General features: G+C 42.0%; 4 protein-coding genes across 4 annotated transcripts; 2 read left to right on the forward strand and 2 right to left on the reverse strand.

Moving 5' to 3' along the window:
- The first annotated feature begins 242 nt into the window (after nucleotides 1-242).
- On the forward strand, nucleotides 243-17545 carry tbc1d8b (TBC1 domain family member 8B). Its single transcript, XM_080528463.1, has 21 exons — nucleotides 243-422; nucleotides 2630-2740; nucleotides 2999-3117; nucleotides 3880-4105; nucleotides 4380-4620; nucleotides 5115-5322; nucleotides 5759-5926; nucleotides 6199-6360; nucleotides 6694-6844; nucleotides 8303-8517; nucleotides 8779-8896; nucleotides 9224-9509; nucleotides 11170-11299; nucleotides 11401-11499; nucleotides 11596-11664; nucleotides 13366-13606; nucleotides 15206-15271; nucleotides 15552-15644; nucleotides 15832-15879; nucleotides 15998-16095; nucleotides 16906-17545. The coding sequence occupies exons 1-21, from the start codon at nucleotides 296-298 to the stop codon at nucleotides 17332-17334; spliced, it is 3405 nt and encodes a 1134-aa protein (XP_080384589.1). The 5' UTR covers nucleotides 243-295; the 3' UTR covers nucleotides 17335-17545.
- A 4749-nt stretch (nucleotides 17546-22294) lies between these two features.
- LOC308155931 (zinc finger MYM-type protein 3-like) lies at nucleotides 22295-40449 on the forward strand (the record flags this gene model as incomplete). Its single annotated transcript, XM_080529296.1, has 22 exons — nucleotides 22295-23249; nucleotides 24067-24445; nucleotides 24619-24790; nucleotides 25756-25968; nucleotides 28081-28231; nucleotides 28332-28447; nucleotides 29071-29151; nucleotides 29302-29452; nucleotides 29884-30056; nucleotides 31541-31727; nucleotides 32239-32288; nucleotides 32489-32636; nucleotides 32731-32846; nucleotides 33786-33951; nucleotides 34046-34225; nucleotides 34393-34496; nucleotides 34915-35062; nucleotides 35585-35736; nucleotides 35872-35986; nucleotides 37557-37814; nucleotides 39653-39767; nucleotides 39925-40449. The coding sequence occupies 22 exons, from the start codon at nucleotides 22295-22297 to the stop codon at nucleotides 40100-40102; spliced, it is 4308 nt and encodes a 1435-aa protein (XP_080385422.1). The 3' UTR covers nucleotides 40103-40449.
- Nucleotides 40450-51292: 10843 nt separating this feature from the next.
- On the reverse strand, nucleotides 51293-59143 carry LOC308155932 (uncharacterized protein; the record flags this gene model as incomplete). Its single annotated transcript, XM_080529297.1, has 3 exons — nucleotides 51293-52380; nucleotides 57831-58556; nucleotides 59116-59143. The coding sequence occupies 3 exons, from the start codon at nucleotides 59141-59143 to the stop codon at nucleotides 51293-51295; spliced, it is 1842 nt and encodes a 613-aa protein (XP_080385423.1).
- A 1416-nt stretch (nucleotides 59144-60559) lies between these two features.
- On the reverse strand, nucleotides 60560-71980 carry igbp1 (immunoglobulin (CD79A) binding protein 1; the record flags this gene model as incomplete). Its single annotated transcript, XM_080528717.1, has 6 exons — nucleotides 60560-61780; nucleotides 70085-70194; nucleotides 70329-70408; nucleotides 70529-70724; nucleotides 71106-71414; nucleotides 71769-71980. 6 exons carry the CDS (start codon nucleotides 71978-71980, stop codon nucleotides 61632-61634), a joined length of 1056 nt encoding a protein of 351 aa, XP_080384843.1. The 3' UTR covers nucleotides 60560-61631.
- Between the last annotated feature and the right edge of the window lie 109 nt (nucleotides 71981-72089).

Below are 72089 nucleotides of genomic sequence, written 5' to 3' on the forward strand. Positions count from 1 at the left end.
CTATGCCAAATATGATGTCATTTAATATATATTTGTTAAGATGATTAGCATGTTTGTGGTTCCTTAATCTTTACCATATTTAAATGATAAATAAAGTTGAACTTGGACGCTCTTATTTTGAAGAAATCCATATTTACATTCACAAGAAGTAGGTGGGCGGAGTTCCTCTATTAGAGCTCAGGGAACACCGATAGAAAGCGTCTACTCACAAACAAATGTCCATGGGTGTAGGTTACGTTAGAAATGAACGTCGTGACATGCAAATTGGATTCAATACATATCTTCGAATTGAAATATGTGGCTTAAACCTGAGGAGATATTGCTGAAAAATGCATTTAAGTTGTGGGTGACGGAAAACGGCAACGATTATTTCGTATTGCAAAGGAGGCGAGGATATGGCGAAGGTGGAGGCGGTTTGACAGGTAGGCTCCACGTTTGCTTGCACCTCTTACAATGTGCATTCCGACGATGAGTGTCCCCCTTTCTATATGAATGTGCATTTGGTGGCGGGCCAGAGAGTTCTGATGTCAATGGCAATGGAACGTCCCGGTCGACACGTCACAACCAGTGGATTGCAACAGGTACAATGTACACAAAGTAACCAGCTGCTAACCCGCAACCTATCATTAGTTCACACACCCTATTATGAGCTACGGTATGGAGAGGAACCCGTGGCTATGTTTTGGTTTACATCACGCACGCACACACGCACACGCACACGCACACGCACACACACACACACACACACACACACACACACACACACACACACACACACACACACACACACACACACACACACACCAGCTAGATTCCTATGTATTCTAAATGATTCACGGTTGTATCATGAAAGATACGATTTCCATGGTGACATTTTTCTAGTTCATGTGTGGCAGGACCCATCGTAGCCCCATCTGTGACTAGGATTATATGTATTTACATTTGGAACATCCTAGGATTATGCACACAACATCCAACTATAAATATGATCCAAAGATGGGGCTAGTGTAGGAAGACTTGGGTCCTAGATTTCCTTCTGCAATTATACTGTATCATTTGATCATAACTCCATAAATATAGACTAGAACACTTTTAATATATTCATAAGCAACAAACGAAAACAGCTGTTGATGACAACCTGTAAGAATAGCCTTTGGTTATCCTTAACTTAATTAAAAACACTGTTACTGACTTCCACATTTTCCGTCATCTTCTAGAACCGTTGTTGGTGGCCCTCTAGTCTGTTGAATGTGAAAAGCGCTGTGTGGTTCGCTTGATGTACCCACTAATAGCCCCATCTCTGTCCCTTAGAACATCAGAGCTACAATTAAAGTAATTAATGGGTTGATAGATGAAGAGGAGCACAATGGGCCGTCTCCTGACTGGGCTAATCATAGTGAAAGTTCACCGCTGTCGACCCTGACGCGTCCCCCTGGAGGCCTCTCAAATTCAAGGACCTTTTCATTCTGAAGTAGCCTCATTTACTTTACCACAGGGTCATGATATTGTCCAGGCTTACCTGCTTGCTTAATGAGTCCACAGTGGACTCATTGAAGCAGATTTTTTTTATTTTTTTCAAGCTTTAACATTGGAATTGGATAATTTACAGGGAGAACTAATGCCATTACAGCTAGAAGACAAAGAATAATGTTTTATTTGCCATGCAATCAACTTCAAAATCAATCAGTCCATTTTGGGGATTTGTATTTTATTAGTTTGCTCTAGGCCCAGGGTCAGTCATCATAGTCAGGTCATAGTCAGCGCCCTGTCTGTAGCTCCCGCCTGTGTCATGTTCAGACAGCAGCAAAACTGTATGCTGATGCACTCTGGGATAGAAGAACGGCTCTGACCTTGTTCAATAATTCATGATAGGCAACACAACACTGTTAGTCTGACCCGTGGGGTAGGACACTTGAACAAACACCACCAGGGGCAGGACAATAGCCTTTCACTTTTCCACTGTACTGGATGTCATGTCAACAGTGGGCACCAATCCTGCCTTGTCATCTCATGTTAACCCATGAGAGGGCTGTTTTATCTTGTGTTAACCCATGAGAGGACTGCTTTTGTGTGGTAAATGTTTGTCACAAATGTGTGGGAAATGTTCCGGAATTAAATCAGCGTTGTCCAATGATCTTTAACACTAGAACATGGGTGGGGTCATTTGACCCTGTGAGTATCTTTGCACTCGATCAAGTGTGACTTTTCCTAGATATATGCGTTCTACCAACCAGTATCCTTACATCTTCAAAATCACATCAGGATAAGCTAGTATAAAGACATTTAGGGCCGGTTTCAGAGACAAGGCTTAAGCCTAGTCCTGGACTAAATCACACTTTCAATGTAAAATCTCCATTGAAGATGTTTTTTAGTCTAGGATTAGGCTTAAGCCTTGTCTGTGAAACCGGCCCTTAAAGTTTTTCTGGTAGGCTAATTTACAAGCCGGCCAACTAGTGGTCGTTGTGTGTAAGTAGCAGCTTAGCATTTGACCCCTGAGGCGGCTCTTATAGTAGGTAAAGAAGGCACGGCTGTTCTAGTGTTAAATGTCTGACCATGTCTGTCCCATTCATCACATGTGTATGTGAAATATTAGGCCAGTCCTTCATCATTCTGGGGGTTTCTGTGGCAGGTCTCCTGGTCGGCACCCTGGATACAGTGTTGGATTCCACGTCTAAGGTTGCTCCATTTCGCATTTTACACCAGACACCAGACTCCCAGGTCTACTGGTCAATAGCATGTGGTGAGAGCTTTTGTTCCCCCATCCCTTTCAATCCTGTTTCCAATTGACAAAAATGTGAATAGGCTGCTGTATATGCATGTTGTACAGTGTATGGTGGCTGTACAGTCACCTAGGCCTATGTCTAACGTTCAACAGCCAGCCTTTACGATTGTATATTCGGGAAGTTAAGTTTCCCATTGAGTGACACATCTGCTGATTCAGCCCTTGATGGTTTTACACAGTTGTGTCTTTGTGGTGATGATGTCTTCCTCTGTCCAGCTGCCACCAAAGAGGAGATCTGCCAGCACTGGGAGTGGTTGCAGCAGAATATCATGAGAACCCTGGCTGTGTTTGACTCCAGCGATGACATCACCAGCTTTGTGCAGGGCAAGATCAGAGTAAGAAATATCACCAAAGCAAATAACCCAGGGCGTTAGAGACAGGAACATGTCTATTGTTGATCCCTCAAAGGAGGAGAGAGGGGGGGGGGGGGGATAGGGGGGACCTTCTCTGGCTTTGAATGATTTATTCATATACTTGATGACAAGTGCTTTCTGAAAACTGTTGAAGGCCATTACAGTATTTACTTGCTCCTTTTTTCTTTGTCTTTTTTTACATTATTTGCATAAAGTTTATGTACGTAGCTACCTTAACTGTACATAGCTTACTGTTATCCTCTCCTGTATGTACATCTAACTACCGTACTTGCCATACTAACCCACTTCTGGTTAGATGAAAAACTGCATTTCGTTGTCTGGTACTTGTACTATGCAATGACAATAAAGTTGAATCTAATCTATTTTACTGCTAAATGTGTATGATATGTAAACACCTGATTGTTTATTGTGAGATAAGGAAAGGACAGACGTTTGTGTGATGAGGATGATGATAATAATAATAATTATAATAATAACAACAATAAAAAAACAAGACAGTACCAGTATTCTGATATGATGGTACTAGCTGATATGCTAGATATAGCTATGTATTATGTCATAGCTATGTCATATATAATTTTCAGAGATCAAAAACAGTGTGCACACTTCACGCATGCTGTACAGCCTTGTTTTAGACCACTCCATTTTGTTCCCTCGGTGAGTGATGAGAGGTGTTGTCCTTCTCCTCCTTCTCCTTCTCCTCCTCCTCTCCTCCCTGTACAGGGCCTGATTGCAGAAGAAGGGAAAGTGTCGTTGATACAGGAGGACGACCCGGAGAAGTTCCGGGAGGCGCTCTTGAGGTTTGAGAAGTGGTTTGAGCTCCCCCAGAAAGAGAAGCTGGTCACCTACTACTCCTGCAGCTATTGGAGGGGCAGAGTGCCCTGCCAGGGCTGGCTCTACCTCAGCACCAACTTCCTCTGCTTCTACTCCTACTTGCTCGGGGCTGAGGGTGAGTTGGCCGCAGAGACAGAGATCCTCTTCGACAGGTTGGCTGTCACGCTGTCATTCGCTCATTCGAAAACAAATAATTTGTAGAAAATCAGAGAAAAATCAGAAAATGGATGGAAATGAATCAGAGATGTTGGTCATACTTTCTGCCTGGTCATGTCATCTTTGTGTTTGGATTTTTAAATAAATAAACAAATAAATAAAAATAAGTATCATGACATTTTAGGATAGAATTGACGTTATTTTAGTGAAGATTTGAAGTCTGTTTTCCTCAGTGAAGTTGGTCATCTCCTGGGATGAGATCTGGAGGCTGGAGAAAACGTCCAATGTTATTTTGACGGAGAGCATCCACGTGATGGCGAATGGAGAGGACCACTACTTCTCCATGTTCCTGCACCTCAACCAGACCTTCTTGCTCATGGAGCAGCTGGCCGACTACTCCATTAAACGCCTGTTCGACAAGGAGACCTTCCAGGAAGATCCTGCCCTGTCTGACCCTCTACAAATCACCAAGAGGTAACAGCACTACTCAGCTGTCACTCTTTCTCCTGTTGGCATTGACCACAAGGACCACAGGGCTCTGAAGTTTTTATTTTTTAAACATTTATTAGAAGGAAGTACACAGTACAGCACTTATGGGTACACAAATAAGGAATGAGGTCCTTCTATTTTTTATTTTTCCTATGTATCCACCCACCCACCCATCAACCAAACACCTATTGCCAATAGAAAATAATAATAATAACTAAAAAGAAATATATATTATATACATATAATAATAATAATATTAATACAAAATAAATAAATATATATGTATACATATACATATAAATGACAGGAGTTAAATACAATAAATAAACAAGCATCAGGCTATATCGATGCATAAAGTCATCTTATGGCTCTGATGTTTTAAAACATGATATTCATCATATTTGTTGAAGTTCCTCCATTGTCTTTCAGCTCTCCTCACACAGTGACCTTTGACCTTCTGTTCCCCTTCTTTTCCCCAGAGGGCTGGAAATGCATGCTAGGAACGAGCAGTTCAGGGCCTTTTTCAGGCTGCCCAAAGAGGAGAATCTGCTGGAGGTTTACGAGAGCTTCCTGTGGGTGCCCTTCAGCCACTTCAACACGCTGGGCAAGATCTGTCTGTCCGAGAGCTACCTGTGTTTCGCCAGCCAGGACGGCAGCCAGTGCCACGTGATCATACCCATCCGAGAGGCGAGTACACAGCGCCACCGCCGTGGCCCTAAACTCATACCAGGGTTCCCAACGGGTCCTTGAAATCCTTGAAAGTTTGTGAATTTGAGAAAAAAAATCAAGGCCTTAAAGGTTTTTGAAAATAGTCATTGAAAGTGCTTGAATTCCCCTCTCTCTCTCTCTAAAAAAATATATATATACAGTATATATATTTTTTTTTACTTCGCTCGTCAACTAGTTCTGTCTCAAACTATGCCGTGTTGGGTCCTTGAATTTGACGGAATCGAGTCTTGAAAGTCCTTGAAAGTCCTTGAAAGGTGCTTGAAAGTCCTTGAAAGGTCCTTGAATTTTTTTGATGTTTCAGAAGGTGTGGGAACCCTGTCATATCTGTTAGCATCTGTTGATGGGTTAGCGGTTAGCTCCCTCCCAGGTCTTTTACAGATGCCTATCCTTCCAGGTGATAGGGATCGAGAAACCGGACCGCTCCAGCAGGGCTCTGACGGTATGTGTGCGGGGGAAAAGGGCGCTGCGCTTCTCCGAAGTCCGCGACTACGAGCGGCTCGCCAACGCGATCCGCAGGAGGTGTGGCATGATGGCCAGCCCTCAGCACTCTGCGCCCACTGAGGTGACTTTCTGTTTCCTGAGTCAGTGACCTTTCTCCTGCTTAGATGGCTTGGCTCAAAGACAAAAACGTCAGTTTAAATTCGACAACACCGCTAGGCTCCTGGGGGCGGGGTCTTCCATCAACGTCGCTAAAGGAAAATCCAGGCTTACTGTGATAAATCTCGCGAAAGTTCTCCAAATAAGCCTGGATTTTTCCCTTTAGCAACGTTGATGGAATACCCCTCTGATCTCTGTACCGATGCCGACGGACAGAACTGAGTGTTTCCTCCGCAGGTCATCCGAGGGGAATGCCTGTCGCTCATCAATCACTTTGAGGACAATCCAGAGGACGTGGCTCTGATGGTGGGGCAGAAGGACAGCAGCAAGGCGGTTAGCACGGAGGCGCTCATGACCGTCTTCCACCCCCAGGACGCCGAAAACCTGGACCCTAAAATGGTATGCATTATAATAATAATAATAATAATACATTTTATTTGTAAAAGCACTTTACATAAGGAATCTCAAAGTGCTACAATTAAAAACAAGAAGATAAAACAATAAACATTTTCAATTAAAAGGCTAAAAAAAGGCTCTTAAGAGGTTTTATTATCGCCTAGAATGAATTGTATCTTCCGTTTTATAATGAATGAATGAATGAATGAATGAATGAATGAATGAATGATGGAAGTAATTCATGAATACGAAAATATAAGATTTAGGATAAATGAGAGAAAAACAACATAGTAGAGACGTCTCAGCCTATGGTGGGGTGTCATCTGTGCCGGACAGCTGAAAGAGAAGATGAAGGAGCAGTCGTGGAATATCCACTTCTCTGAATACGGCCGCGGCACCAGTATGTTCTGCACCAAGAAGACCCGAGACCTGATCGTGCGAGGCGTCCCGGAGGCCCTGAGAGGAGAACTCTGGATGCTCTTCTCAGGTACCACATTTGAGACGGCGCTTTTTGGTCTGTGGTGCATAGGGATGTAAATTGATCAGATGTTATTGATTGGGGCGGCTGTGGCGCAGGAGGTAGAGTCGCCGTCTAATGATCACAAGGTTGGCAGATCAGCGGTTCGAGCCCCGGCTGGCCACATGTCGAAGGGTCCTTGGGCAAGACACTGAACCCCAAAATTGCTCCCAGTGAGCGGGCCAGCTCCTTGCATGGCAGCTTGCCACCATTGGTGTGTGAATGGGTGTGTGAATGGGTGAATGAGAGGCCATTGTAAAGCGCTTTGGAGCAGCTTTGGAGCAGCAAAAAAGGCGCTATATAAGTGCAGTCCATTTACCATTTACCATTGATACCGATTCCATTATTGATTCTGCATATCGGGTCAATTCTTTATCGATTCCTGATACATTTTCTGTGTGTGGAAAAAAAGTACACAGGTTTTCAGTGTCAACACAGATGTATAATATCTGAACATGACATATAATGGAAAATAAATGTAATGTTCCTTTTCTTTAAAGCATATAACTTTGTAAACAAATATAAAACTGATAAACTCAACAATTCTTCTGCAGAAAACTGTGCATGTCTGCTTTCTCTGGGAGGATCTGTAGCAACAGTCTGTCATTGTCTAAAATGGATGAAATGGGAGTATTTGTACAGCATTCGTTTTCAATTAGCGTTTCTTAGTCAAAGAAAGAAATCTGCCGAGCTAATATTAGCATAGGATATTTACGACGGACATGTTGCTCGCTTGGGAAGCAGTGGCACTCGTGCCTGTCAAAAACATGTAATTCCTGTAATTTTAGCCCATGTTGCCTCGAAAGATGTAACATATTGCTGGTGTTTCCACTCTTACTTGAAATTATAATTTTACAGATTTTACAATTAGCAATGTTCTTTGTGAAATTAAGCCATATTTTATGAATGAATTATTGTATGTGGGTGAATTAAAATGGCTAGAATGAATTACAGTGGAAATGTGTGGGATTTTGAATATAAGTTGATATGGCTAGCCAATCAAGTCAGGTGGCTGAATGGCTGCCATGCTCACCCGGTCATGGCTGCAGGTGGTCAGTCTAGCAGAGTCGGACGGGTCGAGGAGGAATAGATAACCTCGGAGGCGTACGATTCCGATGCATCAAACAATTTGGAACCGGTTCTCCATTCCCATCCCTAGTTGTGTATGGATCTTTCACGGTTCTTTAAGTCTCTGAACGACAGTAGAACGGATTGTGTTTGTGAAAGCTGTTTATTTAAAGATGACACCATGAGGGAATTACAATCAGTTGTGGGATCTGAACAGGTTGTATTAGATGACTTTAGATTCAACTTTATTGTCATTGCAGAGTACAAGTACCAGACAACGAAATGCAGTGGCATGATTTTGGCATTATTGTGGCATAGTTTGGTATTTGAACGTGGTGTGTGCTGTTTGGCCTTCTGCAGGTGCAGTAAATGACATGGCCACTCACCCAGGCTACTACACAGAGCTGGTGGAGCAGTCCCTGGGCACCAGCACCCTGGCCACAGACGAGATAGAGAGAGACCTGCACCGTTCCCTCCCCGAGCACCCGGCCTTCCAGAGTGACACGGGCATCTCCGCCCTCCGGCGAGTCCTCACCGCTTACGCCTACAGGAACCCCAAAATCGGCTACTGCCAGGTACGAGGCTGGTCGTGACGTTAGAATTATAAGGTTCTATCTCCATTTTTGTCAAAATTGAGTTTTTTTTACATAATCTGATCCATTAGGTGTTTATTAATGCCCTACCCTAAACTGAGATAGAACCTTATAATTCTAAACTCACGTGGTGTTAAACCCCTTATATTAACCCCCCTCTGTCTATTAAAAAAAGAAAAAAAACTCCAAACATCCACAAAAAAAGCCCATCCTTACCCGTCTCCTGACCTGTCTGTTGTGAAGGCCATGAACATCCTGACGTCGGTGCTGTTACTCTATGCCAAAGAGGAAGAGGCCTTCTGGCTGCTGGTGGCCGTGTGTGAGAGGATGTTGCCTGACTACTTCAACCGCAGGATCATCGGTGAGGGGTCGTGTCACACAAGTTTGATTTTAAACCTCCTACTGTTTAGTAGCGAACACTGTGGGGACCCAGTTTGCTAGAACAAATAGTGTTGAGCAGAGCAAAAAAAGACCTTACTGTTTCTTATTGTGTACTGTTTCTTATTGTGTCTATTACAAAGTAAAGACGACCGACATTCCTCCAATTGGATTTTTTGTTACACACACACACACACACACACACACACACACGTGTCAGTGTGTTGGCTGCAGTTATGTTCCGACTGCCATTTGGGCCTTGTGTTGCTGGGAATGGCTGAGTGATAACCTGTGTCTTGTGTTTCCTCAGGTGCGCTGGTGGACCAGGCCGTGTTTGAGGAGCTGATCCGAGCGCAGCTCTCGCAGCTGACGGAACACATGACAGACCTGACCTTCTTCTCGTCTGTCTCTCTGTCCTGGTTCCTCACTCTGTTCATCAGCGTCTTGCCCATCGAGAGCGCCGTTAACGTGGTGGACTGTTTCTTCTACGACGGCATCAAGGCCATCTTGCAGCTGGGGCTGGCGGTGCTGGACTATAACATCCAGGGCCTGATTAGCAGCCACGACGATGCCGAGGCAGTCACCATCCTCAACAGGTCAGTGTCAACAAGAGACCAGGTTCTGACGCCTAAATGACACATCCGCCCTTACCTCAGCGGCGTGTAGGGGTGTAACGGATCACCTGACTCACGGATCGGATCGTGTCGCGGTTTCTGAGTCACAGATTGGATCATTTTTCGGAATCAACAAAAAACATTTTTGTTTCTAAAACCTGCTTTTTCCTTGAATTCTGTAAAAACACCACTTTTATTGTGTGAAACAAAAAACAACAACATTCAAGATGTCAAAACTGGTCAAATATATATAACATTCTACTGCATACTACATATACTACATATTCTCTGAAATACACATTCATCTTAAATTATAGTGCAGTAGGAGAGAGTGAATCACTGGGCTCTTTAAAGCAGACGAATAAACATGTTTTATGCCACTTTTAACTAAATAATAAAGTGAAATCTTCCCTTAAACATGGTATGAAAAAAAATGGCTACATTATCAGAAGTTGTCGAGCTACCTTTTTCGTGCCTCCCGTCAACACACCAGGGTGATGTTGTGTCAAATGTGTGGCCATGCTTGACGTATTGCCTCTCTCATACGACTTTCTCGTTGCACAATTCCTACACACCGTAACTTTTTTATCGACCACCCTTCTTCCATCATTGTTATAATTGACAGAGAAGCCAAAGTGCTCCCATACATGGGATTTTAAATGACGAGGGAGGCCTTTCGAGTTCTTCTCCGCCGCCAACGTTACTAGCACTCGCCATGATACACTTGTTGCTCTGGATTCCCATCTTCACGTGTAGTGAGTAAACAACAGATTTTTTTTTTTTTTTTGCATTATCAACCTATCATTGCGCTTTACAGTAAAACAAAGCATGCAACTGTCGCGTCTATCTTTTCATGGCAACTCTACATTGTGATTTACAAGAGAGATTAACTAATACTAATACTAACTAAACTAATATTATTACTTGGTTACATTTTGCAATTGAACCGCGGTACACATGCCTGCTGAACCGTGGGGGGGGGGGGGGGGGGGGGCGATCCGTACGGATCAAGGATCAGCTGTGATCCGTTACACCCCTAGCGGCGTGTGTGCGTGGCGGAACTTTTACGGGCGCCATTGAGGTAAGGTAAGGTTGACGCAGCATGTGTCATTTAGCCCTGAGGGGATCAACTAAAGTCGCCGATTACAAATCACTCTTTATGGTTTCGGAAGCGAGATTCCAATTATCTCCTTCAGTTCCTTCTTTTAGGGGGTGTTCTCACTAGAACATTTTCTTCACTTGGAATCAGAGTTTAGGATCAAATTCGCTTTGCTCTGCGTCATTTGGAGCGGTAAGAACGCGCATTCGAAGTCGCTCCCGGAGCAAACAACCAACGCTTGCTCCGCTTGAAAAGGGTGGTTTTGCTCAGATTAGAAACGACGCACCCAGGCTGTCCATAGGAAAACAACAGCGCATGCGTGTTGATCTGGATAAGAGCGGGACGAATGGGCAATTAAAAAAAATTCTGACCAATCAACTACCACGTCTGTTGCTTCGATTGCGTATGTTACTTCATTTACATAAAGGGCTGTGAGAACGCAAATCAGATAAATAATTTATGCAACAATGTTGCAAACTCATCCACTTGCTCCGGGTCCTGATTCAGACTTTCATGTGAGAACCTTATTGTTTTCCCTGACAGGTTTTTTGACAGTGTGACCAACAAAGACAGTCCCCTCCCTCCCACGGTGCAGCAAGCGTCAGTGAGCAGCAGTGACAGGACGTCCCACCCCAAGGTGGACATCAGTGATCTCATCAGAGAGGCCTATGAGGTATGTTCCACCTACGCTACCCATGAACCTCCTCTGGCGCTCATGGTGCTATGTTCAATGAGAGGCATGCAGTAGTTTTATCTTGTGTCATTTTATTCCAGAAATACGGAGATATACGGTCAGAGGAAGTCGAGAGCATGCGGAAAAGAAACAAACTTTACGTCATCCAAACCTTGGAGGACACTACCAAGCAAAATGTTGTGAGTGTCACATTCCGTGAAAGACTCTTTTTTTTTTTTTTTCATTGCTTATTAATTATTATTGTATTTAGGATTAATGGAGACACTTTTTTCCAGCTTCGGGTAGTGTCACAAGAAGTCAAGTTCAGTGCTTCCCAGCTCGATGGCCTTTACGCATTGTTCAAGGTGGGTGAAAACCGAAGACATAATAAAACACCTCAGCTTTAATGTCCCCCCTTATGTGGACACATAACACTGACTGGCATGGAGATGGAAATGTGTTGAAAATAGACGATGCTCTATTAACCAATCACTGACTGAGATTGAAACTGTAAAAGTTCCTCTTCCAGAGTGAAAGCTTCTGAGGATCTGACACTGATCGAATGAAGAACACCAAGATGTTTCCAGTTACCTAACATTTATTACCGTATAGCAGGGGTCCCCAAACTTTTTTCTGTGAGGGCCACATCATTTTTCCTTTCTGTGATGGGGGGCCTGGGTCGGTCTCTAACATAAAAGAATATGGAACGGAGTGGAACGGTGTGAAATGGAGGCGGTTGCGCAAAGCAATTGCGCGCAAGAGAGCACTGGTGGATGCAAACAAAGTCTAAACAGTTGAATTTGGATGGAATGTATACCTATAGTGATATGTCAATGAAATATAATCAGTTTTACAGTCTGGTACATGAGGGAGGACCCTCATCATACACGGGGGGACCCATGAAGCAGGGCTGTCTGGGGGTCCTTAAACGAGCATCAAACACTTAATTTCTTGCATTCTGGTGAATTTAGATGCACCAATTTGTGCCCTTTCTGCATCAATTTATGGTGGAAATGTCATTATTTATGTAAAGGAAAACACAATATTCAGGCACCAGATGACCATTCAAAATGCAATGTAATATAATGCAATATAAGGCTCTCAGGCATTCTGTACTTTCAAATATGTATTCTCCTTGAGCAGTCAACATCAACTATCAGCTATTTCGCTAGCAAACACGAAAGCTAACTTATTTGCGAAACAGCGCCCCCGCCACTACGTCGGCGCAATGCCGCAATTGCAGTTAGAAATTACAGAAATCCACCAAGTGCAGCGCTTGTAGAAAATACGACCGTCAGAGTTTTGTTGAGAGCTGGAGGCGGCTAGAAATATGACGGAGGCAGCCGCCTCATAATTCTCTATGCAGGAAAAACCCTGCTTGACACAGATCATGAACATATCGGTAACATTATTTAGTCTTCTCCTGCAGCTGGGCATCTACATTATCTAATCCCCCATTGTTTCAAATCATCTGGTGCCTACTTGCGGACAGACTCACCGCGGGACACACCTCCTCCGCGATCACATTCATACATTTATTGACAAACTTCTTTGCATTTAACAACAATAATCACTTGTGCACTGTTGGTTAAATCCCCTGCATTCTGAATCAACTTTTGTCTTTACCAACCGTTTGGCCATTTTTCATCTCTCTGAATTTTCGTTCTAGCTCGCGTGCACCTGCTACAGATCCGTGCTCGTTCACTATGGAACGTTACGTTGAATGTACCGCATTCTGTGGGCGGGTGAAACTAACTAATAATGTTATTAATGAAAATAGTTTATAACTAAGGGAAATTTTAATTTGAAAGCCAACCTTTAATATCAAATACAGATATGATATGATTAAAACATATTTAAAGTTTATTTTTCAAAATATGTTTCTGGCATTGTTGAGAGTGTGTGGGGGCGACGTTGTTCAAAGGGCCGGTCCAAGTGTGGGGGTGGGCCGTGTTCGGCCCACGGGCCGTAGTTTGGGGACCCCTGCCGTATAGCATAGGAAAATATATTCACATTGTTAACTGTCTGGGGGGATGGGAATTTCTTCAATTCTCCTCTGTTTCCAGAGGCAACATTTCCTCAGCTGCTATTGGACCATGAACAGTCCAGCCCTGCTGCACCACGACCCCAGCCTGGCCTATCTGGACCAGTACCAGCTGGGCTTCCAGCAGTTCAGCCTGCTGTTCTCCCTCCTGGAGCCCTGGTCCCTCTGCAGCAACAAGGACGCCCTCTCCCTCTGGGCCTTCCGTTTGATCGATGAGAACCAGGACGGCCTTGTCAACTTCAAGGAGTTCTGTTGTGCTCTGGGTAAGGTCACCTGAACGCCTGTTCTAACAAACCCCTCTCCCCTTGTCTGACCCTTACCCCCCCACCTCTGTGGTAAACTGGGTGTCACTAATCTAATCCTGGATCACCCTCAGGCAAACTTTTGGCGCTTTTCCATCAGCGGCCCGGTTCGGGTCGGCTCGCTTCGGGTCGGCACGCTTCGGCCAGCTTTTGAACAGTTCTGGTTTTCCACTATACACAACAGACCAGGAACTAGTAGGAGGAGTAGGCGATAGTAGGCGGAGTTACGCATCATAACAGCGCGCCATGGTGGTGACGTATATTTTCACGAGACACAACAGCGACATGGAGAAACTTGAAGCTATCGTATACTTTTTCCTCGGCATGTGGTATATTACTAACCGTGATTTTTTGGGAGAGAAAGAGAAAGAGAGAGAGAGGAAGCTATGTACACATAATAAAGTCATGTTTTTTGAACCCTTAAAACCACTGCCTTCACTTGTCTGCTTTATGAACTGTAGTATCATTGTGTGCCGTGTTATTCACGGACAAACACGGTGCCCTTTGCGGGTTAATAACTTCGGTTTACCGTGGGTTAGGATAACAATTCAAACGTGTCCGGATAGGGGAGAGGACAGGGAATCCAAAACCATTTGAATGGTATCGATCCTACACTCCTATCACCGTCGACAGCGCGGAGCGAATTCCCTGGTAAAACGTTTCTCTGCCCCCGCTGTCAACACGAGTTTCATCCAGCAGCAAGCGGTGCTTTGCGGGTTAATAACTTTGGATTACCGTGGGTTAGGATAACAATTCAAACGTGTCCGGATAGAGGAGAGGACAGGGAATCCAAAACCATTTGAATGGTGTCGATCCTACACTCCTATCACCGTCGACAGCGCGGAGCGAATTCCCTGTTAAAACGTTTCTCTGCCCCCGCTGTCAACGGGACTTTCAACCAGCAGCAAGCGGTGCTGCGAGCAGCAGCGGCCGGGTGAACTCCCGGTTCATTGAGTTTACGGTTAAAAGCATAACTTCTCGGGGTGTCAGCGCGGTGGTTAAGGGCTCAAAATGACCGTAGACCGATGGTGAAGTTAGCAAAGGAGTATTGTGTTTCTACCACATTCACAGCCGGTGTTATTCACGGGCAAAGACGGTGCATAATAGCGATTTTTGTGTTATGCTTGTTGTAAATAAAAGTTCTATGATGCATTGAAATGACATTAAACTAAGATAATACGATGGTCAGCATAATTTTTCGAATCTTTATTAATAAGCTATTACAGAAACTGTAGTGACATTTTCCAAGAGCGAATGTGGTATTTCAAGATGGCGGTTAGCGAAGAAATCTATGAACATGGGATGACGATTTCCATTGACCAATCAACGGTGTGCAGCGTCACACGTCACACGCAGCCTGGCAAAAAGGTTCCGGGTCTAAATTTAGACCCTGGTATCGAAGGGGAGCTAAAGAAGCGAGCCGAACCGACCTGACCCGACCCGGGCCGACAAATGGAAAAGCGCCAAAGAAGCAGGCCGGGCTGGCCCGGGCTGGCACGATAGTGGAAAAGGGGCTTTTCTCTCTATTTTCCCCCACTCATTGTGTTTTTCTTCCCATAGACATTGTGTACAGTGGCAGTTTCACAGATAAGCTGAAATTCCTGTTTAAGCTTCATCTTCCACCAGGTGAGTCAATTAGATGAGTTACTTCTCCGTCAACCTTGTTTACGTGTCATTCCTGGTCTATGATGCCTTGTAATCTGTGTTGACGCTTTGGTAAATATTTCCTTGGAAAAAGCTAATTTACTTCACCCTCTCAAGACTTTCCGCTAAACTAACTTCTAATCTCCACTATACAGTATATTTCATCCTGCCCTTCTATATTTTCTCTCAGAACAGTTGGCTTTGGTCTGTGTTAGCTGTCTGTCCTATAATACTGCATGCTCTCACTGAGGATTGCTTCTAGCGTTCACAGGTAGTCCTTCCCACTCAAAGGGCCAAAGACTTCCCCACTTTATTCCAATGACAGAAGACTTCTCCCACTTCAGTCGACTGACTGGTCAGCTTGCTCTGCTGTATTCCTTCTCCTCTCTTAACAATTTCACATTTTGGGCCTAACTCCTTTCATTGTGCTTGTTTTGATCTTTTTTTAACAACATCTTATCATTTGTCTGCATTTTGAACGATATGAAGTCGTATGGTTACTTTGAGGCAATTTAAAAGCAAAAAAAAATCTTCCTTTGCAGTGTCCGATCTACCAGAGGACGGTGTGATAAGAAAAAGCCCTGAAAGAGGTGACGCTTTCTCCAAAGTCTTCTCTTTGACTATGCTCTTTGAATTTTGCTTGAAACCAAATTCCCTTACACATTGTACACACACCATACTCGTGTCTGAACAGAACATTTTCCATAGGCAGAGGAAAAGTGGACCTGCAGGCCTACCTGAAGCAATGGCAAGACGAGATACTGAAGAAAGAGGAGAGCATCAAGGATTTACCCAGAATTAACCAGGTAAAAAAACCCAGTGTCCAGGGTAGTATCTATTATAAAGGTACACTCATGATATAACTTATAGTATCACTGTCACCATTACTATTCTTCTATTGCTAATCATTGGATGATCCATCTGTATGCGCCTTATGTTTTGCTTTAATTTAGATTTTTTGTTTTAGTTTTGTCTGTTCTGTTATTTTGCTTGTCATGTCTTGTGTGGTTCATAGGTCCTGTTGTTACTGTAGTTTTTGTCTATTTTATTTAATTCTTATTTTTTATTTTTTTTTAACAATATTTTATTAGAAGGAAGTACACAGTACAGCACTTATGGGTACACAAATAAGGAATGAAGGTCCTTCTATTTTTTATTTGTCCCTATGTATCCACCCACCCATCAACCAAACACATATTGCCAATAGAAAATATTAATAATAAAATAAAATATATATATATATATTATATACATATAATAATAAAATAATAATAATTAAAAAATAATAATCTTGTTTTTTTTGTTTTGTTGAATGTGTTGTCTAATTGTCTTGTTATTGTATTGTTGTATTGTTGTATTGTTGTTGGAATAGCCCCCTCGAAAACGGGGGCTATTCCTAATAAAGCGATTTCTTATACGTAATCAGTCAGATGCAGGCTTATCTCTTGAACTGATCAGCCTCTCAATACGAGATAATGAATTATACTCTATCAGATTTAATTCACTTGCCATGTATTGATTTTTAATCCAAATATGCCGTGATTTTACATTCTGACTGCACAAACACATCATCTTCCAAATCTTACCATCCACCCGTCTCCCAATTGTGTCCTCAGGCTCAGTTCATCCAGTTCTCCAAGACTCTCTACAACTTGTTCCACGGTGACCCTGAGGAGGAGTCTCAGTACCGTGCGGTGGTCCGTGTGACCAGTCTCCTCCTGAGGATGGAGGAAGTAGGGCGGAGGCTCCAGGAGGCGGAGCCCAGCAGCCCTCAGGAGCTCACCAGCCCTGCACAGTCTGCTTCAGAGGGGCTTCTGGCTGATGGGATCGCCTCTACCACCCCAGAGAATAGGTCAGGCACCACCAGCACCCTGGAGGCAAGGTCTAAGTCACAGGAGGTGGAGTGGTCCTTCTCGTTTGAGCAGATCCTGGCGTCCCTGCTCAACGAGCCGGTCCTCGTGCGCTTCTTTGAGAAGCCTGTAGACATTCAGTCACGTCTGGACCATGCCAAGGGTGCCCAAGTGAAAGCCAAGGCAAACAAGTGAAGGATACACTGTAGGTCTAACCCTCTTTATCAAAGCCATTGATGTTCACTCTCTCCATCCTCTCTTGTGTTCTTTCACCTAGCCAGGTAAACAAGAACAGACTGTCAATCCCATTCACTGTCACCAACTGCAGAAATACACTTCTGGGAAGAAAAAAAAAAATCGTTCACACAAGTAAAGCGGATAAATATGTTGTGTTCTGTAGGTTCATTCTAGCCTGGCTCCATATCTAGGGTGTCCTGCCTAAGTAACAGGACAATGAAGCATTTTGTCTTCTTTTGGCTCTCTACTCCAAAACTTTGGATTTGAAGATTAAGTTGACTTAATTAATTGGTTTAATTAATGGGAGAATTGGCTTGACTGGTATTTCTGGTAAGTCAGGTGTGTTCATCACATCATTTGTGCAAGCATAAGAGAGCTGTCAATGTCTAGTGTTGATTCTAGGCTTTTCGTGACGTTAGAATTATAAGGTTCTATCTCAATTTGTCAAAATTTAGTTTTTTACATAATCTGATCCATTAGGTATTTATTAATGTGGTGTTATTTTTTAAATGTTGACATTTTTTGGTTAGTAATTAATAAAATACAAAGGTTCCATCTCACAAAACAAAATGGAATGTAAAAACTTTGACGCTCAATATCTCTGAACTACCCTAAACGGAGATAGAACCTTATAATTCTAAGCTCACGTATTGGTGTTTGTGAACATGAGGACCAAAGCGGGGTCAATGAAAGTCTAGGAAGCCTTTAAAAAAGTACCTAAAAAGCTTGCAGAGGTCTGGGAAAAGGTCTTGTGGACAGATACTACCATGTACCAGAGTGATTGCAAGTGGAAAGATTGGGGGGGAAGGATCTGCCTGATTTACAGCATACCACCTCATCTTTGAAACATGGTAGAGGGGGTGTTAATGTTAGGGCATGCATAGCTGCCACTACAACTGGCTAACTTGTCTTCATTTATGATGTAACTGCTGATGGCAGAATATATTCTGAAGTGTACAGAAACATCTTGTCTGCTCAAGCACAAGCAAATGCCACCAAATTCATTGGATTGGGCGTCATCATACAGTAAGACAATGACCCCATACATACTGCCATAGCAACGAGAGTTTTTCAGGGCCAAAAAGTGTAAACAACTCAAGATCACCAGAGAAGATGCAGTTATTGCATGCAAAGGATTTTCAACCAAATACTAAACTTGAGTGCTTGATTTGGACATTTCATCAATACAGTATATTTATTTTTGTAAACATTCTTTTTTGGTGGGGCAGTTCCACTAAGATTTGTTTCTGTTTTTATTGGATTGAGACAGAGAAAGACAGGAAGTAAGGAGGAGAGGGTATGTCAGCAGGCCAAATTCTAACCCATGCGGACGCCGGGCATTGGCATATGTGTGCATTGTAGGCAGTGGTGCTAGACCTCTGGACCACCCCAGGCTGTGACATTTGATCATCTGTCCCATCACTTTTAGGTCCCCTGAAATAGGGGAACTATACATAAACGGTATTGTCATTCTGAATGGTGAAACAAATATGTACACAAATATGATTAAAGAAAAGCTGAGAATCTTTACTTTTACTTTAACCTCAGTCAATCCAAACGTTTGGAGTGGACAGCCAAGAGAAGAAAAATACTTCATTGTCCCATTACTTACGCCGGCCACTGTATATGAGTTATAGCCAACTCCTCTGTTGTCATACCAACGATAGTCATAGGAGTTGGCTAAAGCAGTCTACACCAGGAGCCAGGCGAGGTTCTTAGACCCAGGTCTCAGACCTGTCCTTTGCACACCAGCGAACCTGATCAAGCGTTTTGCTTTTGATGAGTGATTTTTCTCATGCAGCCTTAAATCTCTCAGCTAATCTCTCAGAAACACCAGCTTTTTTCACTTTAGGACGACTGGCAATGTGGCAAGACATATGAAGGGAGCAGCAACACATTCCAGGGGAGTCACTTGAAGCCATAACACGGAGATCATATTTTGAAACAGGAACATGTAAATTCCATGTATTGTATATGAGAGCTTTACTGTTCCTTGTCTGTAATTATGTAAGTATTCAAGAATAAAGAGATTAAAGATGTGTCCTATAGAGGCATCTTTGTTATTGTATGTTCAGGTTAACTTTATGATGAAGGGTTAAGGCCAAATCTCTGGTGATTTATTTCTGAATGGGGCTTATGAAAATACAATAGGAACTTACTTGCTAAATGCCCAAAACACAGTTGACTGTCACCATTCTACTTTTCTGTTAGTACATTTCTTGAATGTTTGCCTTCGCTTGAATTCTCAAATGCAATTGTCTTGTTTGAGAGTATTGTGTGTGAGAGAGTAAGAGCATTGTCATTGCCAAGTCATGTCACTTTCAGGGCACAAAAAAATATATGAAAACAAACGTGAGCCACTCACAGTAGCCACTGCTTTCAAAGGAAGACATAGTAATGCAATATTTCAATTATTTTATCATTCTTTTTTACAGTCTTAAAAGGAAAGTAGGTGTGTGTGATAGACTTTAAACATGCCTGATGGTCGCTCTCTTTTGTTTGATATTGCATCATTTGCTTAAGTTGAAAAGTTGAAGGGATTAAAGATGTTTAAGGGATTTTTGTAAATAAAACATGTTATATTCATCATAATCATCATATCTTATCAAATGAAAATCTTGATATATTTGATTATTGTATAGATTTATGAGACTGCAGATGAAAACTATTTGACAGAGTATAACATCTAGTGGATACCCTGTTACACATTCCTTTCTATGTTTTTATTTTTATTCTTTTTAAATCTTTTTAAAATGCTAATGCATGACAGTGCATGGGAATGAACAAATGACGACAACAAATCATTCCAAATGCAAAACATTAGCTGGTTCTGAATGTCCTACTTTGTTTCTTAGATGTAGTGGACTGTAAAACTGGGAATTTTAGTCAGCATTTTTTTTTATTGAAACCCTGCTACAACCTCCTCTGTGTAGTAAGGATATTTCTACTTTAAATACAGTGATAAATGTTTATTTTCCAAATGATTGTGTCAAGACAATGAGAGCTGGATGAGCATTTCTTTTATATGGTCTGTACTTTCTGTACTTGATTGTTCTTCCTCAGTGCCATCTGTGAGTAAAATCAACCTTGCAGTTGTAGTATAGTGAATAAACCCCACCTCTCACTCTTGATTAAATACTTGGCTAAGTAAATAAATACCTCTTAAATATCTTGTTATAATAGCTGCTAAGATTTTAGAAATATTTGCTTGACAGCACAATAACGTAAACAATTCTATATAAATACTTTGCCATTCTGTTGTCAGTAAAATCGATATCATAGGATGATGCTTAAGTGTTGGTATAGTTAATTCTGTAGATAATTGCAGCACTGGTCGTCCTTGAGTATACATTTGGAAGGAGTTGGAATTCACCTGTAAACAAGTCCGCCCTTTCCATAATTTTTAGGCATGCTCATGTTACAGCAGCAACTTAAAACAATTATAGCAGAGTGCATCGTCTTAACAAAAGTGGTAGTGTCAAAATCAGCTAAAGCAAGTGTTGGGTGATTGTTGTCTACCGAAACCCTCAGATGTTCACTCGAGGGGACCATTCATGCAAGAAACATGGCCTATAGGCCTTATTAGTAAGGCAATAGACATGTGGAGTCAGGTGGCTATGGAATAGCTGCAACACCATAGGATAATGGTATATTATCAGTGAAATATTGCTGTATTAGACATTACTTTTACCATAAAAGAGAGAAAAACATCACGCTTTTTAATTTCATAGCACAAATGTATTTATGCCAATCCAAGTAAAATTTAAATTTGTTCAATGTAATAATGTAATGGTCCCCGTTTCAATAACCACAGCAAATGTAAATGCTTTCATTTGGTATGGTATGATGACTACAATACAATGTATGTGCTGCCTGGTTTATCCTATTGTTGTTTTTCTGGAGGGGTGCGTTGGAATAGTTTCCCAAGATTTGTTTGATCTGCCTGTGCCTACCACAAGTGACACTTTATGTGAATGTCAGAGAAATAAAAATGTTACCATGAAATCAAATAATCTAAACCTGTCTATATCTTGGCGTCATTTCATATGTTATGTTACTTATTTGAATGAGGTTGAGTGAGTGGAGCAGTCTGCCAGTTGCCGCTCTGCAGTCGAGAGCGTGCTGTGATTGGCTTATTCGACTGTTTCCTCGCGATAGCCATACATGTAGGCTGCGTTCGTAAATTTGCTCTGAGAGCGCCGGGGTGCACACTCGGTTCAACGTGATAAAGGGACCATGTAATTTGATTGGACAAGAGGCATTCCATGAGTGCTGATCAGATTTCCAGAGCAACTTTACGAACGCACCAATACATGTAGAAACCAGCCAATGAAATGTTTCACGTTGCTGTTTAGGTACATGCGTGCGATATCCCTCTGCTAAACCACATCTTTTGAGGTAAACATAACGCGATTTAAAGTTACATTTAAGAAAATAATGGTTGAATCATTGTTATTTTACAATAAACGTGTACTAACTATATCAGACTTGGAGACAAATACCTATAGTTCGCAGTTGTATGCCGTCGTAGTGAGCTAACGTTAGATAGCTAGCTAGCTGAATCTAGACGAGTGGTACTTGCTAGTTGCTTTACCACTAAAAATAGCTGGTTGCTGGCTGTCGTTTTGGTTAGCTTGCTGCTAGCTTAGCTTCCTATACAATTTCACGTTTGAGTTTTGTTATGAAATTGAAACTTTATCAGTAAGTGTCGCCAATATGGACGGACTTTGAGATTCATACAGTAGCCTAGCTACAAACTACCTCACATTGCTGCAGAGACGAAGTTGTCAATAAATGAGGCCCAGGCATTATAGCTGGTTGTTACGTTATAACAAAAACCAAAAAGTTGGATAAGCTACTAATGTTGACATGTGTTGTTGTTTTGTTTGTTTTTCCTTGTGTAAAGTGGAACTGCAACATGGAAGCCCCAGACCATCCAGAACCTATGGACTCTTTTCAGATCGCCATGGAAGATGACTTATGCCTTGACTTGCTGTCTGCTCAGGCTGATATGGACTTGCTGTCAGAACAGGCTGAAATGGACTTGCTGTCTGCACAGGCGGAAATCGACCTGCTGTCTCCGCAGACTGAAATGGACCTGTTGTCTTCACAGGCTAACATGGACCTTCTACCTGTACAAACTGGTATGAACCCTCGGCCTGCACTGACTGGTATGAACCCTCTGCCTGGACAGACTGTTATGGACATACTGGCCTGTCCTGAATTACTGGCGCCAGAGGGCAACTGTGTGGAGCAGATGGACATCGGCGAGTCGACCCCACTCCTCACCCAATCGGAGAGGGAGAGACAGAAAACTCAGGATAGCCTAAGCATTCTGGGAGACCCAGACTCACTTGAACTTTCCAAAGCCCAGGTGGAGGAGTTTTACAACCGCACGTTTCCAGAACCCTCCACGGGTCCCAGCCAGGCTCTCGCGAAAGCCACAGGAGCGGCGGAGCCCACGAGAGACCAGCCTGAAGCCGCTCAGCGTGTAAGTGGGATGGGGATGCTGGACGCAGGAGAGGAGGAGCAAATGGACATAGCGCATAAGGACTCCTCCACTGCACCCACCCAATATGAAGAAATGTTAGTCAGTTGTAATGTTGACGTCAATGTGCCTTCGTTAATCAAAGTAGAGGATTCGTACTTTGACAACGGCCCAGAAAAAGAGGGGGCCTTTTCAGACCAGGTATCGGTGTTACAAGGGGAAGAGGGTCCAAACACAAGGCCAGAAGGCCCATCTGAGATCATGATCTCAGATGTTAGCCCTACTACCCCTGTCAATGAGCCAGACACACTGGAGGAGAGAGGAGAGGAGCTGCCAGTAGGGGGCAATGTGTCCCCACAATCGTCCAATGCCAAATCAGTTGAAGGTATGTTCAGCACACTGGGAAAAACGTTCATTGTCTTTCGACTGTAAAAATGATTTCTCCCTTCTTGCTTATCATTTATTGAAACGGTTGTACAGAAAGTCTTTGAAACTGACTGTGTACAAATGTCCTTTTTGATTTGTTCTTGACTTTACTATTTTGATATCAGTTGCAGTCCTTTCGTCCAGTTAGATTCTTTGTTTTGTCTCAACAGAGAGTTGTGCTGAAACTGTGGTTACCATTGATGGCGCTGGAGTAGCTACAAATGTTGAATTGACTACGGTAACAATTCTTAAACAAAGACATATATACTCTAGTATGTGGATTTTTTGTTGTTGTTGTTGTTGTTTTAGTTATTGTCCCTGTTTATTATAGAAATGTCGGAAAGGACAACGTCAAGGAGAGTCGGGAGAAGGGGGACAAACCGTGACTGACAAGGGTAGGGCGCCACTACCTCATCCAACACAGACATGAGGAGGCACCACTCCTCCATCCAACACAGACATGAGGAGGCACCACTACCTCATCCAACACAGACATGAGGAGGCACACTGAAGAAATGCCACATATGTTTTGAGACCTGTCGACCATGAAACCTTCCAATCACGAAACACTAAGGACAAATGTATATGACCAAATTAGAATCCATGCAACAATAACACACCTTGGACAAAATATCATTGATTTACTTCTTAATTCTTCCATCTATCGTCATCATGATTCTCCTCCAGACATGGGCCTTTCGTTTTGTCCGAGACTTTAGGATGTGTCCTGCGTGTGATTGTCCTATGTGTTGATACCAGTGCTTTCTCTCCCGTAGCAGACCAGCAGTCGGACAACGACTCTGAGCCGTCCCGCGGCCTGCGTCGCTCCTCCAGGTCGTCCCTGAAGAAGCCCCAGTACACCACCCCTCCCTTAGTCATTCCCCCGTCCGCCCGCCTCTTCCCCTCCTCCCACCAGTCCAGGCAGTCCAGCCCTGCCCAGAGATACCCCCAGAAGTCTTGGCCTCCTCCGCCCCAGCCCCCGGGGCTTCCACGCCAGTCCCCCCGGATCCTCTGTGCCACCTGCCAGGGGACGCTGCAGAGCGGCCAGACGGCGTACCAGCGCAAAGGCATGCCCCAGCTCTTCTGCAGCTCAGGCTGCCTCGCTGTCTTCAGTAGGAAACCCCAGAAGAAAAAGCCATGTGCCTACTGTAAACAGTGAGAACCGTCAGTCTCTACTACACAAACCTTCAGTTTTAATTCTAGCCTCATAAACAGTATCGGCTGTCCACTGTTAGGGAAAACCTGAAAACAGTCGAAACCCGTGTGATTGTTTCTACCGTAGGGTGTCATCTGTTGTTTTGATCACTGTGTTGTCTTGCCTATTTTAGGGACATGGGGGAGAGTAAGGCCCCGTTGATTGCACAGGTTGGCCAGACTTTCCAAGAGTTCTGCAGCAACACTTGCCATTCCAAGTATGAGGCCCGGCTGGAGATTGGCCTAGCAAAGGAACCAAGCCCCTCCCAGGCCAGGAGATGTAGTGTGTGCAGCAGCACACGTGAGGTACTTCTATCTTCTTATAGACACGCCCATCTGTTCAGCTAGTTACACTGCCCCCCCTCAATAACTTGCACCGTTTTGGGGGACATCACAAATGAATACATTTGCAAGAATGAAAATGAAATACATGAATTTAGCAGTGTTCACTGCCTGCTCTCAAAAAGATTGTAATGATTCTAGGCTACTGCTGCTGTCAGGTTAAACATACAGGAGCACATTTGGGAGACACCTTGACAATCACCCTTTATCTGAATCAGTGACTTATTGAGGTGAGAGTTCTGAAGGGGTCGGTGTGTATTGCATGCCAGTCACATTAGGATGATAACCACTCTCAGGTATGAGTACAGCTGGATCACTGCTTTGCACATTGGACAGTAATGGGTAGGTCATGTACTTTTGTCATGAAATGTAATGGCCATACGTTACTGGGTAGTAAAGTTGGTCTGCAGCTTCTGTTCTTGCAACAAGTCCAAAATCTATGTTTACCTCAGAAAGCTGGCACTAACCATACCTATTCTGGTTTGAGTTTCACTCACCATCTGGTAGCCATTTGTGAATTAGTACAATAAAATGTATTAAAAAATAAGTAAGTGCTTTTTAATGCCAAGCGCAGCAAAACCAAACAATGATGTGATTATGCTATAGGTTACATTCTTTAAAGCTGCCTCTGCGGAAGACGTGCTGGTTCCACTTCTGATCAGCACGCTTCAATCTGACCTCAGTCTATGTAACGTGAAATATTTGTCACATTGTGGGCTTGTCCCAGAAGTGGCTCCTAAAATGCCGTCATCCTAGTGGCAGATGTTTCCCCTGTCTTCTCATCCTGGTCGATTTGTACTGAGTAGTTTGTGTGTCAGTGTATGATGGACATGATAATGGAGTTTTATTTTATTTTATCAAACCTAGATTTCTGTGATCAGTGATCATGTTCAGCCTTGAGTTTGACATGTCTCTCTTCTCCGTCTCAGATGGTCCATGAAGTGACCAGCGGGAACACGGTGCATCTCCTCTGCAGTGACGCCTGCTTCACCCGCTTCCGGGCCACCAAGGGCCTCAAGACCAGCTGCTGTGACGCCTGCGGCACCTACATCAACATGTCTGACTGTCGGGCTGAGTACCTCCTCCATGAGGGCCAGCAGAGGAGGTTCTGCAACTCTTCCTGTCTGAGGCTCTATAAGATGGTGAGGATGTTTGTCTTTAATCCTTTAACGTCCGATTCTCGTTACATATAGCCAACACAGTCTTTGAACATCTGGTTAAGTGTCTGTATGCCGTCAGTTCACAAAAGGAACGTACTGTCTTGGACGCTAGATTCTAATAAACACTTGAAGCACCATCTGGTGCTGGGGCGTTTTACTGACACCGGCGTAAGTCTTTTCACCAGTCTGTAAACACAGAACTTCTGCTCCTCTGAAAGAGTATCGTACATGGACAAAAGAGTGAGATTATGGAAATCAATGGATGCAAAATGCTCATAAGATGTCCAGAAATACAGTACATTTTCTAAGAAACAGAACTTTTTGGCAAAGGTATAGTCAGATAAAATGTATATATGCAACACTTTCATGCATAGGCTTTCATGTAAAATAATATTTTTGAGGCTCAAAAGCTGAATGAAAACTGGGATGTTAAAGGGATGTTCCACTTCTTTGAAATGTTTTCATGGGTTGGCCCAGACCGAGGCTTAAGTTGAGTATTCCACACAGGGGACACTTCAATTCAAAACATCTTGCAGACACTTCAATTCAAGTCCTATTATGACTAAATCCCTCTGCATGGATGTGTTTGTTTGTTATGCTGTAATACAGTTTTTGTAACAAAATGCTAAAGTGTATTACAACATAGTATAGTGAATGTAATGAAAAATCATGTGTCCTGAATGAAGGGCATGAAGTAATATGATTACTCAGTAATAGGGGTGTATGTCGCGGTTTTCGGTACAATAGGGTAATTATTATTTTATTATTACATTATTATTAAACCTTGGTTTACTCTGTTTGAACAGTACTATACTTGTATAATAAAGTTACATTTGTGATGTAGTGCGCAGTTACTGTTATCAGTGGGCCTAGATGTCTACCCATCGGTCGTGAGAGTGATGGCAGGTCCCTTGGATAAGTCATGGACAACTGTAGTTTGTGCTTGTTTATAAAGGGCTGGTATGATTTTCTGGCTGAACTGCGGACGAGAGGGAACTACGTGGCTCGATTACTTTCATCATATGTTTAGAACCTGTGTTCTCAACAACAGAATATAGTCTGCTGCTGTAAAAACACCTATTGCGTTTCTTATTGCTTTGGCCCCATTGCAGTTGAACAATGCCGGCATATAGCTTTGGTCTGATCCACCTGTCTTTGTCCATCGTCATTGTAGGTAACTGTCATTCTCCCAAACAGGAGACTTCAGGTCTCCTGTGTTTCTGAATACTCCCGCAACTTCACGTGCTTGCTAACAGTTTTGTGATTGTTCAGAATTTGCAGTGTGTCATTTTCTGTTCAAACAAAACCACATAATCATGACCAGGTTATCACAGAGTTTAGGGTTGGGGTCTAATGTCCACATGCATTGTTAATGAGACGGATTATACAGCTATTGGAATGAGGGTAAACTCCGCGCAAGCCGATTTATCTTAATGTGAGGGCATGGTGAAATAGCATTTTGGGTATTCTTGATGGAATCAAGGATCCGATATGATTGTCACACAGGGATGAGCAAAGCATTGTCAATGATTAATCATGGAATATCTTTTGGAGTCAGATGTAACGTAGTGTTATGTTGTTTAAGTTGGTCATGTGACCACCGGTATGAGTTTGACATCTCTTGTGTGTGTGCATGCATACTGGCTGAGTTTACTTCAACACACAAACAAGTTCTGCATGTGCAGTGGGTAAAAGAATGCTGCATTCGTTCAGTACACACACGTACCGAACCGAAGGACCCATACTGGAAATATTCTGTACGAATATGTGTACCGTTACACCCCTAATATCTAAGGAAGCAACAACACTTCACTAAAAACTTTCTGACCTAATAAACTACATCCAAAGTCAGCCCCAAACCAGGAGAACATTTCACAACAGTGGAACTTCACTTTAATAGTCGACTCGTAATTCTACCTGAATGAGATCTCACGCATTCGGCATCTAGCCATAAAGATATATGTACAGTACGATATATGTACAGAGCAGGGGCAATGGTTATCAATCCAATATGTACAGTATATGTGCAAAAACAATTGAAATGAGTATGCGATGAAAGAAAACATTTTCGCTGTGCTTTCTCTTTGATTTCAGAAAAACACCAAGGTGCTCTCGTGCCAGTGGTGTAAGACTCTGTGCAAGAGCTTTGACATGCTGTCTAAAGTGGATGAATACGGGAAGACCAGACTGTTCTGTTCTCTGTGCTGTATCGCATCGCACAAAGTGAAGACCTCTGGTGACGCAGGTAGATGCAGCTCTCCTTTGGCTTGTTGACTAGTTGATAGACTTCCTTCTGATGTGACGTCTCTGGACGGATCCTCACTGTTAATGCCTCCCTCTGCTAGTGCCTGCCCAGCCCTGCAGTTCCTGCAAAAGACCCCTCGGGGAACCTGCATACTACTGTAAAGCAAATGAGACCATTTACATGTTCTGTAGCCCTGGATGTTGGACCAAATTTCAGGTAGGAGAACCCCCCTCCACTCTGAATAGAGTTTGGAGATAGATCTAGCTAGTGGTGACGTTACCTAAAGAGTACCTATGATTACCTAAAGAGTGTTTGAGTTTTCACACTGCGTTTTACATTCAAACATGTCTGCCAAATGCTCATGCTACAGTTATTTTTATTTTTTAATTTTTTTTAGGCATAAATGGCTAAGTTGTCCAACAAAAATGAATAATTCTTTAAGTGATAAAAAAGGGAACAGTTAATATTTACAGTATGATGTACAGGCTTTGCCGTAGGTGCCTGTAAAGCAGAAAAATGCTAGTTAAAATGCACACTAAGCATCTGCAGCTCATTAAAAGTCAAGATCGTCAAAGTGCTTTAGTTTGGATAGGGTCACCCACTTCCATGCTTTTGCTTTTATTCTACCTAAACCTAAAACCCTATGAAATACGGCTTTGTAGTTTGTACAAAAACTCTTAAAAATGTGTGTGAACCGGCAGATAGTTGGACCCCCCCCTCTTTGATATTAGCATTGTGAGATTGTCTGTTGTTTGCCTTGGCTAAAATGTTCATTGTGTTGTTGTGCCTCCATGTAACAATGTAACAAAGATGTGTATTGTGACTCTCGCGCTCCACAGAGTCCAGACGGCGACATCCACCTGAACTGCCACTCCTGCCACAACATGTTCAGTGGGAAACCTGACATCTTTGAATGGCAGGTAATGAAAAACTGTTTGTCATGTATTAGTCTTTGTAAACACACATCGAATAGGATGATTTTGTTTTGGGGGGAGGAAAACCGCTTTCACCGTTATCCTTTTTCTAAAATAAGAAGTTAAACATTCTATTTCATTTGTGTTTCATTTCAGGACTCCATATATCAGTTCTGCTCTAAAGAGTGCTGTGAGGACTATAAGCGGCTGAACGGGGTGGTGTCTATGTGTGAGCACTGCAAGGAGGAGAAGCTCCTGCATGAGAGGATCAAGTTCTCTGGGGTGGAGAAGGCCTTCTGCAGTGATGGTTAGGACCGGAGCATAACCTTTCACTGCTAACACACTTCCCATTCAGACAAGTCTGTGTCATAAATAAGAAACGACCTCAATTTGCTAATCCATGGGATAATCTGAGACACTCAACGAATGTGTACACTTCAGATACACAAGCAGGTAGTATTGGGTGATGCATACATCACCACTAGTCTAAAAAAAGATCCAGGGCATTGGCCTGGGTGGACCTACCCTGACTTGGGGCCATGGCCTTGGTGGACCTACCCTGACTTGTGACTTATTTTGAGGACTTAGGGCGGGGCTTTGGTCAGAGTTTGATGTGCCCTCCCATTAGTTGGCTAGGCTGGTCTATGGGACCACTACTTGTTATGTTATAAAAGCATGAAAACGTGATATAAACTGTTATTTACTAACAACAAACCATCTATTTGATTTTCTCCCAAGGTTGCATACTACTGTACAAGCAAGACTTCACCAAACAGCTGGGCCTTTGCTGTATCAACTGCACATACTGTTCTCAGACCTGTATGCGGGCGGTCACAGAGGAACTGGACGGCAACACCTGGGACTTCTGCAGCGAGGACTGCAAAAGCAAATATCTCCTGTGGTACCTGAAAGTATGCATAAACAATGCTGTATATACACAGTGTATAACACAGGGTTAAGATGCCTGTCAGTGGGGTAGTGGGTGTCTAGGGGGATAGTGAGTTGAACCCCTTTCACACACAAGAGCTTTCCCAGTGAATTTACCTGGTAAGGGGCATGTGTGAACGGAATTTACAGGAATATTCGCTTAGGCAATTACCCTGGTCAGGACCTTGTGTGACTCCATGTAAGTTACAGGGAAGGTTTAGGTGTGAACAGAAGCCTGAACATTGCCTGGTCCGGCAGGGAAAGGGTTACGTATGTCTGACGCAAGACGTTTTCACGTGGAACAAGTTAACCAACCACAGCGAGTAGTTTCTCACTTTGTACTTTTGGTTTGCTCCGCTAATGTTACGAAGTTGGCTAGTTAACCCACATCAGCCACAGTAGTGATGAATATAATTCCACAACTGGATGCTACATTTTGGGATATACACGCATTACGGAGCACCCACACCATATCCTCCCACAGCAGGGAGAGAGCCCGCAGCGCAGAGCGCATAAGAACTGCCCCAGACCGCGAATATCGCTACTACTAAATATAATTCTTCAACTGTGCTTACTTAGACCGACAATATGTGCGCTGCGCTGTTCTGTCTGTTTATTGTTACTAGCAATATGTCTAATTGAGTTAACTCATATTATGCTTACCATCAGCAAGTTCTCCCATACTGTGCTTTTGGACTTGTATAGTATGTTTATATCAAAGTTAATGAAGTGTTTTAGTTGGCGAGCAAACTTGGTGATTGTAAGCATAATACAAGTTAACTTAAAAATATGAAAAAAATATGGTGAGAAATACATATAAAATGGAGGTATGATATATGGCAGATTATATGGTATATGGCAGTCTCACGCGCCTGTCTCGTTCGAATTCACGTCTACTACGTTCCAGTTCTGCATCCAGCGAAAATCACTGGTGGTCCCGGGTTGGGATTCCATGTAATTTACAGGGAACTATGTGTGAAAAGGGATTTGGACTGGTGATCGGAAGGAAGGTCATGAGTTCATATCCCACCTGGTGAACACCACCACTACTAGTGTGGCCTTGAGTAAGGCACTTACTTACTTGCCCTAAATTACTCCAGGGAGAATGTCATCTCTAGTTGTAAGTCGCTTTGGATAAAAGCGTCTGCTAAATGGTAAAAATGTCAAATGTAAAGTCTGTCAGTACACGGTCATTCAGTTGACCTTTCTGTGTGTCTGTAATACTTCTGTGGTTGTCCTCTGATGACAACATATAGATAGGTTTATGATGATGATTTTTTTGTAGCATCATGTACAGATGCTGTGTTAGTACCGTGATCTGTCTGAGACTGAGTGTGCTGAGCCCTCTCTCTCTCTCTCCCTCTCTCTCTCTCCCTCTCTCTTTCCCCCTCTCTCCCTCTCCCTCTCCCTCTCCCTCTCTCTCACTCTCTCTCTCTCTCTCTCTCCCTCTCCTCCCTCTCCTCCCCAGGTGACGCGCTGCCATGCCTGCAAGCGTCAGGGGAAGCTCCTGGAGACCATCCACTGGAGAGGGGAGATCAAACACTACTGCAACCAGCAGTGCCTCCTCCGCTTCTACAGCCAACAGAACCAGCCCAACCTGGCCACGCAGCTGGGCCCGGAGAGCCTGCTCCACAGTGCGTCACCCTCACCAGACCGTACACTGATACACACGCCCATGTTAACACCAAACCCGCATTCCAACGCACCCACACAAACATAGCTAGTAAATAGATAGTGTTTTCTTTTGTGTAGTGATAGTCTTCGGAACATTTATTTCAAAGTGTGTTACTGGGGGGGCACCCACATTGTGTTGCTCTAACCTGTGTGCGTTCAGATTGTAGTCGTGATCAGATGAGTAGAGCAAGCCACCTATTAGTGTCCCCCCAGTGTCCAAGTGATGTCATACTTTGGACAAATGGGTTCCAACTGTTTCTAATTGATTCAAAGACCAATGAACGTGTCGTGTCTTAACGTTGAGTTGCTTGGATCTCGCGTCTTACAAAAGGACTATTGTACCATCGGTTGTTCAGTGTACAGCATAGTGTTACATTGTTCTCTAGATCCCTGTGAAAGGTTGTGATTTCCCTTAAACCTGTAAAGTGTAAACATATGTTAGTCTCTGGGTAATTGGCTATTAAAAATTCTATATGTTTACTGAACTTACAGGTCATTCCCCAGATTCTAAGTCGCCCCCTGCTGAGACAAAGAAGAGTGAGGTAAATCTGCTTCCTGACCAGCTTCTCCACAACACCAACCATAAAAGAACACAATGGAACACAAATGTATTCAGTCTGCTTCCCGTACTTATAGACTTTGTCTGTGTGTGAAAATTACCCGATTACGATACTCTCCCCCCTATGTTTATGCATTTAACGTCCAAAACATTTCTGGTTGTTAACGTTTTCTTTTCTTTCAGGCCACAGGAAAGATGAAGTCGGTGGCCAAGCCCGCTGCCTCTCTTCCACCTATCTCCCAGAAGAACAAGTCGTCCATGTGCAAGCCCATGATGACCACCACGGGGGTGTCGTGTAAACCGGAGATGAAGTCCCAGGGCTGCCAGACAGGTAGACTGTGGTTCCATCTCTCAATGGGACGCATCGAGCAGGATTTTGGTATCAGACCTACCGTTTTCCTAAATGTAGTGTGTGTTCATTTCAGATGATTACCTGCAGAGTCCACCTCTGGTGCTGCCAGTTCCTGTCCCTGTGTTTCTGCCTCTACCTTTGCAAATGTACTGTCAGTACACTCCCGTCACCATGGCTCTCCCCCTGCCGGTGAGTTGGTCTGGTCTAGGTCAATATCACCATTCATTTATCACTTGAGTTTTTATTGGGTTTCAGCGTAGACATGGACAGAACATCATATCTTAAACATCTTATGATAAAACAAAGAGTAAAGAAACATAGCATAACCCCTAAACAGAGGGGTAAAAAAGTGAAAAGGTAAGAAAAAAGGGAGAAAATAAGAAGTCCGGAGGTGTTTCAATCAACATGTTACTGGTAAAATATTTTGAATGAGTATTAAATTAGGAGGTGTACCATTCATTTTTCATCTCACCCATTTGTATTTGTATGGATAATGAGCTGTCTTGCGATGCGTTGTTACATCCCTACCCGTTTCCATAGAGATCAATATTACAATGTTACAGTAGCCAACTCAGACAAATGCCTTTTAAAAATATGGGTTCATCTATGGGAATCTGAAGGTGGGAACTATATTAATAATCCATTAACTAATATACTTACAAGCTTTCTTTTTTTATAGATACCCCACCAAGTACCCTTTATTTGTCCTTCAATCAGGGGAGGGGGTGGTAGGGCTTAAAAGATGAGAATAAAAAGCAGAAATCTGTATGTGTATATACTGTATGTGTGTATATACTGTATGTGTGTGTATATACTGTATGTGTATATATTGTATGTGTGTGTATATACTGTATGTGTATGTGTGTATATTATGTGTATGTGTGTATATATAATGTATGTGTATGTGTATATACTGTATGTGTGTGTATATACTGTGTGTATATACTGTATGTGTATGTGTGTATATACTGTATGTGTATGTGTGTATATACTGTATGTGTATGTGTGTATATACTGTATGTGTATGTGTATATATTGTATGTGTATGTGTGTATATACTGTATGTGGTTTTCTGTCCTAATAGTCTTTTTCTTCTTTCTTTTTTTTATTGCTGTTATTCCGTGCCAGCTCCCTGTCCCCATGTTTCTACCAATCACGCTGGAGCATGTTGATAAGATGATGGCGACTATAAAACAGCTGAAACTCAACAGCCCAGCTGATCTCGCGGAGTCTGACATTCTAGCCATGGCAGCGGTTATAGCAGAGGCTGACGCCAAGATCTCTGATCTGTGTGGTAATACACTCTCCACATCGTCAACTCACCATTAACTGTCTAGATGTGTTTGGATCATGTGTGATGGTTCTACATGCTGTGTTTCTACTTGAAGGTGAGCCCAGGAAACAGACAGCAGACCAGAACACCGGCCCGTCTCTGGCAGACGGCAGCCTGTCTGAGTCAGATGATGATGTGGCTGATGATGTGGCTGATGATGTGGCTGAGTCAGGTGACGAGGACGTGCCCAGCATGGCGGAGTCAAGTGAAGACTCACAAGACCAACCCGTCACAGGTAGACTCCAACTCATCTGATGGTGGTGTGGAATGTGTTGTTTGACTTTGACAGTTAGAGATGTGCGTTTCATACTTGTACAACTAGTACTAGAAGCACTCGTAGTCTGTTGACAGAAATGTCACTGACACATTTTGGATCATTTTGAAAACAAATCTATTTTGCAGCTCCTCTAGACCTGAACCCCAGTGTTGATTTCTTCCCTGATACTGGGGTTGTAGAGCCTCATCCCACCCTAGCAGAGCAGAGCCCCGACCTGGCTGCCCACAAGGTACAGTATACACACTAAGAAGGGGACACACCTGACTAGCAAACACATTTGGTTATGGGTCTGGTTACGGTGAGGGTTAAGGGTCAATTTTAGCTTTTGACCTAGTTCAGGCTGTCAGTGAAAGTCCCTTTAGTCTCACGCGTTCTGCTTGCTTTGACAGTTTACATTCCCCTCTCTGACAATAACTTTTTTTCTGTCTAGTGTTTGAGGAGGTTTAACTCTAGAGAAAGGCGCATGTGAGAGATTCAGGGAAATCGCATTGGCTAAGGGACGTCAGAAAACAGACGCCACAAACCATGACAGGGCCAATTCCCAGCATATATACTCTATGTAATAATGTCTCTTCAACCAGTCAAAGTCATAGAGCTAACTAACTGGTCATAGTAGTCTGATGTCTAAGGCAGGCTTTTTGTCACAGGGTCCAAAGCGTCAAGCGATGTCAGAGACGACCCTTCCTGACCCTCTGGACTGCCTGCCTGCCGGGGCTGGGTTGAACAGCTCCTATGGGGTCAAAGCCTGGAAGGCATGGGTCCAAAGCACGCACTCACAACCTGAGGATGGGCAGCGTAAGACTTTCCACAAGTATTTTGAAAGCTGAGAGCAGGGTTCCCACGGGTCCTTGAAATCCTTGAATGTTTGTGAATTTGAGAGAAAAAAAATCAAGGCCTTAAAAGTTTTTGAAAATCGACATGGGTCATTGAAAGTGCTTGAATTCCTTTCTCTCTCTCTCTCTCTCTCTCTCTCTCTCTCTCTCTCTCTCTCAAAAAAAGGTAACATGTAGAAGGGAATAAAACAAACATACTAGTTACTAAGGTTAATTAGTTAGCTAGATTTTAAACCAACATAACGCTGTTAGATTTGAAAACCGTTCCTGTTATATACATTCTCATCTAGATCTGTCTCAAACTATGCCGTGGTGGACCCTTGAATTTGAAGGAATTGAGTCTTGAAAGTCCTTGAAAGGTGTTTGAATTTGATGTTTCAAAAGGTGTGGGAACCCTGTGAGAGTGAAAAGTTAATCTCTTCCAAGTTTATCCCTCTGCTTGAACTCCTCTGATGATTAGATGTGTTGTTTTTCTCCCGTTCAGAGAAACCAATGGAAATGAAAGAAGACTTTCTGTTACACAGCGCTGTGGAGCTGAACCAAGGCCTGACACAGTTTGTGAAAGACATTTTGAGTTCTGGAGGATCCTGCTACAAGCCTGACAGCATACTTTACCTATGTCTGGGGATTCAACAGGTCAGTCCTAATGTTTCTTACGGTTCTCGTCATGAAAATGAGTCAAAGTAGTACAAATGTCTGTTCAAGTACATTTTCATATTGTGTTCAACCCATTTATTGAAGCAAAATGGTCTTGCATTTTCTATTTTCCAGTATCTCCTTGAACACAACCGGATGGTGAATATCTTTACTGACCAGTTGTACGCCACCTTCGCTCAGGAGCTGAATAACATTGTCAGCAAATGGCAGCCTACCATGTCCCCTAACGGTAGGTCCCTGGTTCATGATGACCTTTAACCCTATGCAGCTCAGTCTTCACAGAGCTACAGGCAACAGTCGTTTCAAGTATCGATACAATTCTTTGGATACAATCTTAGGATAGAGCAGGGGTGGCATGTGGCTCTTTGCCTGTCTCTGTACGGCTCTTTAATCCATTCATTAAAAGTGAGTGGTTCGCTCTCTGTGTCTCAATAGGCGTCGTTTTGGTATGGCAATTCATGGCACTCTCCATACCTGGCTTAACATTTTTTAAAATCTGAAACACGTTTAGTAATTTTGGTGATTTTATCCACTACACACAACGGTAACTCAAAACCTCCCGGCTCCATCTCACCCCACTAGCCAAGCGCTGTAGTGGAGCACAGGGTTGCCAGACGGGATTGACAATTTCAAGCCCAACCAGTCTAAAAGCTGCCGAATCCACCCGTCCAGAGTGACCAAAAGTAGGCCTATCTGGCAACACTGGAGCGGGACATCGGTTCCTCAATAAACAAGCCACGAGTAACTTTAATGTTAAAACCTTGTCCACGATTCTCGTTCATTCAGGTGTGTTAAACAAACGGTATAAATGCCATTTACATACTGTTGGTTCAAATGTAACATACTAATGAACAAGTTCATGTCATGTTCTGTCAGTACAAAAAACATGTTCTAATGTTATTTTAGTGAGTTCGCTAGTTAGCGAACATTAAAGATTACAAGAGCTAGTTTACGTATGTCAACAATGTCTCTATTCTCAATAATTTCTGTAATAATTGTACCACATTGAGGCCAGTAACACTGACTTGTGTGTGAGTAAGTTATATGTGTGTGCAAGCATGTTTTTGATATTATCAATCGTCTCACTTTTACTAGGTGAGCTGGTAAAACAAATATGCCAGGGGAAAAAAGGAAAATGTACATAAAGACCTCTTTTGGTCAAAGGGCAGCAGAGACTAGTACAGGGACACAGGTGAGGTCTAAACAGGTGACAGGGACAGGGACACAGGTGAGGACTAAATCTAGCGTTTTAACAGTGCAGTTAATGTAGAGTTGAGAATAGCTAAATCTGTTATGTTTTGTTTCTAAGGAGATTGAACCAGTCTGCCTGCTAGGAAAGATGTAGGCTACTACCTGCATACTGTAGTTGTCTCCTTTATTCATTACCTTAATGTCACATAAGTAAATTGTATAGAAACAACTCACCAAAATTGACTATTGCACAACTGTTTAAAAAAAAAAAAATCCACCGAGGGGGGGGAACCCCCCTTCAACCCCCCCACTCAGACCTTGCCATACCTTGCCATTTGCTGAAATGACACCACTGGTCTCATAGCCTATTGGAAATGTATTGCATGTGTGTGAATGAGCGCTTTTGTGAGCCCGCATGTATGATGTGGCTCTTTCTGGTACCCCAACAATTTTTTGTGGCTCTTAGTCTCCGACTGGTTGGCCACCCCTGGGATAGAGCCTCTTTAAGAGATCTATTTTAATGTGTGTGTGTGTGTGTGTGTGTGTGTGTGTGTGTGTGTGTGTGTGTGTGTGTGTGTGTGTGTGTGTGTGTGTGTGTGTGTGTATAGGTGGTTCTGCGTCCTGTGTGCTAGAGGAGCACCTCTGGGAGTGTAAACAGTTGGGTGTGTACTCCCCCTTTGTCCTGCTCAACACGCTCATGTTCTTCAACACCAAGTACTTTGGCCTGAGGACGGTGGAGCAGCACCTGCAGCTCTCCTTCACTAACGTGACAATCAAGGCCAAGAGGACCTCCACCTCACATGGCTCTGTCAAATCCACCAGTGTGTGTTACCAGTCTAAATCACATCAGAAGAGAACCAGCAAAGGTGAGATTTTAATGCCACTGCACCGAATCAAATCACAACGTTTACGTAAGCACAGTCATGTCCAGGTGGTTTGAGATTCATGACTTGGTTGAACTTTGAAAAGAAAATTCCTTCCCAATTAGAGCGAAAGAACAACAATCCAGCATTGGATTTTTTTATTTTATTATTATTATTATTATTATGATTTCTTCTCTCTGGTCTTTTCTACATTGAGAGATTGGTTGTGTTTTCTTGAATATGCAGCCCAGAGAGAATGAGCAGCCTGTGATCCAGTCTGCTGGGCTGGGTGGTGTCTGGGTGTCACAGTGGCCTGCTGGAGAGGTTTGAACTGCTTCGAGTCATAATAATAATAATAATACATTTTATTTGTAAAAGCACTTTACATGCTTTACAAAGTGCTACAATTAAAGAAGATAAAACAATAAACATTTTCAATTAAAAGGCAAAAAAAAGGCTCTATTAAAAAGGTAGGTTTTAAGGCCTCGTTTAAAAGCATCCACAGACTGTGGTGCCCTAAGAGTCATGACCCTCAGTGTGGAGGCCAAGCCGTTCATCTGTCCTGGGTCACACCACCTTTCAGCGCTGGGTAGTAGGAGGTTCAGATGACATTAAGAAATAGAACGGGGTCAAGTTGAGAATAAACGTGAAAGTACCGTTATTTCAAAGCAGGGTAGTATTCGTACTGATGTTCACAAAGTGATAGAGATATGAGGTGTAAACTGGACTCGCTGCAATGGTATTTTCCAGAATATCCAGAATTCTCTCTCTCTCAAAAGCTCTGTTTAATTTTCAACTACTGTAGTTTATATTATTTGAGCATATTTCTCTAGCCTGGTAGGGACTATTTGGTGATGGGGGGGGGGGGGGTGCAATTTATCTTCAAGTGATTAGGCTACCACCGAAGGCGTAAACAATATTGGACGGTTTTTATAAAATTCACCAATAAATTATGATTATTGGTCAGTTATATACCACTACATGGTGCTGCCTCCAAGCATCCACTGAAGATGGATGACTGAAATCAAAGTGTTTAAACTGTAAACACTCCTTTGCATTGCTTCCACCTATTGTATACCACAGTGCAACTAAGTTTGACTGCCTTGAGGCTAGTGCTGCAGCGGTTGTGAAGCTGTCCTGGTGGCAGACGTTTATTGAAAACAAACAATGGTTAACCTCAATGTTTGCCGCTACTTTTGTTGATAACGATGGAGGGACCTCTTCTGTAACCTGTTAGTTGTTCTTATGTCTGCTTGCTGTAAATGTAAGAAATAACGGTGAGCGCTGTTGATGTAGGGAGAAGGAGGTTTTGGTCCGTCCCCCCCAGTCATAATGCTATTCTGAGTGTGTCCGAAAGCTATTTATACCAGGAGAGTGGAGTTATTTGAAGAGCTGCTCTCAGCATGGAAGGTGTATGATGGTATGTGTCTTAGAAATGTCCCTACAATACAACACACCCAGACCCCCACTTCTGTTGGCTACAGCCAAGGGAAACCAGGAAGCTCCAAACAGCAGCAGCAGGCGACACACTAGTGTGATATGATACTGGACGATCCTTGATGGGCTGTTTCTGTTTTGGTTTTACATGTAGGGCACACATTCTCCATAAATCAGCATCTCATAACACCTCTCTTGGAAGGCTCAGTTCCAAAAGTGACCCTCAACACAAAACCCTGTCAGTTGCAAAATAATAGTATTTATTAAAAAGGGCCAAATCATTGTCCCCTTAAATGTGCTATCTGGGGGCCCGGCATTCACGTTCAACATGGCCCAGACTGCTGCCAAGTGTTAGGATGTTAGGATAATCACCAGCAGACAGTGAGCCTCTGCTCTGTCCACAGAGAGCATCTTGGGGAAGAGGAGGAGGGAGGAGCCACCGGAGCTGGAGCAACAAGAGAACAACCTGAACCCTCTCAGATGCCCTGTCAAATTCTTTGAGTTCTACCTCTCCAAATGGTAAGTAAAGGAGGTATGCACAGCATAGGCAAACAGGCCTGGTTGAAGCCACTAACCTCTGTCAAGGATTCTGAAGGTGTTCGTTGTATCGCAAGGAGTAAATCCAACCGCGGTTGACTGTGTTTGACGTGCACATGCTGTCTTTGTGTTCCTTCAGCTCCAACCGGGTGCGTGGCAGCAGCACCTCCTTCTACCTGCAGCCGGAGAGCATGTGTATGGCAGACAGTCGTCTCTGGTACTCTGACGTCCCCATGGACAGAGGCATGATGGGAATGATGCTGAACAGGATCCTGACCGTCAAGGACGTCTACGAGGGGCAGGGAGACATGGACTGACAGCCACACTGACGGCACTACTTTTTAAATTTCATGTACACACACACACACACACACACACACACACACAGTTTACATTGCTGAGTTGTAAGCCACTAGTAAAAGAGATTACATGCTTAACTGCAATACTTTTTCAATTCCATATTCCACAATTGACAATCTACAAAAGTCTCAAATGTTTTTTTCCCACGTGTGCTACAGTGTTAGCCAGGGTTCGAGTTATAAGCTGAGCTTTGTGGGGGTCTCCAAAATAACAGTGCGAAATGTTCTCATGCACGCGCGCGAATCATGCCCACACAGCGATGGGACTTACAAGTTTTAATTAGCCATAGGCTATTCATTTCACCACATCAACAGCACCACATGAAACAACAGCTATAAGCGATAGTTACGGGTATCTCGGCCAATAATTTTGTTGTTTTTGCTATACAGTCCATTCACTTTCCCTGTTAGCACGACAATAATCATGTATGCTCGTCCATGAATTGTGCTTTCATCTAATGTTATGCTACTACGGGAATCAAGTGATTTGACATTAGAAATTAATTTGTTTCATCTCTTGTGCAATGTGCTCTACAATCTGGGCACATGAATGATCGGATCGGTGAGCAGGGGCCAACTGTCGCGCCATTCATCTCATTAAGTTTCATAATTGGATTCAGTTTTGTATAAGGCATCCTTTCTTTAGCGACAGTATAGGCTGCCCTGAACGAACTAGCTGTCTCCTTATACATACTGGAGGTGAGTTCTGCTACTTTCTTCGGAAGCACTTGGATTTGTTTGAGCTCTGCTATTTCAACAGTTTCAACGTTGGGTGTCATAACAGGTGCAGCTGAATTCAAGTTTGGTTTCTTGGTTGAAAACCAGAAACTTTCCAGGCTTGTCGACTCGGTCGGCAGCAGTGGCCTTTTTTGGGGCGGCATGATTGCTAGCTACTGAATGTTTTCTTCTCAATAATCACGTTTGCAAGCTCTCAACGATCATATTCTGCTGTTGCACAATATTCTACTGCGCCCCATAGTGTCTTGGTGGTAAAGTGCAGGCAGTCAAAGGCATACTGTCATTCACAGGAGATTAATGCTGGTGCGCGTAGTTCTTTTGGAAAACGTGTTTATTTTAGAATATTTATCATATAAATAATACTCATTACATTGACATTTTTGATCAAATAATGGTTGTGGTAATGTATTATTAGCGACCCCCACAGATGTATGATTTTACTGCTTTCATGGGAGCTCAGACCTTCCTTATGGGAGCTCAGCTCCCATTGGCTCCCACATAACTCGAACCCTGGTGTTAGCACAAAGTTCTTCCGCTTTGAATTACCCCCAGTCTGTATGTTGAATTGTGTTCAAGACCTGGGTACTGTAGTAGTTATTGATGAATGCTACCATCTCTGGGTTATTGGAAATCTACTGTATATATATTTTGTATGGTTTGAATTGTACATTACATGAACGTTGTATAGTTCTTTAACTAATTTTAGTTAGTTTAATTGACAATGCATATTGCGCCATTTCAGCAGCACTGGATGTTTCTATTAATTACAAAGCTTAATGGTTATACAATGATATGATGGATAATATGAAAATGCCTGTAACACTAGTGGTCATCAACAATCATGTTCAATGAGTTTGGTTTTTTCGGGCTAATGATGAGGAAAATATGTTGCTGCCAATGATCATATTTACATTATCTGACCATTTCTCTTTTAAACAAAGAACAGGTGTTCATTAAACCCCACACAAATGGATAGTTGTTTTTATTCAATGCATATCATTTTGAAGCTGTTCATATTTGTGTTGACTAATTGAAGGTTTTCGACATGGAAACATTTTCGGGCCTGCCTGTTGATAGTTGACTGTCTACTCGAAAGTTTTAGTTTTTTTCTAGTCTCTTTCTGAATACAGAATGCATTTAAAAGATTAATGTCTTATACAAGTTTGATGAACAACAATTCACAATAATGGTTGGAAAACAGTAAATGACAGTGTATATTGCATGCAGTGTAAACGTTTGGTTATGTAGCCTCCCAGTGAGCAATTTTACGTCTAAACAACGTCTAAATGGCCCGTAGACGTCTAGGCCAAATCAAGGCTAAATATAGGCCAAATTGGACATTTAAAAAACTTCTATGTTTAGACGTTGAAATGCCGTTGAAACATAGAAAGGGAAACAACGTCTATATTTCAACGGTATTTCAACGTCTTAACATAGACGTTGTTTCAATTTCCAATTTAGCCTAAATTTAGCTTAATTATAACCTAGACATTGAAACACCGGTGTTTAAACGTCTAGGCTAAAACAAAGCCTAATGGAGGTGAAATTGAAACGACTGTTTCTATAGGCATTTCAACGGCAGACTATATATAGCTGTTGAAATGCAGTTTAAACAGACGTTTCAATTTCCAATTTCACATCAATTTAGCTTTGTTATAGCCTAGACGTTTAAACACTTAGTATAAGTAGACAAATACAATTTTCATGAGTAATAAGTAAATTATGACAAGGAAATATGAATAGGAACATGTATTTATTTAGGGAAATAGTAAATACGAAATATAAATAAGGAAATAAGAATATTAAATATTAAATATTAACAATGAAATAGGAACATTACATACAACATAATAGTATTTATTAACAGTTAAGGGCTCTGCACACAGCGTGCGATTTCTGTTGCGCATCAACGTTCCATTTTGAAGTTTGAATGGAAGTCTATGAGAACATCGCATTTACCCACACACGGCCCCGATTTTAATCGCACGGCGAACATTCGATTCCATTCATTTTGAATGGGACAAAGCAGTGCGACAAAACTCGCACGCCGTGTGCTTTGTCCCATTCAAAATGAATGGAATCGAATGTTCGCCGTGCGATTAAAATCGGGGCCGTGTGTGGGTAAATGCGATGTTCTCATAGACTTCCATTCAAACTTCAAAATGGAACGTTGATGCGCAACAGAAATCGCACGCTGTGTGCAGAGCCCTTTAGGGAGACAACATTTAGGTTGGGTTATTCTTTCTGTAGCCAGCACCGCCCGTTCTGCCTGGGGCCCGTTCTGCCTTGTCTAGCGTGTGCGGAGAACATAAACACAAGTCAGTTGCACAAAAACGTATCTAACAAACGAGCGCTTGCTATAAACAGTTAGTCTACCACGTAGGTAGATAGTCAGCGCTGGATAATCACATTTTCACCACCTACCTGAAATTCAACTGTCGAGTCTATATAATTATTTCTCTTTCGGTAACCAGGTAACCAACTCCTCGCGCACTTCACTTCTTCAAACTGTCTGCCCTTGTCTCTCTGCTCAACTCGACCGGTCGATTTTTGAATTTAAACGTCTCGCCGAACAACCAATGAAATAGACAGAACATCTGAAATGGGTGGGACTTCCATATGAAACAGCCAATCGTGTTGCATAACGCATGGCTCCAAGCGGCATTTGATTTGATTAGATGATGCAGGTTGTTCATTGGGTGAACCGTGAAGCTGCAAAGCACTTGTCATGTTTACTCGACGTCATATGACAGGAGGGACATTTAATTTAATTTTACGATTTCAATGTATCTACCGGTATATATATATATGACACTCTTATAAATTGAAAGTGACCAATTACAAACATTGAAATTAACAATATTGTATTCATTACATTGGCAACACTTCATGACCAATATGTGTCATGACAGGCACAGCCTTATTCAGTAAAGTCAGTAGGCTATTGTTGGACAAAATATTTGAAACAGACACTCAACTAAACATAATAAACCAACAAAGATAAGAAGGCTTTCTTAAGATATTATTTGAGGATATGATTTACTACTGGGGGGTATTCCAGTCACTTTAGGTCAAAAGTTAGTTTATGTGCAGTTGTGTAGTTCAAACTCCTCTTCAACTTGAACGGAACTCTCCACATCATAGTCAAGTCTGCAGGAAGGGCCCTCAGATTTCGAGATCAAATTACAACAATGATTTTTCTTATCTTTAGGGTCTCCCATTAATGAAATTGATTGTTGTCACATTTTATTTTGGGGGAAAATATGTTTTTTTGGTTGTTCTTTAGTTTTGTATTGGTCTAGTTGTTTTGACCTGTTATAGCCTACTGAATTTTAATGCATTTAAGATAAGTAGAAAATATGTTTAGACACAGACCGCATTTAGCTGGGTTAAAGGACAGCGATGTATAGACGCAATTTAAACCACCTCTTCTGCATGAATAACTATGCTAGACTACATGGAATCTCAGACTAAATGACGGTCTGGTACATATTTTGACAATCTACAGGCGTTTAGGGTATTCATTTAAACTCAACGTGCTGCTAGACTAAAACAGGTTTAGACACAGACCGCATTTATCTGGGTTAAAGGACAGCGATGTATAGACGCAATTTAAACCACCTCTTCTGCATGAATAACTATGCTAGACTACATGGAATCTCAGACTAAATGACGGTCTGGTACATATTTTGACAATCTACAGGCGTTTAGGGTATTAATTTAAACTCAACGTGCTGCTAGACTAAAACAGGTTTAGACACAGACCGCATTTATCTGGGTTAAAGGACAGCGACGTATAGACGCAATTTAAACCACCACTTCTGCTAGGATAACTATGCTAGACTATATGAATCTCATACTACATGACGTCTGGGACGTATTCTGACAGTTTAGAGGGGTTTAATAACGGTTTTCATGCATTTAAGATAAGTAGAAAATATAGCCGTAATATAGCTGGTTTATATGATGGCCAAGCGTAGACGTGAGGTTGAAAAGACGTCTATTGCTCAGAGGGTATCTGGCCCAGAATATCACCCTATTTCAACTAACATACATTTGACAGAAAAACACTTGAAAAACACTTGTGTTCTACACGATTTTCGATTGATGTGTCTCATCAGAATTATATATATTCTTAATTAGGGTGACATTCTGGGCCAGATAGTAGTCGTGATATGACTTGATCTGGCTGCTCTCTCTTTCAAGCTGAACAAATGATCAAAATTCGTTTTTTCAAACAGCTTGTAAATCAGCACAAATTATGTTATCGATATTACACAGTAAGTGCTGGTCGAAAAAATCTGCCATTAATGCGGCCAGATCAAGTCATAGCACGACTAGTTCGTGTCTGGCCCAGAATATCCCCCTATTTCAACGAAAGAAATTCTTAGTGAAAACGTTAGTGAGAAAGTATTTCAGGCAAAGTGTTTTTCACTAAGAATTTTTCTTGTTGAAATAGGGTGATATTCTGGGCCAGATACTAACTAGTTGTGATATTACTTGATCTGGCCATTATGGGGCTGGCCCGAATTCGTCTGTGCTGATCTCTCTCAAGGTGAACAAATTATCAAAATGAGTTTTGTGACACTCGATGGTAAAGTCTTTTTCTCTAAGATTTCTTAGTTGAAATAGGGTGATATTCTTTTATATTTTTATATACATTAAAATATAGATAAATCAACAATTTATTTTTCCCAAGTTATGAAGTCCAAATGGCACCGTATTAAAAAAATGACCCAGCTGTGTTTTACAGTGCTGTCCCCCCGTTGCGCATAGGGAGGGTTTTTCTCTCTGTGGTCACGACCTAATAGAACAATCTTTTGGGAGTCATTAGGCTACTATCTTATTGATATAAGACGCCTTTACTTCAAACACACATTTCACCTAGTTTGAATGGAAGTCTATGAGAACATCGCATTTACCCACACACGGCCCCGATTTTAATCGCACGGCGAACATTCGATTCCATTCATTTTGACAGTGCGACAAAACTCGCACGCCGTGTGCTTTGTCCCATTCAAAATGAATGGAATCGAATGTTCGCCGTGCGATTAAAACCGGGGCCGTGTGTGGGTAAATGCGATGTTCTCATAGACTTCCATTCAAACTTCAAATTGATGTGAAATTGGAAATTGAAACTATGCGCTATGCCATTTGAAGTCTGGCTGCTGCGTTAATCGCATGATTTTTTTTAAATAGCTCACTGCCTACCCAGCCAACAGTAACGTGCAGTGAGGTCATTGGCTGGGTAGGCAGTGAGCTATTAAAAAAAAATCATGCGATTAACGCAGCAGCCAGACTTCAAATGGCATAGCGCATACTATAAAGGCAATCAATAGCCCTTATATCTTTTAACGCAGGCTCAAAACTCACTTCTTCAAGAAGTAGGTCTACTACCAGAATCCTCCCTGCACCTATTGTATTGTTAGTTTGCTATTCTTCTCTATGCTATTGCTATTGCTATATTGCTATACTGTATTTTTAGTTTGCTATTCTTCATTTTGCCTTAAAAAAGCAGTACACTCCTACGTTAAATGCAATTATTGTAAGTCGCTTTGAATAAAAGCGTTGGCTAAATGACTGTAATGTAGGCTAATATACTATACTAAAGTCAATCACATAGCCCATATATACTATACTATCAAATAGCTGGTCAAAAATGTCAAATGTATTGTTATCTCATAACTACACATAGCGTAGCGCAACAGCCTGTATGGCATTGCCTACATTCACCTAGAACCGCGGCGCGAACAGCAGAGGATGCCGCTACGGCAAGCCAAACGCAAACTGTCAATCATGCTGTCAGAAGCAGCGTGGCACAGTGCCTCAACGTCCTCCAATGAAGACAATGTGAGAACAGACTACGCATGCGCAAACCTACGAAACCGTTGGTCTGTCACTTCGCATAGCACAGAAGCACAAGCACAGTCTGCCTCAGCCTCTGGGAGCAAACTCTCCTGGTGCCAGGGCATGCATTATATTTTTATAACAACACATTTTACATCATTTATTTTTATTTTAACAACATATTAACACATTAAAGTTAAGAATAATGAGTAAAATAAATAAAAAATATAATTTTGAGATAAAAAAAAGTAATAAAAAAATATTTTAAAAAGACTGATATTCTTTTTCTTTCTTAAATGCCTGGGTGAGGCACTGCCTACCCTGCCTCACCTGACTGCACGCCACTGCCAGCCAATGACCTCACTGCACGTTACTGATCGCATCCCAATGCACACAGCGTGCAATGCAATTTCTGTTGTATGTTCTCATAAACTTCCATTCAAACTTCAAAATGGAACGTTGACGCGCAACAGAAATCGCACGCTGTGTGCAGAGCCCTTATGAGAAAATATTTGCACAGCCAATATTTCCATCAATCATTCTTACAGTTTTGCCGAATTCGCTTAGCTTAAACAAAACATTTGCACAGCAAATGATGTGGTTACAAATAGCACTGGCTATAAACCAGGCGACACACCTCTGGTTTCCGTATTGATATAGGCCAAGTTTTGGTATTAAATAATGCTGCACTAGTCTAGACTTCACTCACTAAATATTATTCCCAAATTCGTTAGGCTATAGGCCTATTGCGTAGTCAGACTGAAACGTTACGGGAACCTGTGTACTGCTTATTTAATTCAGCTTTGCATTGATTTATCAAATGATTATTCCGATTTTTGTTTTGTTTTCCTACTTAAGTGGAAAATTAGGACGTTTTCTCACTACAGTTTCTGAAATAAATCGACACTCTTTTAGTATGAAACAAACACTCTCTAAATGTATTGCTAGCAAGCTAAGCTCTGCCTAAGTTTGTGTTAGCATTATTCCCCGCTTAAATGTCACTAGCAGCGTGACCTCAGCGGCGCTTGTGCGTGGCGGAAGTGCTGCTGGACTTTCTGTTGCGTCTTCCCTACTGGAAGCGTTTCTACTGCGGCTCTACTGCAGAGCTGTTACAGCCAGTCCTATACATTGTACATGGAGTTTGCCTTTGATAATGGCCATCAATAAAGTCTATTTCTGGGTCATGTTATTGTGCAATAATCTGAAGTATGAATGTATGTTTCGGGTACAATTGAACCATACCTGTCATACCTTTAACCCTCCTGTTTTTCCCGGGATTCTCCCGTATTTTACCTTTCTTTCCCGCTGTGCTCCCGTTTAAATATTTTCCCGTAAATCTCCTGTATTTTTAACCTATTATATAATATAATGTAACACTTAATTGTTAGACGTTGGCGCAGGCGCACAATCGCTATATCCATGTCGGAGTTGATTTGTCTCCTCTCGTTTCTTGGGCTGCGTTCGTAATTTTGCTCTGAGAGCGCCGGAACGAACGCACACTAGGTGCAACGTCATAAAGGGACCAAGTAATTTGATTGGACAAGAGGCATTCCATGAGTGGTGATCAGATTGTTTGTTTTGAAAAAGAATGTATTATATGTTAACCTGTGAGTGAAAATCTGACTCGGTGTGAAAATCTACTTGGGTAGCTTTTTTTCAGGGTAATGTCTGGGTTTTGATATTGCAACAATCAGAAGTATGAGTATACATATATCTATATATACACCTCGTTCCAAATTATTATGCAAATTATATTTTTCTCAGATTTTCCTAAATAGTCGATGCAAATGACAATCAGTATAATTTTCAAGTCATCAACCGTTAGAGTATAATTCAAATTTTATTGAACAAACCTCCCAATGATAACAGTATTTTTATTTATTTATAAAAAACTCAAAATGCACTGTTCCAAATTATTATGCACAACAGAGTTTCAAAACATTTTATAGGTTGTAAAGAACTAAAAATGGTAATTTGATGAATTTAGGGTTAGGAGGTCATATTAGGAGGTCATATTTACTGAAATCAAAAGCTATTTCAAACAAAAACATCTTAACAGGTCAAGTTACATGTTAACATAGGACCCCTTCTTTGATCACCTTCACAATTCTTGCATCCATTTAACTTGTGAGTTTTTGGACAGTTTCTGCTTGAATTTCTTTGCAGGATGCCAGAATAGCCTCCCAGAGCTGCTGTTTTGATGTGAACTGCCTCCCACCCTCATATATATTTTGCTTGAGGATGCTCCAAAGGTTCTCAATAGGGTTGAGGTCAGGGGAAGATGGGGGCCACACCATGAGTTTCTCTCCTTTTATGCCTATAGCAGCCAATGACACAGAGGTATTCTTTGCCGCATGACATGGTGCATTGTCATGCATGAAGATGATTTTGCTACGGAAGGGACGGTTCTTCTTTTTGTACCACGGAAGAAAGTGGTCAGTCAGAAACTCTACATACTTTGCAGAGGTCATTTTCACACCTTCAGGGACCTTAAAAGGGCCTACCAGCTTTCTCCCCACGATTCCGGCCCAAAACATGACTCCGCCACCTCCTTGCTGACGTCGCAGCCTTGTTGGGACATGGTGGCCATCCACCAACCATCCACTACTCCATCCATCTGGACCATCCAGGGTTGCACGGCACTCATCAGTAAACAAGACTGTTTGGAAATTAGTCTTCATGTATTTCTGAGCCCACTGTCATGCTGCAAAGAATACCTCTGTGTCATTGGCTGCTATAGGCATAAAAGGAGAGAAACTCATGGTGTGGCCCCCATTTTCCCCTGACCTCAAACCTATTGAGAACCTTTGGAGCATCCTCAAGCTAAATATATATGAGGGTGGGAGACAGTTCACATCAAAACAGCAGCTCTGGGAGGCTATTCTGGCATCCTGCAAAGAAATTCAAGCAGAAACTGTCCAAAAACTCACAAGTTCAATGGATGCAAGAATTGTGAAGGTGATATCAAAGAAGGGGTCCTATGTTAACATGTAACTTGACCTGTTAAGATGTTTTTGTTTGAAATAGCTTTTGATTTCAGTAAATATGACCTCCTAATATGACCTCCTAACCCTAAATTCATCAAATTACCATTTTTAGTTCTTTACAACCTATAAAATGTTTTGAAACTCTGTTGTGCATAATCATTTGGAACAGTGCATTATTTTTTAATTTTATTTTTATTTTTTTACTGTTATCATTGGGAGGTTTGTTCAATAAAATTTGAATTATACTCTAACGGTTGATGACTTGAAAATTATACTGATTGTCATTTGCATCGACTATTAAGGAAAATCTGAGAAAAATCTAATTTGCATAATAATTTGGAACGAGGTGTATATATATATTTATAAAACGTAGTGTTGCGCAATGCTCTATAGCAGAAGCATATTTGGACCCATAGCCAATTCAAGCACTTTGAAAAATACAGAGCAAATGCTGGATTGATGAGTAGTAAACTAATAGTTACTTTGCCATGCCCAATCTCATAGATTCTTGAGGCTTCGACCTTGAGTTTTCATTTGCATACATACTCCCAGTCAAATTCTCTTGACTGAGATATGACTCCTGTCCAGGGGAGTAGTACCCTCTCTGGTACCAGAGAGGTGAGTCAGTTTAAGGTGTTGTCTGCAGCTGACCTGGGCTGTTTTGCACTGTAGACGTGTCTGTAGACGTGCCTAACCCTAACCCTCTCAGATTCTCCCCGTTTTAAATTGTTTCGATTTTAAATGAATGACTATACTAACAAAGTTTATGCACATGTTTTATCATCATTATTTAGAAAAGGATCCAGTAGGGGGAATGCTGGTTGACTAAAATAGCTTTCATTCTTGGGTTATGAAGTGTGACAGTTAAACTTGGCATAAATAAAATGTGTATCATTCATTTATAATATAAATGACCATTAAACAGCTAAACCTGTATTGGTAAGTTTAGGTAACCGATGCATCAAATATATTTATTTTAGACTTAAAATTAAGCACAGGGATTATGGCTTTGGATTGCAGGAAAAAGCTGTTGTTTTATACACTTGGTGGCCCCTCCACAATATGGGGTGCATGATGCCCCTGATCCCTGAAGAAGAACTGTTTGTATTAGTGCTTATGGGATACTTCCACTTCAGTAATACACATGAACCACCTTGAACAACATGAATCTTGACGTACAGACACACACACAAGGATTTAGTTACTGGCACCAGACTAATGAAGATTTTACATTATTGTGTTTTATTTATCCATTTGCCCAATCCCAAATCGACACCAATCCCTTACTCCCTATGCACTTGAGGAGATCTGAGAGGATTTGACTGGTGTAAGCAATAATGATACACCTATCTAATTCTCTCATATCTTCAAGTGCGCAGGGGTTATCAAGTACAATCTCTGGTACACAAAAGTGTATTGCACATTCTGGTGGAGTTGGTCATGAGAGAAAGCACTTGGAATGGAGACGTGTTTTTCAATCCCCAGCCTCGGACCCTCTGGTGTAATGTCTTCAGGCACATTAAGGCACATTAAGGCACATTATCCACAATGTTTGCAGAAAAGGCATAACTGGCCCTCAGATCTTCAGATCATCTAGCCTGGTCTTATTATTGCTGTGCCTGCTGGATCGACTGGGTCGCCGTTGGTTGTCCATGGGTGACCCTGGGGTAGGACTGGAATCTTTCTTCTCCTTTATGTCATCCCCCTCTGGTTTACTGTTCATCTCTACAGCCAAGTTGTCTCTGTTCTGCTTGTAAGCTACTTTGCTGCTGTAGGGGTGGTAGGCAGAGTCAGGCTCAGTCAGGCTGTACCTGGAGTCAGAGTGGTAGGGCTGTGGGGCTGGATGATGCGCGGGGAAGTAGTTATAGCTTGGGACAAAAGGTACTACGGTGTCGCTAGGGGCCTTGGACACTGTTTCATACATGGACTGAGTCCGTCTGTACTTGAGGCCCTGTCGGCACTTTGTGAAGCCCAGGTGATACATCTCCACCAGGTTCAGCAGCAGAGAGAGGCACGCCACTGCCAACATGAAGATGATGAAGATGGTCTTCTCTGTGGGCCGGGAGATGTAGCAGTTCACCACGTTGGGGCAGGGTGAGCGGTTACAGGTGTACATGGGCTTTAGCTCAAAGCCATACAGGAGGTACTGGGCCACGATGAAACCCACCTCAAACAGGGTCTTGAAGATGATGTTGAAGACATAGGTGCGCAGCAGGACCCCCTGCAGACGAATACGGCCCTGGTCGTCCCGAACCGGAGCCTTCTTGGCCTTGGCTTTAGGAAGCAGGTGTTGCTTGTCATTCTGAAGGGCCAACTGGGCCGACTCCTTTTGCTTCTGCTTGTTCTTCTCCTCCATGCGCACCAGGTGCAGGATGTGGCCCAGGTAGATGAGCGTGGGCGTGGACACAAAGATGATCTGCAGCACCCAGAAGCGGATGTGAGAGATAGGGAAGGTCTTGTCATAGCAGACGTTCTGACAACCAGGCTGCTTGGTGTCACATGTAAAGCCAGACTGTTCGTCGCCCCAGACCTTCTCAGCAGCGGTCCCCAGCACCAGGATACGGAAGATGAAGAGCACGGTGAGCCAAACCTTGCCCACAACAGTGGAGTGCTCCTGGGCACTCTCCAGTAGCTTCCCCAAAAGGTTCCAATCCCCCATAGTGGCTCATAGGCTCTGTCTTAAAGAGAGATCCGAAACAGGAACCTGAATGGGAGTGAGAAAAGATGCACATGAAACAAAGCTATATGATACTATATGTACTGTACTGTATCTGAAACACACAAACCCAATGGATGTATTAATGGATTGGTATTGGATGGAGTTTGGAAGACTTGAATAATGGTGTGCCATTGTCTTATCATTAAACCTGAGGTGGCATATACATGATTAGGCTATACACAATGTTTCTTCATTAGTTATGTATTTACCAGTAAATGTCTGCATTCAAAGAAGAAAGCCAATATGTTTACTGTGGCTAAACTAACCATTCCAGTGCAGTAATCTGTTTGGCAGAGAGATACTGGACGTTTTATTTGTTTGAGAGTGTTTCTCTAAAATGGACCAGATTGCCTTTCATACTGTATATAATTTTCGGTGAAAACATTTGCTCAATTCACGCACCAACTATCAACCAATGTGTGTATGCTTAAAATAAAAGTAAGGAGAAAGTTACATGTCCATTCTTTTAGACTAACAATGTCTGACTGCTGTAGTTGGTACCATCTTTGATATGGCCTATATCAAACAATATGCATATTGTAGTATTCCCTTTGTTATTCTAAGAGGAAAACAAAATCCTCTGTTTTATGGCACACCACAGGCAACAGCAGGATAAACACCCTTAAACTAACACCTGCTTCCTTGGGGAGAAAGCTCTCATCAAGCAAACCAACATCACTGTATGCAATGAGATGTGTAATGAATCTTACTTGACTCATTCCTGACATTGGTGACATTATGAACCTGCACTCTGCATGAATCATGTTTTTGTAAATGTACAATCTCCTTATTTAGTTTTGATTACTATCTTCATTCATAGTGCTGACTATTTCATTAATTGGGCACAAGGGCCATGTTTATGTCTACTGTAAAGGCTTTTTTACAGTTGATCTAAAAACGTCAACGCTATGGGTGATTTGTAATAGCGTGTGTGATATGATAATTGAAATGTTCAATGTGTAGCTTATGTGCAATGCCTGCCATCTTTGAAAGACAAGTATGAATGCAGAATGCCTGGGGCTTGTGGACTAAGTGAAAGACTGATGGAGAAGCTCAGAGACACGACAACACCCAACAGGCTGCAGCTCATTTCACCCCAGATTTAGGTGACTGGTGAGTGAACACACATTAGTAAACATACCAGAGGTTCACTCACAATCGTTTTTGAAACATGTACATGTAAATGCATGGATGGGCAGGTACATGTTTCAATACAAGACTAATTCTTATACTATATGACGGTCTAACATTGTCTAATGACACAAACTGGCCTGGTAGTATGTTGGAGATTCCAAAATTATGACTACCCTCACTACAGTTAAACACAGTTCAGATATAAAGTATGTGCCAGATATCTATTTTACAGTATGTGCAATAAACTCTAGTTTAGACAATACTACACATTGCACACAAAACATCTCTACACGCATGGGTAAAATAACTGTCCTTTAACAAGGTGCCACCATACCCACCTTGTTATAATGCTCATCTCCAAGGAAATTGCAGATTCAATGGTGAAGTCTCCACTTAGGTTGCTAGCACAGTTGATGCCGTGCTACCAGTCCCAAGAGATGCCATATCCTTGGGTAGTGATGACACTGCTGTAAACGTTAAGTTCTCTCTCTTAAGTAGCGCCTCTTCGACTACCCTCTATGACTGTGTTAGTGAGCTAGGATGAAAATACTCACTCCCTGTAGAGAATTATAAAGCCTACTGCTAAAGTGGAGTTTTCTTTACGACTGAGTGGCGGCTAAGTAGTCCAATGGGGGGTGGGTTTTAGTCTTGCATGGCGTTGCTCTAAATATAATTCACTTTGAAGGGAGTGGCTTTGCTATCACACAAAGGGGGCTTGGGGGTGAGTTGAGCTAGAGTTGAAAGGTGAAGTGTTTCAAGGCCTATGGCTGTGTGAGAGGGCATAAGAAATGGAAAAGGTGGACCCCCCCCCCCCCTCATTGTTGTGTTTTTTATCGACTGGTAATTCCTGGTAGTCCATCAAGATTATTGATGGAATGACAGGAATTTCAGTCTGTAGTGGTTACAAATTCAAAAGAGGACAGGGAACAGGGAAAAACAGTTCTATTAACATAAACCAAAAGTGGCTCATGTAAATATATTTAGGTTGACATAAACATTAAGCATTAACCATAACATGTCACTCATGTATTTAGTCATTTTCACTCTATCAAAAGATAAGTGTCTTCAGATAGCCTCAGATAACAACATCTAAATCTGTTGGAGCAGTGAGCAGGCCTAGTGTCTCACAGACAGTGAAAAAGCAGTGTGTCCCCCCTGCTCAGTGGAGCTCACACCTGATATCCTCCATATATGGTCTGGATTGACGTGTTCCAGAAAAAGAGAAATGCCCTCACCCTTGCCCTGGCTGGGTCCAGCTGTCCCTAAGGTGAACATGCCTTACCCACTGACTGACCCCACGCAAGGCTACGCTATTGATAACCTGCAAGTATGCACTCTACTAGACTAGTATGGGCCCTTACTGAGGCTGCCTCGGACATGTCTTCACAGGTGGTACGCCAGCTCACTGGACCTCAAACACACCTCTGGCGTTAAAGAGGAAAGAGGAACTTTTTGGATTGTGGATTGAATACAATATTTGGATGGTATTTATTGCCATTTGCACTCATTGGCTCATCACATCACAACATATACTGTACATGACTCAAGAACCCATTATGCCAGCAGTACCTCATGTTTTGACTGCTATACTATGTACCTGCTGCACTCCTGTGGCCTCTTGAGGTATTACATCAAGACATTTAAGTGACATTACTTTGTAGAGGTGACCATTAAAAAAATCGACATCTATACATCTTTATAAAACATGCATGACACATTCATAGGCACTAAATACACATCATTAGTCATCTCAAATGTTTTGTAATATATTTGACATTGAGGCAATATCTACATTCATGGCAATGCAGTATAAATAATTCAAAAGGAATTAAAAAAGTGTCTTATAACATCAACATCTCCTTCACTGTTCCAAATCAATATGAATATTTAGTCCTAAGTATGTGTTTTGGAAATAACTGTAAGCATTATGATAGGAGCCTATCATCTGCTCATCATACTGCTCTTGATAACTTAGCTGCACTTCTATCCTCCTATGTCCATTCTGAAGTACTATTAACCTAGACTGGTTGTCCCAGACATCAGATCAGGGGTGCAAACTTGTCACCTTTCTGCTAAATTAGCCGTTTTTACTTCAAAATAGGTCATCCACGCAAATCATGTAGATCTGCCAAAAACATATTTTGGGAGGGGTTGGGGGTGGGGGTCTACGTCTAAGTAACATGATGACTATTCTTCTAACTAATCTTCCTGTCTGCTAAACTCCGCTGCTGTTGAAATAACTTTTAGCTTCATGCAGCGAATTCTAGACAGTGTGGAGGACAGTCACAGTAAGCAACCTGTTTTCAACATAATGATGTGTTATATGGGTGTTACGTGGGTGTTAAGAACCCAGATAAATCCACCCTGCTAGACATCACCCTAACAAATACGTTTCTCATCTATATTTCTATCTCTGGCAGACAACCATGCCTCCTTTAAACGTCAAAACTTAATAGCCAAGGATTCTAGAACTAATCCTTGGTATTCCACAGAACTTTCAGATCTTTGTTGAGAAACCGGTCCTGGGTCAAAGCACGAAACACGGACTCAGTAGCTGATTGGCAGGTTTTCAGACAACAGAGAAGAGTCATCAATTAAGAAAGGAACAAAGCTACTTTCTTATCTGCTGGTGATCCTACAACGTTCTGGAGGACAGACTCTGAAGTGTGGACATTCCTTTTCCTCTCTCCCTAAGGACGTTTTGTTAGGCCCTGGCCTCATTACAGAGAACATTGAGATAAGTATTGTCTTTAATCAGCATTTTATCTGGGCAGGCTTTTTATTTGAGAGAAATTATAGTTTGGCTGACCCTGGTCAGACGGTCAACTGCACTTCCATCTCCCAGCCACCAGATGGCCTGGTGGGAGATCACTCAACTACTACTGAATCTTTGTTTTCATTTCAGAAATGTTCTCCTCTCTGCTGTACTACATGCTCTGTACTACATGCTCTGATTAACATTGATCTATAAAAAAGCTATTGGGGCTGATCTGTTGGATCCATGCCTATTGCAGCTTTCACCCCCTGTAAAATCACATTTTACAATCACAATTGAGGACAGACTGTCTTGAGATGTGAGTTGATGTACTGACCTTTTTGTCTAATATCCCATAGACTATAATGCCAACACAATAAAGATACAGAGGCAGGAAGATTTGAAACAGAAACAGACTTCATTTTGACATCATGTTATTAGGAATGTACACTTTTATTAGCTACAGCAATTGTTTATGAAACTCTGTGCAAGACATCCACTATGGCATTCAAATGCATAATATACAATAAAAACAGGAACAAAAGGAACTGTATACATTGTGAAATAAGTATCATAAATGTGTCTTTCATCCTCTCTCATTCACACACTCACCACAGTTTTAAAGCAGCAATCTATTTGATGGTAAAAAAAACAAAACAAATATCCATGAGAGCTCATGAGAACCAGGAGACATTAATACATGCTTTCATCAACTTGGAAACTTTCTCTGTCACTATCCATTCTATTCTATTCTGTTACAGTACGGTACATCTCATAATCAGTGTCATTCAAAGCAAGACAACCCGATGCAAAACCATCATATATTTTACTGTGTTAGTAAGGTAGCTATCAGAATGGATAGTTACTAGTAATAATCCAACCATTTTGGTCAAACATGAAGCCGTAATGCTGGTAATAACCCTGATATAGCCTGTATTTAACTGAACCAGGTCCCAGGTATTTCTAATACTTTGCCTTTGCATTAAACATGCCTAAAACGTTGTTTCTGAATTACAGAATACATGGTTAGCTGATTTAGTTCAATCTTGCCATGCACACCAAAAGGTAAGGGTGTTGAATTTAGCTGAATATGCATATTAATTTATAATGAATATGAATGAAATGTATCAGGCTGAGTTTACCTTATCTCTTTCACTTTCCCTTTGTGGAATGTGCTTGTTATATATATCCAATTAAATTGTCCTGGAGATGTGTCATTTGAGATGTGTCATTTCAATGAGTCAACAAAAGAGGTGTGGACGCCATCGCCGCTTGGTACCCTCAAGCACGTTCCCTCTCCCTCGATGGACCAGAATGCCTCTCACCAAAGACTTAGAGGCATTTACAGGTACAAGGAATTCATTCTCCACACCTCATCATGGTGCGGTAAGTTAATGTTCATTCAGAATTTAACGCCTTCACTTTTAGCTTTGAACGGTTACAAGGACGTGTCTAACAAGTTCTACAGTTGGGCACTGATCTTGTCTGCTTGAGCTTAGTAGGAGCAGAGCTTCTGGGTGATCCAAGCTCCCATGCTTGAGTCTCCAGCATTGTTTAAGTGCCTACTTAATGCTTTCCCAACCAGGAACACCACCTCTGCAATGTTGAGCAGAATGCAAACTCCTGACACAGTCAGCATGAACAAAGTGAAGACCGTCTTCTCAGTGGGCCTGGACACAAAGCAGTCCACCGTGTTAGGGCACGGGTACGAGTCACACTTCACCAGACGGATCATCTTGTAGCCAGGATAGATCATGTAGAAAAGATACATGAAGGCTGATTCAAAGACTATACGGAAGAAGAGACTGATGATGTATGTCCACCAAAGGGCACCTATGATCTTCATCTTCTGGGTCTTAATCTGCTCCAGGTCTTTAGGGCTGGCCCGGCCAGACAGTTTGTACAGCTTCTTGTCAATGTGACGGCGGTGGGCGACATGCATGGCCACCAGCAGGGCAGGGGTGGAGACCAGGATGAGCTGGAGAGCCCACAGACGGATGTGGGAGATGGGGAAGAAATGGTCATAACAGACGCTGTTGCATCCAGGCTGCTGGGTGTTGCAGGTGAAGCCAGACTTCTCGTCTCCCCACACACTCTCTGCTGCAACCACAAGGACCAGGATGCGGAAGATGAAGAGGACAGAGAGCCAAATGCGACCGATACCTGTTGAGTGTCTGTTTACACCGCTTATGACGGCATAAAAGGACGCCCAGTTCATTTTCGGTTCCAGGTCTGAAAGACAGAAAGATTGGAAAAAAGATGGAACAAATCATTCAAAGTAGCCTATAACAATAGTACGCACAGTGTGGCCAAATTTTTTTGTCTTCTAAATATTGTTTCGTCATGTTATATGGTATTTATTTATTTATAATAATTATTTAAAAAAGAAATCCTTGAACTATCAAATTAGTTTCCATGGTTTTGAAATCCAGCCTAATAACCAAAATCACTTTAACAAAAACAACTGACAGGATTTAGATGTACAATTAAGACTAGTAATTGCAATATTCTAAATATGATTGATAGGAACCACATTTGTGTTCTCAGTCTGTTATTGTCCATAACTCGGACCTCTCATAATCCACTTCACCAGTCAATAACACTGTCCCACCAGGTCACCCTGGAACACTAATACCACGTCCTTCAATCCATAAAACAACTTTTTTTCTTCTTATTATTTTTTTTAATCTAAAAAAAACTCTGCAAACCAGCATGTTAAATGTTAAATAATTGTAATTCCACTGTTCCGGGGATGTTGGCTGCTGCAGGAGAAGAGACTAGAAGAGGTTACCAGGCTCAGCAGGAGGTGTAAGAGGCATAGGCAGGACCCAGGGTGGAGGACGACGTTGACCCGCCGGTGTAGGGTGGACATTGACGTTGGTCCAGTGGAGAAGCAAGCCCCTCTACCCACAGTGTGGCTGGCATGGCACTTAAGAGGGCCAGCCTGTGGTCTGGCACTATGCATCATGTGACCTGCTTTCCCAAAGCCACTGGCAGGGGTGTTTGTACCCATGTGACCAGTCTGTCTAGTGGCACCAATCTCTATGGTAAAGCTAGAACCATCCCACAACCAAGACTGAATGGTCACTGGGGGGGGGACGACGACGACGACTATCATAACATGTTATAAATACCAAGGGGAAGGGGGTTTTCATTTAAACTGTCAATTTAAGATAATCATCATTTCAAAACACCAATAGCGACAATGTAAGGAAACCATGCCATCATGGTTAGACAGATAGAGTACGAGTACGTAATAACAGTAATATAATAATAATAATGATAATAATGATAATAATATTAATGTTGACATTGTCTGTTGTGGATCACAATATGCAGTGACTGAAGAGTTGTGCCATTGCATAGAGAATATAAGATATTGACTGATCAAGTCATTTGAGAGAGTTTTTCTCCATCATGGCATTATGGAACATGAGATTGTATATTAAAGGGTGATGAATGAATCTTAACAAAGTTGCACCCTTTATACACTGGTGTCCATCTCTAATGTGCACCACTGTTTTAGTTAGAATATCACATTCAATGATAACGTGCAATACAAGGGAGAGGTCATCTATACCCCTTAGCTTGAATACAAGAGTGACATAAATTAAATGTTGAGCATAATAAAAATAGCATTTTTGTTTTTACTTTACTAAGATTCTGTATAACACTTCACAATAAATTCCATTTACCTTTAGTTGAAGTAGTGCACAAAGACGCCCAGAAGTTAACATCAGTATAGAGTCTTTCTTTTTTTTCATTAGTGACCGTGAACCAGAGCACCATGAGTTTGCATTGCTAATGATTTCTCTCACACTAGCCACTGCCCTGCACTGTAGAAGTCATATGCTCGTGTGAATAATTTAAATACAATAGCTGCTTTTACTGGGCCCAACAAGCCCCTTTACAATTCAGATCAACCGCCTCAATAGCCGCCTACCATCACAGCCAAGGAAAGAATCTGTGTGTGGACACAATGAAGCTTGCCCTTATTATCTATTGTCTTGTATGCTGCAGGGGAAGTGGAGGTTGTTTTTGACGCAATGTGGAGTAAAATGTCGAAGAACAAAACAAAGAAAGTCTTACGACATGTTGAGGGAGGAAATCTTATAGATAACATGTCTGTAACTGCCTTGTTTGTGTATAAGAATATAAGAATGCCAAAAATCTAGCTGGCTGAGAAACATTTCTTTGATGACGACCATGTCCAGTATATCATTTCCACCAATGTAAAGTATAAATGTGTTTGTACAGACAACATATAACAATTTATTTGACCATATCTGTTGTCACATTTATTGTGGAGGTAATCCATATTTTTCAATACTAGAGCAATTTATTTAATAAACAGAAAAAAAAGTAATTTACAAAACAGCAATAATTTCTTACAGTGGGAATAATGCAGTTGTTTTCCTCAGATTTCATTCAAATGGGGAAAAAGTAAACCATGAAATTCCTTAGGAAAAGATTCCATTAGCATCCCAGCTTCCCATCACCTCCCACAGAAACTGTCTGTCAAAACCAGTGCATGTTCAAACTGTCAACAGTGTAGGAGTGGAAATAAATAATTGTGTAAGCCATAGATTCTGAGAAGAATAAAATAGCTTTCACACAATTATATTATTAGTCTAAATGTTTTCAGCATACATAGCAAAAAGAATTACTCTGTGTAGGAATGGACATTAACCATCATGAGGACAACAGCATACGTTTGAAAGGTTTGGCTTATCATTGAGGGGGTCTTGTTAAACACACTGGGAGATCAAATGAATAAAATAGCAATGTGTACAGATGGCGTTTGTACAGATCATCTTTCCATCATGGCATTTCACATAATGGGTCTTTAAGTGCGTCTGGATACTCTCAGGAAATAATTATCCTAGGCTGTCTTACAACTTAGAATCAAAATCATCTAATGATCTTCTCATGCAGACAACTGGACCTGAGTGAAGCCTTTGGTGTATTCTTATGGAGCCTGGAAATCATGTTAACGAATGAACAAATAAATACTGCGCTCCCCATGACACTACCACACTGCAAACTCAACATTTGCAACGTCAGAATGAACAAAAAGAAAGAAAGAAAGAAAAAACAACAACAACAATAAAAAACCATACAAACAGGTCACATATGAACAGGTTCTGTCTGGGATTGTCCAACCCCCCCCGCCCCCCTTTATCAAGGCCATGTTTTCATATATCAACAGTGTAATGTGATGGTATTTTGTAGTGCAGTGTGACAGAGACTAGGTGAACACTGCAGACCAGGCTTGGCACTTGTAGATGTTGCTATGTTTGGGGTTTCTCAGCCCATGTTTTTGCGGTTTCCGTAGCCTCTCCGGTGTGAGTCTTTCCAGTTGTCCCAGTCTCTGGCTTTCTGCAAGGCGCCTTCGTCATCATTCTCTACCAACTTCTCTTTCTCTTCTTGCTCTCTGTCTTCTGCATCAATGTCCGCTGAAACAAGGTAAAAACAAGTCATTACACTGACTTTGACATAATCGTGACGTTAGAATTATAAGGTTCTATCTCCATTTTTGTCAATTTTGTTTTTTTACATAATCTGATCCATTAGGTGTTTATTAATGCCTGTGTGGTGTATTTTTAAAATGTTGACATTTTTGAGTTAGTAATTCATAAAATACAAAGGTTCCATCTCACAAAACATAATGGAATGTAAAAACTTTGACGCTCAATATCTCTGAACTACCCTAAACGGAGATAGAACCTTATAATTCTAAGCTCACGATATGGCACTGACTAGTTAATCTATAGTGCAATAATATAGTAAACAACTTTGTTTTTCACAAAACAATAAATGTGAAATGAGCAGAGCAAACTGTTATTAGAACCTGTTAATGTTACATTGACATAAGGCGAGAAGGAAATTCGTTTTGATCCGAGTACTTCGTTGAAAGTCCTGGAATTTGACTCAATGTATAAAAAATGTACAGTACAGGCCAACATTTTGGACACACCTTCTCATTCAATGCGTTTCCTTTATTTTCATGACTATTTACATTGTAGATTCTCACTGAAGGCATCAAAACTATGAATGAACACATGGAATTATGTACTTAACAAAAAAGTGTGAAATAACTCTAAATATGTCTTATATTTTAGATTCCTCAAAGTAGCCACCCTTTGCTTTTTTGATAGCGCTGCAAACCCTTGGTGTTCTCTCAATGAGCTTCATGAGGTAGTCACCTGAAATGGTTTTCCCTTCACAGGTGTGCCTTGTCAGGGTTCATTAGTGGAATTTCTTGCCTTATTAATGGGGTTGGGACCATCAGTTGTGTTGTGCAGAAGTCAGGTTGATACACAGCCGACAGCCCTGTCTGTTAGAATTCATATTATGGCAAGAACCAATCAGCTAAGTAAAGAGAAACAAGTGGCCATCACAAGAAATGAAGGTCAGCCAGTCCGGAAAATTGCAAAAACTTTGAATGTGTCCCCAAGTGCAGTCGCAAAAACCATCAAGCGCTACAACGAAACTGGCTCACATGAGGACCGCCCCAGGAAAGGAAGACCAAGAGTCACCTCTGCTGCTGAGGATAAGTTCATCCGAGTCACCAGCCTCAGAAATCGCAGGTTAACAGCAGCTCAGATTAGAGACCAGATGAATGCCACACAGAGTTCTAGCAGCAGACACATCTCTAGAACAACTGTTAAGAGGAGACTGCGCGAATCAGGCCTTCATGGTCAAATAGCTGCTAGGAAACCACTGCTAAGGAGAGGCAACAAGCAGAAGAGATTTGTTTGGGCCAAGAAACACAAGGCAGTGTTTCCCCTAGGTTTGCTGCCTTGGGGGGGGTGGCATGGACCCCCCCCAGGGGGTAAGACCCTGCCTCATACCAGCGTCATGTCCAGGGGTGTACTTGTACATTAAGCCGCCTCACGCTACGGAAACAGGAGATAGGCTCCAGAACCATCGGTTCTCAAGGCTACTTACTTATGTGGTCTTGACTACCTGTCCACTTTCTCACCTGGTTCTTGCTCTCTCTCTGGTGTGCCGACACCATCCTGCTCTCTCTCCTTCTCTCCCTCCCTATCCTCCTCTCTCCCTTTTGCTGTCAACCAAAAGGTAAACAAAACAGCCAGAGTATGTATAATCTGCTGTGGGCAATCCAGTCAGATAATGTCATTTTGACTTTACTCTCTCACCTGAAAAAAAATCGTATGTCCAACTATAACAAACTGACATTTCCAATGCTTCAATCAACTGTCCATGTACTGTAAATAGGGGTGTAACGGATCACGGATAATCCGTGATCCGTTCGGATCGCCCTCCACGGTTCGGAACGCATGTGTACCGCGGATCAATAGCAAAACTTTTTTTTTTTTTTTTTCTTTCCTAACAACAGGGGAGCCACCCCTCCTAAATTTCGTTGTTTGGTACCTGTACTGTAGCAATGACAATAAAGACCATTCATTCATTCAAATGTAACCGGTAGAAAAACAATCATGTGCGCTTTATTCTCACTCTCTGCATGTGTACTGAGTTGACAACAACATTCATTCACTCATCTCTGTCCCAATTATATCACGTCATATCACCCGCTAAGCAGCCTGGGTGATTGTGTAAACACACAAAAAAAGTACTCTGTTACTTTGCAGCAGTGATGTTATATATATGTTGTTATATATATGTTGTTATATATAGATGTTATATGTGATATATCGAGGGCCGAAGAACATAACCTCCTATCTGCAAAAATGTTTAAAATCTTACAGAATTTTTCAGATAGGAGGTTATGTTCTTCTGCCCTCGATATATATATATCAGTTTTGACATCTTGAATGTTGTTTTTTTGTTTCACACATTAAAAGTGGTGTTTTTACAGAATTCAAGGAAAATGTTGTTTTTATTAAAAAAAATATATGTTTTGTGTTGATCCGAAAAATGATCCGATCCGTGACTCAAAATCCGTGACACGATCCGATCCGTGAGTTAGGTGATCCGTTACACCCCTAACTGTAAATATGCCATTATGGTATTACCATGAAGCCCAACTCTAGCAGAATAAGAAAGATAGTACTTTAAGTAAAATAATAAAGTGCCTCCAGTTAGCTCTTTAGCTGGCAAGTGTGCAAGGAGACTAGCTCATCTCATCACCTCTGAGCTAGCTAGCTTGCTAGTTCTTTGACACTATTTACTAGGGGTGTAACGGATCACCTAACTCACGGATCGGATCGTGTCACGGATTTTGAGTCACGGATCGGATCATTTTTCGGATCAACACAAAACATAAAAATAAAAATAAAAAGCTTTTTCCTCGAATTCTGTAAAAACACCACTTTTACTGTGTGAAACCCAACAACATTCAAGATGTCAAAACTGGTATATATATATATATATATATATATATATATATATATATATATATATATATATATATATATATGTGTGTGTGTATATATATATATATATATATATATATATATATATATACATACATAACATATTCTACACTCAAACATTAGGCTACATATTAAACAGAAACACACATTCAACTTAAATGATGCAGTAGGAGAGAGGGAGGAGGCACCTGGTTGCAGCAGTGAATCACTGGGCTCTTTAAAACAGACAAATAAACATGTTTTATGCCACTTTTAACTAAATAATAAAGTGAAACCTTACTTTAAACATGGTATGAAAACATTGGCTACATTATCAGAAGTTGTCCAGCTGCCTTTTTCGTGCCTCCCGTCAACACACCAGGGTGATGTCACGGCAAATGTGTGGCCATGCTCGTACGACTTTCTCGTTGCACAACGCTTAAACACCGTAACTTTTTTATCGACCACACTTTGTCCGTCATTGTTATAATTGACAGAAAAGCCAAAGTGCTCCCATACATGGGATTTAAATGACGAGGGAGGCATTTCGAGTTCTTCTCTGTCGCCAACATTAGCAGCACTACTCTACTCGCCATGAAACACTTGGGCTGCGTTCGTAAATTTGGTCTGAGAGCGCCGGAGAGCACACTGGGTCCGACGTCATAAAGGGACCAAGTAATTTGATTGGACAAGAGGCGTTCCATGAATGCTGATCAGATTCCAGAGCGAATTTACGAACGCAGCCTTGTTCTGGATTTTTTTCTTTCATTATCAACCTATCATTGCGCTTTAGAGTAAAACAAAGCACGCAACTGTCGCGTCTATCTTTTCATGGCAACTCTACATTGTGATTTACAAGGGATATTAAGTAATATTATTACTTGGTTACATTTTGCAATTGATCCGCGGTACACATGCGTGCCGAACCGTGGGGGGCGATCCGTTACACCCCTACTATTTACACTATGGAACTATAGTCAGACACTTTCTAGTCACGATAATAACGACCAATTTTAACCAACTTTCTCTGTCAGAACACTCAGCAATTATATTTGCTAACGTTTCAACTTGCTTACTTTCAATCTGCAGACATCACAGCCGGCAAAAACTCTCGCGTGCACACTTGCGCAAAATCTTGTATTATTCTCCAGCGCTGGCACAACCCGAATCTGGCGTGTGGAGATAGGTCTGGCTATGCGAGACTACGGCGGACTAACGTTCCCAACGAGCCTATGGGCTTGCCACTCGCCAGATTCGGGTTGGGTGCGTTTAAAAGAACGCGGATATTTTAGCCTGCTTGTCAGATGTTTGGTGTCTACGTCCGTAATAATTCCTCTTTCTTGGGGGGGCGGGGGGTTCCGTTGGGAGGGCGGCCCGCCCCCCCAAGGCAATGGTAGGGGAAACACTGCAAGGAATGGACATTAGACCAGTGGAAATCTGTACTTTGGTCTGATGAGTCCACATTTGAAATCTTTGGTTCCAACCGCCGTGTCTTTGTGCGACGCAGAAAAGGTGAACGGATGGATTCTACATGCCTGGTTCCCACCGTGAAGCATGGAGGAGGAGGTGTGATGGTGTGGGGGTGCTTTGCTGGTGACACTGTTGGGGATTTATTCAAAATTGAAGGCATACTGAACCAGCATGGCTACCACAGCATCCTGCAGTGCCATGCCATCCCATCCGGTTTGCGTTTAGTTGGACCATCATTTATTTTTCAACAGGACAATGACCCCAAACACACATCCAGGCTGTGTAAGAGCTATTTGACCAAGAAGGAGAGTGATGGAGTGCAGCGCCAGATGACCTGGCCTCCACAGTCACCGGACCTGAACCCAATCGAGATGGTTTGGGATGAGCTGGATCGCAGAGTGAAGGCAAAAGGGCCAACAAGTGCTAAGCATCTCTGGGAACTCCTTCAAGACTGTTGGAAAACCATTTCAGGTGACTACCTCTTGAAGCTCATCAAGAGAATGCCAAGAGTAGAGTGTGCAAAGCAGTAATCAGAGCAAATGGTGGCTACTTTTAAGAAACTAGAATATAAGACATGTTTTCAGTTATTTCACACTTTTTTGTTAAGTACATAATTCCACGTATTCATTCATAGTTTTGATGCCTTCAGTGAGAATCTACAATGTAAATAGTCATGAAAATAAAGGAAACACATTGAATGAGAAGGTGTGTCCAAACTTTTGGCCTGTACTGTATATATTTACTTTACAATCAACTGCATCACACTTAAAAGTTACTTCAGCCATCAACCAGTGGATGCTATCTGGCTAGTAATGCTACTAGTGCCCAGTGGTTTTCAACCCTCTCCTCGGGGACCACCGGCCATTCCACATATTTGATCTGTTCCACCACCAGCACACCTGATTCAACTAATCAAGTGCAAAGCAATTATGGTTTGTACTAGGGATGCACGATATTATCGGCACGATAATGGGAAATTAATGTTTATCGGTATTTATCGGTTTTATAAAATTGTAGCCGATATAGAGCCGATAATATGAAGCCGGAAATATTTCTGCTTCCGGTTTCCGCGCTCATGCTGCTGCGCCTGCGTACAGGCACGCAGTGTATAGACGAGACGAGAGCGAAACATGCCTTTCCCGGTGTGGACATTCTTCACAGTTTCTGAGGCAGAATGTGCGTTTGCAATTTGCAATACATGTTCGACAAAAGTTCGGAGAGGAGGGCAAAGGTCTACGAGTTACAACACAACGAATCTCATAAGTCACCTTAAGATTCACCATTGCAAGCACGCTGTATGGAAGGAATATCAAGCACTAGTAGTAGCAGAACACGGTAGCCTAGCCGCGACAAAAAAAGCTGCTGTGCCTATTGAACACGCATTTGAAAACTGCAGGAAGTTCACTCGAGACAGCTCAAAGGCTCAAGCAATCAATGAAAAAATAATGGAGTTTATGGCCCTCGACGACCAGCCTTTCTCTGTAGTAGAAGATAGTGCTGTCCCAAACGACTATTTTTCTAACGATTAATCTAGCGATTATTTTATCGATTAGTCGATTAGTCTAACGACTAATTTATCGATAAGTCTAACGATAATTTTTGTACTGTTCAAAAAAACAAAAAAAAACGTATTTGTCTCCACCTCACTGCTATGTTTAGCCAACTTGAATGCCAACATGGCCATTTAGAAGTCTGTCCATCACCACAACACATAGCTAGCTAGTAGCTACATAGCTAGCTAACGTTACTCTCGCTGCTATGTTATGATTAGCTAAATTGATGCTAACGTAGCATGCGAGCTACGAGCTAGATAACGTACAGTAGGTGCTCGCACCACAATGACAATGGGCTACCGTAGCTAGCCAGCTACATAGCTAACGTTACTAACACCAGAAGACAAGACATACGAACTGTGGTGAGCTACATTGCTTGTGTAACATTAGCTAGTAGCTATCCATTTTTCACTCATACACTTAATTGTCTCGCCTGGTAAAATAAAGGTTTAAAAAAAAAAATAATAAAAAAAAAAAATCGCCATTTTGTTTATTTACGACTAACCGACGCATATTACGCAAACCGACGTATTGACGTAGTCGATGACGTCGACTAATCGTAACAGCCCTAGTAGAAGATAAAGGATTTCGCCAGCTAATTTCACATTTAGAGCCCCGGTATACACTCCCAAGTCGCCGCTATTTTGCAGACGTGTGCCTGCCTGCTATGTATGATACAGTCGCCACACACATCCATAGTCTGATCGATACTAGCGTAAGCCAGATAAGTTTTACCACGGACATATGGACTTCTGACGTTAGTCCAGTCAGTATGCTTAGTTTGACGGCCCAGTGGCTGGATGAGGACTTCAATATGAAGAAGACACTGCTGCATGCGCAGGAGTTCTCCGGTTCGCATACTGCGACAGCCATCCGCGGTAATAAATTACTCTTAGGTGAGCCTTTTTTGTTTTCATAAAAGGAGGCCAGATCTTGGCTAAAAAAGCATTGTGCACTGTCTATAACAGATTCTGTTTGTTAGAGGAAATAATAAATGAACATTTGAAGAGTCAGAAGTAGGGATGCACCGAAATGAAAATTCTTGGCCGAGGCCGAAGCCGAATTTAAGGAAACACTTGGCCGAATACCGAATACCGAATGTGTATCGGCAGTTTTTAATTTTATCATTGCATAAACTAAATACATTTTGCTTTTTATTCATGCTTCTCAAAGAAAGAAATTGAGATTGAAATAAAATAACTTTTATTGAACATTCCAGCAGACATCAGTCTATACCAACAAAGCACAATAAATAAAATAAAGATGGCTGCGAAAAAGATGAGTATCTAAGAACTCTCCCACACTCACTGTAAACACTCATAATGGGTGTAAAAGGTGTCCTTTGTTTATTTATATATCTATATATTTATATCACTGAATATCTTCAACAAATTGCACTTCGTGTTCACACTGTAGAGAAAAAATGCAGTGCTACAAAAATAATAATGAACGAATCTAACTCAATGAAATGTCCGTGTTCAGTTTATGAGAGATCCAGATCGGATCAGTATAGGTATTATCTTCGCCACTAGATGGCGCTGGAACTTCATCAAAACACGCCCACTATTCGGTGGTAAACATTCGGTGTTTTCACACATTCGGCCGAATACCGAATGTGCTTTATTTTGCGATATTCGGCCGAATACATTCGGTGGCCGAATGTTCGGTGCATCCTTAGTCAGAAGTGTTCTCTTTGTTGTGTTAACAATAGTGATGTAAGTTAGATTTGGTGAGATCACTATGGAATATTAAATCATCAATCTTTGCTCACTACATAGCCTTTCTTACCTTCAGGTGTGCATGAACTACAGGTTATCAACTGTGAAATTATATCTGAATGGTCTTTATTGTCATTGATATAGTACAGGTACCAAACAACGAAATTTGGGAGGGGGGGCTCCCCTGGTGCTAGGAAAGAAAAATAATAATAATATCGGTTATCATATTGGTTATCGGCCACGAGAAGCGGGTAAACATCGGTATCGGTAGGAAAAAATGCATATCGTGCATCCCTAGTTTGTACTTGATTAGTTGAATCAAGTGTGCTGGTGGTGGAATAGATCAAATATGTGGAACGGCTGGTGGTCCCCGAGGAGAGGGTTGAAAACCACTGTACTAGTCTATCGTATTGGCTGTTAGCATGTTAGATGGTTAGCATCTGTGGTGGCTGTTCGCTGATGGTGTATAATGTTTATTTATGTTCTTAGCCACATCCAAGACAACATAGCAGGCTAATTAAGAAACAACGTCAATGCTGAAGAGAGCAGAGGTTTAGGGTATGTTTGCTGTCTGTCAATGGCACAACCATGCAGCTTTCCCCAAAGTGAGAGGTGTGCTCTTATTTGTTAGGTATAGCTGTCATATAACATCAATGGAATACATATGGGATTGGTCATACCAGCACTCTGTGGGATCCCTTGGTCAGGCAGAGCCCCTTTCTTCCTGTGCTGTTCGTACCAGTCATCCACCGTCATGGTAGGGAGGCTGGGATAACCGGCCCCAAAAACTCTGTGGTCACAAAGTATTATGACAAGATACAAACATTTAGTTCCTGTGGTAAAACAATATGCAGTATGTAATAGAGATGGGGAGGGAATAAGCGTTGACAGCCAAAAATAAAGCCAATTTGAGCAGGTGCCTACCTGGCCTGTGCAGCATCTTTGGTGAGAATGAATGGTTTCATAGGAGGCCTGTGTTTGGACTGTGATGGCTCTGTTGAAGTCTGTACATGAGAAATGAGGAAAAAAGTATAGCACATTAAACAGTCATATCCAATGAATCACTGGTTAGCACCTTCGAAACCTGTGAGTAAATGAAGTTATATCCTTGAAACCCAAGGTACCTTTTTAAGATCATCCATTCTTATCAAAATCTCAATTTCCTGGTCAATGCTTTCAATTTCCTCCAAGGCAACAGAGATCCATCTCTTCAAATTGAGGAGGTAGAAGTCTCGGACAGTCTCGTCGTCTGCGTGCCCGCCTTCCACTGCTGCCTTGATATCGGACAGCTTGGCCTCTGTGTCCTTCTTCTGTTTATACCTGCAGAGGAAGTTAACGTTATATTTGATTGGAATAAATAAGAACAAAGTGCAGTTGCATAATACATTTAGTCTTACAATTAACTGCATTGATGAAACAACCTTCCATCAATTCACATGTAGTGACTTGGCTTCTTGTGCAGATAAAATGAGAATAATAATAGCAAAAATAATGAGGAAAAAAGTAAATGCAACAACTGGGGTAAGATGTCAACCAGTACCCCTTGTACCTCCGAGGGGTAAAAATAAGAAATGGGATGGGGCCTGCCGCCTGTGTCTTGCAAAATTCTTCATTAAAGTTTCTAGACACAATTGAGTTGCATCTACTCTAGTTAGGCTACATCTTACTGTGTAAATTAAATGTACCTTAAAAAATACTGACCGTTCTATCTTGGATTGTCTCTGCTGTGCCATGGCAAACAAGTCTGGACCTTTGGGAGATGTTGCAGGGCCGTTTTCGGACTCCTCCATAGTGCCAGCCGAGTTTTCATTGGTCTTAGGTAGTTCAAACTTGGATATATTATACTCTTTACATCTTTTCAAGAAGTCCAAAAAGTATACCCTAGCTATTTGAACTTGCTCTAATCGTTTGGCCAGGTTCACTTGTTTCATAGTGAGAGCTCCCAGAAGCGCAGGTAACATCAGGTACTTCAGATCTGTGGTTGCCACCTCCTCCAACTCCTCATTTCGGCTGAAAAACAAGCAAGCAGCATAATAATGAGCATGTAAACCCCTTCAATATCAATATCTGCACGGATAATAGAGTTGCAGATACCATTTTGAGTGATACATTAGAAATAGGGAATTATAAACACATGCTATAGCGTTAGCTAGATACGGGTAGCTAGCAGCAGTATCTATTCATTTGCTAACCCTGACTGAAACTTGAAACTCCAGTTCAGCGAGACAGCTAACGTGAATCCACTTCGTCCTGCTGACAATTCGTGTTGACTAACGTTAAATATCTGTTAAAGTGGCTTTACAGATGAATAGTTAGCTAGATAGCTAGCTAGCTAACAATGTTATGACGATGCTGCTTAGCTACCTGAACAAGTCGAGCTGGGCAACCATTCGCGATGCCTCCTCCAGTTGCATTATCCCACGCTTGATTTTAACTTGTATATGGGTAGCGGCGATGGGTTCATTTGTGCTGTCCACCTCTTCAAATAATTTCCACCCACGATCTAGTATTTCAGATAGTTTAAGCGGCTCTGACTCGACCATTTCTGGCAGACTAGCACTTTCTGCAGCTGCCATTTTCCAATGTTTTCGACGTAATCTAATTAATGTCCACTATCGGCCTCCGTAATTCGGTCTCTGTCCGTGCCCACGTCACACGTTTTTCTCCGACACCGCGGGGACATAA

This window comes from Nansenia antarctica (assembly GCF_963989245.1).
Source record: "Nansenia antarctica genome assembly, chromosome: 4".
Classification (NCBI taxonomy): domain Eukaryota; kingdom Metazoa; phylum Chordata; class Actinopteri; order Argentiniformes; family Microstomatidae; genus Nansenia; species Nansenia antarctica.

Coding starts and splice junctions, on each gene's coding strand:
- tbc1d8b (XM_080528463.1), top strand. CDS start 296: ATGTGGCTTAAACCTGAGGAGATATTGCTGAAAAATGCATTTAAGTTG. Junction 6,361..6,693: donor AAAACCTGGACCCTAAAATG/GTATGCATTATA, acceptor TGTGCCGGACAG/CTGAAAGAGAAGATGAAGGA. Junction 11,500..11,595: donor ACACTACCAAGCAAAATGTT/GTGAGTGTCACA, acceptor ACTTTTTTCCAG/CTTCGGGTAGTGTCACAAGA.